Below are 72,089 nucleotides of genomic sequence, written 5' to 3' on the forward strand. Positions count from 1 at the left end.
TCAGCATAGCAGGTATTTATATAGTAGTGGTTATAATGTTACCTCATCAGCATAGCAGGTATTTATATAGTAGTGTTAATAACATTACCTCATCAGCATAGCAGGTATTTATATAGTAGTGGTTATAATGGTACCTCATCAGCATAGCAGGTATTTATATAGTAGTGGTTATAATGTTACCTCATCAGCATAGCAAGTATTTATATAGTAGTGTTAATAACATTACCTCATCCATAAAGCAGGTATTTATATAGTAGTGGTTATAATGTTACCTCATCAGCATAGCAGGTATTTATATAGTAGTGTTAATAACATTACCTCATCCGCATAGCAGGTATTTATATAGTAGTGGTTATAATGGTACCTCATCAGCATAGCAGGTATTTATATAGTGGTGGTTATAATGTTACCTCATCAGCATAACAGGTATTTATATAGTAGTGTTAATAACATTACCTCATCAGCAAAGCAGGTATTTATATAGTAGTGGTTATAATGGTACCTCATCAGCAAAGCAGGTATTTATATAGTAGTGGTTATAATGGTACCTCATCAGCATAGCAGGTATTTATATAGTAGTGGTTATAATGGTACCTCATCAGCATAGCAGGTATTTATATAGTGGTGGTTATAATGTTACCTCATCAGCATAACAGGTATTTATATAGTAGTGTTAATAACATTACCTCATCAGCAAAGCAGGTATTTATATAGTAGTGGTTATAATGGTACCTCATCAGCAAAGCAGGTATTTATATAGTAGTGGTTATAATGGTACCTCATCAGCATAGCAGGTATTTATATAGTAGTGGTTATAATGGTACCTCATCAGCATAACATGTATTTATATAGTAGTGGTTATAATGGTACCTCATCAGCATAGCAGGTATTTATATAGTGGTGGTTATAATGTTACCTCATCAGCATAACAGGTATTTATATAGTAGTGTTAATAACATTACCTCATCAGCAAAGCAGGTATTTATATAGTAGTGGTTATAATGGTACCTCATCAGCAAAGCAGGTATTTATATAGTAGTGGTTATAATGGTACCTCATCAGCATAGCAGGTATTTATATAGTAGTGGTTATAATGGTACCTCATCAGCATAGCAGGTATTTATATAGTAGTGGTTATACTGGTACCTCATCCGCATAGCAGGTATTTATATAGTAGTGGTTATAATGGTACCTCATCAGCATAACAGGTATTTATATAGTAGTGGTTATAATGGTACCTCATCAGCATAGCAGGTATTTATATAGTGGTGGTTATAATGTTACCTCATCAGCATAACAGGTATTTATATAGTAGTGTTAATAACATTACCTCATCAGCAAAGCAGGTATTTATATAGTAGTGGTTATAATGGTACCTCATCAGCAAAGCAGGTATTTATATAGTAGTGGTTATAATGGTACCTCATCAGCATAGCATATATTTATATAGTAGTGGTTATAATGGTACCTCATCAGCATAACAGGTATTTATATAGTGGTTATAATGGTACCTCATCAGCATAACAGGTATTTATATAGTAGTGGTTATAATGGTACCTCATCAGCATAACAGGTATTTATATAGTAGTGGTTATAATGGTACCTCATCAGCATAACAGGTATTTATATAGTAGTGGTTATAATGGTACCTCATCAGCATAACAGGTATTTATATAGTAGTGGTTATAATGGTACCTCATCAGCATAACAGGTATTTATATAGTAGTGGTTATAATGTTACCTCATCCGCATAGCAGGTATTTATATAGTGGTTATAATGGTACCTCATCAGCATAACAGGTATTTATATAGTAGTGGTTATAATGTTACCTCATCAGCATAGCAGGTATTTATATAGTGGTTATAATGGTACCTCATCAGCATAACAGGTATTTATATAGTAGTGGTTATAATGTTACCTCATCAGCATAACAGGTATTTATATAGTAGTGGCTATAATGTTACCTCATCAGCATAGCAGGTATTTATATAGTAGTGGTTATAATGGTACCTCATCAGCATAGCAGGTATTTATATAGTAGTGGTTATAATGGTACCTCATCAGCATAACAGGTATTTATATAGTAGTGGTTATAATGGTACCTCATCAGCATAGCAGGTATTTATATAGTAGTGGTTATAATGGTACCTCATCAGCATAACAGGTATTTATATAGTGGTGGTTATAATGGTACCTCATCAGCATAGCAGGTATTTATATAGTAGTGGTTATAATGGTACCTCATCAGCATAGCAGGTATTTATATAGTAGTGGTTATAATGGTACCTCATCAGCATAACAGGTATTTATATAGTGGTGGTTATAATGGTACCTCATCAGCATAGCAGGTATTTATATAGTAGTGGTTATAATGGTACCTCATCAGCATAACAGGTATTTATACAGTAGTGGTTATAATGTTACCTCATCAGCATAACAGGTATTTATATAGTGGTTATAATGGTACCTCATCAGGATAACAGGTATTTATATAGTGGTTATAATGGTACCTCATCAGGATAACAGGTATTTATATAGTAGTGGTTATAATGTTACCTCATCAGCATAACAGGTATTTATATAGTGGTGGTTATAATGGTACCTCATCAGCATAACAGGTATTTATATAGTAGTGGTTATAATGGTACCTCATCAGCATAGCAGGTATTTATATAGTAGTGGTTATAATGGTACCTCATCAGCATAGCAGGTATTTATATAGTGGTGGTTATAATGGTACCTCATCAGCATAGCAGGTATTTATATAGTAGTGGTTATAATGGTACCTCATCAGCATAACAGGTATTTATATAGTAGTGGTTATAATGTTACCTCATCCGCATAGCAGGTATTTATATAGTGGTTATAATGGTACCTCATCAGCATAACAGGTATTTATATAGTAGTGGTTATAATGTTACCTCATCAGCATAGCAGGTATTTATATAGTGGTTATAATGGTACCTCATCAGCATAACAGGTATTTATATAGTAGTGGTTATAATGTTACCTCATCAGCATAACAGGTATTTATATAGTAGTGGTTATAATGTTACCTCATCAGCATAGCAGGTATTTATATAGTAGTGGTTATAATGGTACCTCATCAGCATAGCAGGTATTTATATAGTAGTGGTTATAATGGTACCTCATCAGCATAACAGGTATTTATATAGTGGTGGTTATAATGGTACCTCATCAGCATAGCAGGTATTTATATAGTAGTGGTTATAATGGTACCTCATCAGCATAGCAGGTATTTATATAGTAGTGGTTATAATGGTACCTCATCAGCATAACAGGTATTTATATAGTGGTGGTTATAATGGTACCTCATCAGCATAGCAGGTATTTATATAGTAGTGGTTATAATGGTACCTCATCAGCATAACAGGTATTTATACAGTAGTGGTTATAATGTTACCTCATCAGCATAACAGGTATTTATATAGTGGTTATAATGGTACCTCATCAGGATAACAGGTATTTATATAGTGGTTATAATGGTACCTCATCAGGATAACAGGTATTTATATAGTAGTGGTTATAATGTTACCTCATCAGCATAACAGGTATTTATATAGTGGTGGTTATAATGGTACCTCATCAGCATAACAGGTATTTATATAGTAGTGGTTATAATGGTACCTCATCAGCATAGCAGGTATTTATATAGTAGTGGTTATAATGGTACCTCATCAGCATAGCAGGTATTTATATAGTGGTGGTTATAATGGTACCTCATCAGCATAGCAGGTATTTATATAGTAGTGGTTATAATGGTACCTCATCAGCATAACAGGTATTTATATAGTAGTGGTTATAATGGTACCTCATCAGGATAACAGGTATTTATATAGTGGTTATAATGGTACCTCATCAGGATAACAGGTATTTATATAGTAGTGGTTATAATGTTACCTCATCAGCATAACAGGTATTTATATAGTGGTTATAATGGTACCTCATCAGCATAACAGGTATTTATATAGTGGTGGTTATAATGGTACCTCATCAGCATAACATGTATTTATATAGTGGTGGTTATAATGTTACCTCATCAGCATAACAGGTATTTATATAGTGGTGGTTATAATGTTACCTCATCAGCATAGCAGGTATTTATACAGTAGTGGTTATAATGGTACCTCATCAGCATAACAGTTATTTATATAGTAGTGGTTATAATGGTACCTCATCAGCATAGCAGGTATTTATATAGTATTGGTTATAATGGTACCTCATCAGCATAGCAGGTATTTATATAGTAGTGGTTATAATGGTACCTCATCAGCATAACAGGTATTTATACAGTAGTGGTTATAATGGTACCTCATCAGCATAGCAGGTATTTATATAGTAGTGGTTATAATGGTACCTCATCAGCATAACAGGTATTTATATAGTAGTGGTTATAATGTTACCTCATCAGCATAACAGGTATTTATATAGTGGTGGTTATAATGTTACCTCATCAGCATAGCAGGTATTTATACAGTAGTGGTTATAATGGTACCTCATCAGCATAACAGGTATTTATATAGTAGTGGTTATAATGGTACCTCATCAGCATAGCAGGTATTTATATAGTAGTGGTTATAATGGTACCTCATCAGCATAGCAGGTATTTATATAGTAGTGGTTATAATGGTACCTCATCAGCATAACAGGTATTTATACAGTAGTGGTTATAATGGTACCTCATCAGCATAGCAGGTATTTATATAGTAGTGGTTATAATGGTACCTCATCAGCATAACAGGTATTTATATAGTAGTGGTTATAATGTTACCTCATCAGCATAGCAGGTATTTATATAGTAGTGGTTATAATGTTACCTCATCAGCATAGCAGGTATTTATATAGTAGTGGTTATAATGGTACCCCATCAGCATAGCAGGTATTTATATAGTGGTGGTTATAATGTTACCTCATCAGCATAGCAGGTATTTATATAGTAGTGGTTATAATGGTACCTCATCAGCATAACAGGTATTTATATAGTAGTGGTTATAATGGTACCTCATCAGCATAGCAGGTATTTATATAGTAGTGGTTATAATGTTACCTCATCAGCATAGCAGGTATTTATATAGTAGTGGTTATAATGTTACCTCATCAGCATAGCAGGTATTTATATAGTAGTGGTTATAATGGTACCTCATCAGCATAACAGGTATTTATATAGTAGTGGTTATAATGGTACCTCATCAGCATAACAGGTATTTATATAGTAGTGGTTATAATGGTACCTCATCAGCATAACAGGTATTTATATAGTAGTGGTTATAATGGTACCTCATCAGCAAAGCAGGTATTTATACAGTAGTGGTTATAATGGTACCTCATCAGCATAACAGGTATTTATATAGTAGTGGTTATAATGGTACCTCATCAGCATAGCAGGTATTTATATAGTAGTGGTTATAATGGTACCTCATCAGCATAACAGGTATTTATATAGTGGTTATAATGGTACCTCATCAGCATAACAGTTATTTATATAGTAGTGGTTATAATGGTACCTCATCAGCATAACAGGTATTTATATAGTGGTTATAATGGTACCTCATCAGCAAAGCAGGTATTTACATAGTAGTGGTTATAATGGTACCTCATCAGCATAACAGGTATTTATATAGTAGTGGTTATAATGGTACCTCATCCGCATAGCAGGTATTTATATAGTAGTGGTTATAATGGTACCTCATCAGCATAACAAGTATTTATATGGTGGTGGTTATAATGATACCTCATCAGCATAACAGGTATTTATATAGTAGTGGTTATAATAGTACCTCATCAGCATAACAGGTATTTATATAGTAGTGGTTATAATGGTACCTCATCAGCATAGCAGGTATTTATATAGTAGTGGTTATAATGGTACCTCATCAGCATAGCAGGTATTTATATAGTAGTGGTTATAATGGTACCTCATCAGCATAACAGGTATTTATATAGTAGTGGTTATAATGGTACCTCATCAGCATAACAGGTATTTATATAGTGGTGGTTATAATGGTACCTCATCAGCATAACATGTATTTATATAGTGGTGGTTATAATGTTACCTCATCAGCATAACAGGTATTTATATAGTGGTGGTTATAATGTTACCTCATCAGCATAGCAGGTATTTATACAGTAGTGGTTATAATGGTATCTCATCAGCATAACAGGTATTTATATAGTAGTGGTTATGATGGTACCTCATCAGCATAACAGGTATTTATATAGTAGTGGTTATAATGGTACCTCATCAGCATAACAGGTATTTATATAGTAGTGGTTATAATGTTACCTCATCAGCATAACAGGTATTTATATAGTGGTGGTTATAATGTTACCTCATCAGCATAACAGGTATTTATATAGTAGTGTTAATAACATTACCTCATCAGCAAAGCAGGTATTTATATAGTAGTGGTTATAATGGTACCTCATCAGCATAGCAGGTATTTATATAGTAGTGGTTATAATGGTACCTCATCAGCATAACAGGTATTTATATAGTAGTGGTTATAATGTTACCTCATCAGCATAACAGGTATTTATATAGTGGTGGTTATAATGTTACCTCATCAGCATAGCAGGTATTTATATAGTAGTGGTTATAATGTTACCTCATCAGCATAGCAGGTATTTATATAGTAGTGTTAATAACATTACCTCATCAGCATAGCAGGTATTTATATAGTAGTGGTTATAATGGTACCTCATCAGCATAGCAGGTATTTATATAGTAGTGGTTATAATGTTACCTCATCAGCATAGCAAGTATTTATATAGTAGTGTTAATAACATTACCTCATCCGCAAAGCAGGTATTTATATAGTAGTGGTTATAATGGTACCTCATCAGCATAGCAGGTATTTATATAGTAGTGGTTATAATGTTACCTCATCAGCATAGCAGGTATTTATATAGTAGTGTTAATAACATTACCTCATCCGCATAGCAGGTATTTATATAGTAGTGGTTATAATGGTACCTCATCAGCATAGCAGGTATTTATATAGTGGTGGTTATAATGTTACCTCATCAGCATAACAGGTATTTATATAGTAGTGTTAATAACATTACCTCATCAGCAAAGCAGGTATTTATATAGTAGTGGTTATAATGGTACCTCATCAGCAAAGCAGGTATTTATATAGTAGTGGTTATAATGGTACCTCATCAGCATAGCAGGTATTTATATAGTAGTGGTTATAATGGTACCTCATCAGCATAGCAGGTATTTATATAGTGGTGGTTATAATGTTACCTCATCAGCATAACAGGTATTTATATAGTAGTGTTAATAACATTACCTCATCAGCAAAGCAGGTATTTATATAGTAGTGGTTATAATGGTACCTCATCAGCAAAGCAGGTATTTATATAGTAGTGGTTATAATGGTACCTCATCAGCATAGCAGGTATTTATATAGTAGTGGTTATAATGGTACCTCATCAGCATAACATGTATTTATATAGTAGTGGTTATAATGGTACCTCATCAGCATAGCAGGTATTTATATAGTGGTGGTTATAATGTTACCTCATCAGCATAACAGGTATTTATATAGTAGTGTTAATAACATTACCTCATCAGCAAAGCAGGTATTTATATAGTAGTGGTTATAATGGTACCTCATCAGCAAAGCAGGTATTTATATAGTAGTGGTTATAATGGTACCTCATCAGCATAGCAGGTATTTATATAGTAGTGGTTATAATGGTACCTCATCAGCATAGCAGGTATTTATATAGTAGTGGTTATACTGGTACCTCATCCGCATAGCAGGTATTTATATAGTAGTGGTTATAATGGTACCTCATCAGCATAACAGGTATTTATATAGTAGTGGTTATAATGGTACCTCATCAGCATAGCAGGTATTTATATAGTGGTGGTTATAATGTTACCTCATCAGCATAACAGGTATTTATATAGTAGTGTTAATAACATTACCTCATCAGCAAAGCAGGTATTTATATAGTAGTGGTTATAATGGTACCTCATCAGCAAAGCAGGTATTTATATAGTAGTGGTTATAATGGTACCTCATCAGCATAGCATATATTTATATAGTAGTGGTTATAATGGTACCTCATCAGCATAACAGGTATTTATATAGTGGTTATAATGGTACCTCATCAGCATAACAGGTATTTATATAGTAGTGGTTATAATGGTACCTCATCAGCATAACAGGTATTTATATAGTAGTGGTTATAATGGTACCTCATCAGCATAACAGGTATTTATATAGTAGTGGTTATAATGGTACCTCATCAGCATAACAGGTATTTATATAGTAGTGGTTATAATGGTACCTCATCAGCATAACAGGTATTTATATAGTAGTGGTTATAATGTTACCTCATCCGCATAGCAGGTATTTATATAGTGGTTATAATGGTACCTCATCAGCATAACAGGTATTTATATAGTAGTGGTTATAATGTTACCTCATCAGCATAGCAGGTATTTATATAGTGGTTATAATGGTACCTCATCAGCATAACAGGTATTTATATAGTAGTGGTTATAATGTTACCTCATCAGCATAACAGGTATTTATATAGTAGTGGTTATAATGTTACCTCATCAGCATAGCAGGTATTTATATAGTAGTGGTTATAATGGTACCTCATCAGCATAGCAGGTATTTATATAGTAGTGGTTATAATGGTACCTCATCAGCATAACAGGTATTTATATAGTGGTGGTTATAATGGTACCTCATCAGCATAGCAGGTATTTATATAGTAGTGGTTATAATGGTACCTCATCAGCATAGCAGGTATTTATATAGTAGTGGTTATAATGGTACCTCATCAGCATAACAGGTATTTATATAGTGGTGGTTATAATGGTACCTCATCAGCATAGCAGGTATTTATATAGTAGTGGTTATAATGGTACCTCATCAGCATAACAGGTATTTATACAGTAGTGGTTATAATGTTACCTCATCAGCATAACAGGTATTTATATAGTGGTTATAATGGTACCTCATCAGGATAACAGGTATTTATATAGTGGTTATAATGGTACCTCATCAGGATAACAGGTATTTATATAGTAGTGGTTATAATGTTACCTCATCAGCATAACAGGTATTTATATAGTGGTGGTTATAATGGTACCTCATCAGCATAACAGGTATTTATATAGTAGTGGTTATAATGGTACCTCATCAGCATAGCAGGTATTTATATAGTAGTGGTTATAATGGTACCTCATCAGCATAGCAGGTATTTATATAGTGGTGGTTATAATGGTACCTCATCAGCATAGCAGGTATTTATATAGTAGTGGTTATAATGGTACCTCATCAGCATAACAGGTATTTATATAGTAGTGGTTATAATGGTACCTCATCAGGATAACAGGTATTTATATAGTGGTTATAATGGTACCTCATCAGGATAACAGGTATTTATATAGTAGTGGTTATAATGTTACCTCATCAGCATAACAGGTATTTATATAGTGGTTATAATGGTACCTCATCAGCATAACAGGTATTTTTATGGTAGTGTTAATAACATTACCTCATCAGGATAGTGTCACGTCTCTTCTCCTCTTTACGATTAGCAAGTGTGCGGAATTTCAATCACCTATTAAATCCGTAAGAGTCTATCTAAGTAACATTTAAAGAATCCCCATCAAAATCAGTCTTTTTGGATGGGCTGCGTCACAATCCAGCCTAGCATCTGCGGTGAAATGTGGCCAAGCTACGGCGGTGTTTGTCAGACCATGAGACAATCTCAAAAATCAGTCTTCTCATGAAAACATCTGTAGCGTCCGGTACAACTTGGCCTACAAACTACGACCGGGTCTATGGAAAGGGCAAACTCTCACGAACACGATGGTGTTCGCCGTTTTTCTCTACAACGACGGGACTCGTCTGAAGGGTAACCCATACAAACGAATAGAAGTATGGAGGTAGTTTTGTGCCAACAAAAATAAGGGGTTAGATATGTGTCCAAAAAAACTTTTAATATTTCGTGATCTTTTTTATATCTCCTAGATACAGGACAGACACTTCAAAACCTTATTACTTATGATTAATTTTCTGACTCTTTCTTTGCTATTTGTGAATGTTTTATTCAATGCGTCTCTATGGGTTTTAGTATTAAAGGCCAAATTCAATATTTTATCAAATCTTTTTTTATTATTGTTTTTTTGAAAACTAAAGGGGGCCTAAAATTCAAAATCAAATAGCTAAATGATCCATGGCATAGGGCAGCCTTTCATCAGCATCTGGCTCTGAGGAGCATTCCTCTGAGACGAGATCTACCCCAAACTATTCAATAAAATGCCATATTGCCTTTACTCCATTGTGTTCGTATTATTATTATTATTATTATTATTATTATTGTTTAACTCTGCATCGTTGGGAAGGGTTCGTAAGCAAGCATGACTCGTGCTTCTACATCTGCATTACTTGCTGTTTGGGGTTTTAGGCTGGGTTTTCCATATAGCACTTTGTGACATCTGCTGATGTAAAAAGGGCTTTATAAATACATTTGATTGATTGATTGAACGGTAAAGTCTACACCCGTTGTATTCGACGCATGTGACAAATAAAATTAGATTAGATTTTGTTGTTGTTTGAATCCCAGATTGTCCCTTTAAACCTGGTGTCATACCATTTCAGATAACATGGTGCAACTTTTATTATGCGTTCCCAAATTATTCCAGTTACAGCAAAACTTACTACGATCTCATTTATACAGGACTCAATTATTTTTGTACGTTTTTTCCCCCTTGTTCCATCTATCTCCCCCCCTATCTCTGATCGCAGGTAATGAGTGTTCCATCTCTCTCCTCCCCTATCTCTGATCACAGGTAATGAGTGTTCCATCTATCTCCTCCCCTATCTCTGATCACAGGTAATGAATGTTCCATCTATCTCCCCCCCCTATCTCTGATCACAGGTAATGAGTGTTCCATCCCCCCTCTCTGATCACAGGTAATGAGTGTTCCATCTATCTCCTCCCCTATCTCTGATCACAGGTAATGAATGTTCCATCTATCTCCCCCCTATCTCTGATCACAGGTAATGAGTGTTCCATCGCCCCCCATCTCTGATCACAGGTAATGAGTGTTCCATCTATCTCCTCCCCTATCTCTGATCACAGGTAATGAATGTTCCATCTATCTCCCCCTATCTCTGATCACAGGTAATGAGTGTTCCATCGTCCCCCCCATCTCTGATCACAGGTAATGAGTGTTCCATCTATCTCCTCCCCTATCTCTGATCACAGGTAATGAGTGTTCCATCTCCCCCCCACTATCTCTGATCACAGGTAATGAGTGTTCCATCTCTGTCCTCCCCTATCTCTGATCACAGGTAATGAGTGTTCCATCTATCTCCCCCCTATCTCTGATCACAGGTAATGAGTGTTCCATCTCTGTCCTCCCCTATCTCTGATCACGGGTAATGAGTGTTCCATCTATCTCCTCCCCTCTCTCTGATCACATGTAATGAGTGTTCCATCTATCTCCTCCCCTATCTCTGATCACAGGTAATGAGTGTTCCATCTCTCTCTCCCCCCCCCCCCCCCTATCTCTGATCACAGATTAAGGAGCTACACCAGAGGGGAAATGTATATATTGTGGTGCTATGGGGTGGGGCTTCAAGTCTCCTGTGTTCCGGGTCTTGGAGAAAATGTCTCCAGGAGGAGCCATTCTTTATTGCAACCTGTACCAAGTCCTTGTAAGCAGAAGAAACAACGTTGTCCTGCGGTTCATTTAATAGATCTACGGTCCAGGCAACGGCACCAAGTGAGAACCACAATACGGCTGCTTGCAAGATATTCATTTGTATTTCCCGATGTGTATGCATCTGAAAGAGTCTCTAAATTATAGTATGAAAATGTAGTTTGTGAGACATTTACAGAAAATAATATATATAGCAAATTATAATGGTTGCACCTCATGACTTTTTCACAGGACTAAACATGGGAATCTTGTATAGAAATTAAATTGAACACATTTAGTGTATTTTATTCCACTCTTGAAAACCTTTTGTCAATTGCCCATATTAGAATGTAACCGTTTAATAGAAATCAAAAGACTTATAAGCTCTTAAGGACCACCATTCGCAGAGTCGCGCCATTTAACATAAAAGATCTTAGCGATCAAATTTAGAGTAAATGTTTTCAGTGAATGTAACAGATTAAAGGCCTATTATTAGTATATTATTGTATGAAAAAAATGTATGCACTCACTAACTGTAAGTCGCTCTGGATAAGAGCGTCTGCTAAATTACTAAAAATTTTGTTTTTTAAATACAGATGGATGTTAGTTAAACCAGTGGTTCTCAACTAGTTTTCCCTCTGGGGCGACCTAATATTTAAATTCACCAAAATGCAATCTGGTAAACTATTTTTAATGCTGTATTGATAATAAATGTAGCAATTATATGACAAGGGAGCAAAATTCAGATTATTTCCAAGTAGAGATCTCTAATGGTGCCGGTCCTTACGTTTTCCACATTCCGCACCACGAGTTCCTGTGCCACCTACTGTTACAGCCGAGAATAGCAACAACATGTCACGGTGCTGCGTATGTGATGTTTGCTAGGTGGAAATGGTTGGAGAAAATAGCCCAGTCACGTCAGTGAGTATAGGCAAATAATAGGAGTATTTCAAACCAAGTTTTCTGCTGGAGAGGCTCCCACCCAAGGGAGATCCATCTCAATCAAGTTGTAATCAGCATTCATGTACAAGTTCAGCAGAAATATATGTTGGGTTGAATCACTACCAAAAATCAATAGATTCCCCCCCCCCCAAAAAAAAAATATTGATAGTTGAATGATTCACTCCTAGGCTACAAATGCAGTGATTTTTACCTGTGCCACTTCAGTAGGCTACAACAGTATTTGCGCAGCTTAATAAAAATCGACGGCCGTAGGATGGGGCCTTTGCGAGAAGTCCAACAGATATCAAAAAAACAAACTCATTTGACATTCTATTTTTCGTCTAGACAAGAGACGTGGCGTTTATTGAGAATACAGACAGAACATGACTAGATGTAGCAGAGACTGTTAACACCGCAGTGGGGAATGTGTTGCTGTCGTGTTAAGTGTAGGCCTCCAACAGTCAGTGTTGGAATGTAGGGTGGCTAACACCTAGTTTGTTTAACCCTTCAATATTCCTCTCCCTCCTCATCCTCTTCTCCCACGCTGTCAGTGCCCACCTCTTCATAATCCTTCTCCAGAGCTGCCATGTCTTCTCTGGCCTCAGAGAACTCTCCCTCCTCCATGCCCTCACCAACGTACCAGTGCACAAAGGCCCGCTTGGCGTACATCAGGTCAAACTTGTGGTCCAGACGGGCCCAGGCCTCAGCAATGGCTGTGGTGTTGCTCAGCATGCACACAGCCCTCTGGACCTTGGCCAAGTCTCCTCCAGGAACCACCGTAGGGGGCTGGTAGTTGATCCCCACCTTGAAGCCAGTGGGACACCAGTCCACAAACTGGATACTCCTCTTGGTCTTGATGGCAGCAATGGCAGAGTTGACATCTTTGGGAACAACGTCACCACGGTACAGGAGACAGCAGGCCATGTATTTGCCGTGACGAGGGTCACACTTCACCATCTGATTGGCTGGCTCGAAGCAGGCGTTGGTGATGTCAGCGACTGACAGTTGCTCGTGATAGGCCTTCTCAGCGGAGATGACTGGGGCATAGGTGGCCAGAGGGAAGTGGATACGGGGGTAGGGCACCAAGTTGGTCTGGAACTCTGTCAGATCAACATTCAGGGCTCCATCGAATCGCAGGGAGGCAGTGATGGAGGAGACGATCTGGCCAATGAGCCTGTTGAGGTTGGTGTATGAGGGACGCTCAATGTCGAGGTTCCTGCGGCAGATGTCATAGATGGCCTCGTTGTCCACCATGAAGGCACAGTCAGAGTGCTCCAGGGTGGTGTGGGTGGTCAGGATGGAGTTGTAGGGCTCCACCACTGCTGTGGACACCTGGGGAGCTGGGTAAACGGCGAACTCAAGCTTAGACTTCTTTCCGTAGTCGACAGACAGACGTTCCATCAGCAGGGAGGTGAAACCAGAGCCAGTGCCTCCTCCGAAGCTGTGGAAGATGAGGAATCCCTGGAGCCCAGTGCACTGATCAGCCTGAATGGAGAAATGGTACAATAACATTATTAAATATGATGTTACGCTAGTAAGAATAAAATGGAGAACCTGTTTGCATTTTCTACCTAGAACCATAAAAGGGTTCTTCGACTTGTCCCTGTAAAATAACCCTTTATGTTCCTGGTCAAACCTTTTGACCCACAAAAAAAAACATAGAACAATCTTGTTGAATGAAAAAGGTTCCCTGTAGAACCCTAGTTAGAACCCCATTTCAAAAATGATGGATGACTCACCAGTTTGCGTGTCCTGTCTAGCACGATGTCAATGATCTCCTTGCCAATGGTGTAGTGACCGCGGGCGTAGTTGTTGGCAGCATCTTCCTTACCCGTAATGAGCTGCTCGGGATGGAACAGCTGACGATAGATACCGGTCCTAACCTCATCTGAAAGACAAAGGTAGATTGAGAATATCCTAATATTTGGAATATCTTGTGACAGAATATCAAATCAACTCATTCAAAGATTTCAGAGGAGTCTCATCTTACCGATGACAGTGGGCTCCAGATCAACGAAGATGGCACGTGGGACATGCTTTCCGGCTCCGGTCTCACTGAAGAAGGTGTTGAAGGAGTCGTCTCCACCTCCACGGGTCTTGTCGCTGGGCATCTGTCCGTCCGGCTGGATCCCATGTTCCAGGCAGTACAGCTCCCAACAGGCGTTGCCCATCTGGACTCCGGCTTGGCCCACATGCATAGAAATACACTCACGCTGAAAAAGATAAGGTACAAGAGATCAACGACATGGAAACTTGAATCAAATAATGCCTTTGCAAATGTTTAGGGTTTTTGGATAAACACCGAAAATAAGTTTTTGTGGTAAACACAGGCTTAGGAAGATCTTATACGTTTTGTTATATGAGATAATCTTCATCAGCTAAATTAACTTTGTGAATTTTGAAGCATTTACAGTTGGTTATAATAATTTTAAAAAAGCACATAAAGGCTTCATAATTCATAAAGGTTGTGTTAACTGACTTACCTCAGAACAGAACGTATAAGATCCCCTAAGCCCGTGTTAACCTCAGACCTTATTTTTGGTGTCTATTCCAAAACCCTATTCTTCCCCCATTTAGTTTCTCCTTGGGGATGGATGGCTGAACAAACCTGAGGTATCTCATTGACGTTTTTTTAGGACTACAAGCTGGCCACCCATTTAGCAAAGGGACATTTCAACAAATGTCATTGGCCGTGTTCAAGAGGATTTAAAAAAATGCAATGTATCATTGGTAAATTGTGACTGACTGATCTACAAATAATAATTAGTCATTATTTATGATGAAAGGTATCTTGTAGATCAGGCCTGCAGTTGTTTTGATGCTCTCGAACGCGGCCATTGGCTAGGCTATTCTGCTTGGCCACCATCTTGGGTATATGACACTCATACCGTAAATCATCTCGCAAATCCTCTGCCATTTGACAAGAGATCGTTTTTTTATGACCCTGTATCTTTAAGAGCAGAGGACCAGAGAGGAAAAGGTGTGCCTTGTTCCTGTGAGCCACCCCTCTTCCTCCTCCTCTCTCCTGTTTTTCCCCCTCCCTCCTTTTCGCTCTTCTGTCTCCTCTCCTCCCTCCCTCTGGTCCAAGCTGCGCACCAACTGCAGTGTAAAACAGCGATAGATTTCTCTCACACAGAAAATGGCTACAATCCCAAACTGTTTCTCCTCGTTTTAAGCTTTATGCCATCCTCCTCTTTGAAGAGCCGAAATCTCATAAAAAATAAAGTACATTTTTTCTAATATAATAACAGAAATCTGCAATTCATGTTTTTGTCCTGTATCTAAGAGGTGTTTTATTTAAACAGTGGATAGTCTATCAACAAGTAGAACAATGACTCAGAGAGTTGAACACTGAAATCTGACCCACATTGGATGTACGTCTGTAGATTCTGTCACAAAAATAAAAATACAATAATTTAACCTAAATTATTCTAAATCACATTTACCCTTAATCTGTTGTATACATAGCACACTAAAATCGACATATGAAGAAGAGGCAATGCAGACAATCCGCTGATAACGTGATAGTTAAGGGCGGGAATCAACGCAACTGCGCATTAGATGACATTCTCAGGATGGGTGAGTTTAGTATGTTGATATGTGTTTCTTACTGCATTCGGTTTTACTAAACAGTACGTTTTAAATACTATTTACAACGATTAGTACTAAGTGACGTTTTTTAATTAGTAGGCAAAACAGATTTCAGACATGGTCTTTATATAACAGAATCCATCGTCCACATGCTTTTCAGCCTGATCTAATCTAATCCTGTCATTTTCGTTTGAATACCACGTGAAATAAATACATAAATGATTTTATAATCTGCGTCAGCACTCACCATTTTGTCTGGTTTTCTTTTCCTTCACAGGCTGACGTCTAGGATTCAGAGGAGAAGGCAGAACTGGAGGAGAAAGGAAGAGGTGGGGGTTTTATATGGCGGGAAGCAGCCAGTCAGACAGGAAGCAGACAGCCAGACAGGAAGCTACAGCAGTCTGGTAGGCGGGAGACACTGTTGGGTCGTTAGCTTAGAGATACATAGTAATGGCGTCTTTTTGTAGGCACTAACTCCGCCGTGGTTCGTTGAACATAGCCTATGGAGAAAATGAATAGCGTTTTTGTAGGGTTTTCGGATAAACGCCGAAAATGTGTTATGTGGTAAACACAGGCTTAGGAGATCTTATACGTTTTGTTAAATGAGATAATGTTCATCAGCTAACGTAACTTTTTGTGCATTTCGAAGCATTTATGTAATAATAAAAAAGCATAAATCACATAAAGGCTTTATAATTCATGAAGGTCATGTTAACTGACTGATATTATCTCATAGACCAAAGCGTATAAGATCCCCTAAGCCTGTGTTAACCTCAGACCTTATTTTCGGCGTCTATTCCAAAACCCTATTCTTTCCCAATTCATTTTTCCCATAGGAATGGCTGAACAAATTAAAATGGCATTTAGGTAAAAAAATGACTGTATTTTGACTTTTTCATATTGAACCCCGTGGGAAATGAACCCACAACCTTGGTGACCAACTGAGCCACATGGGTACATTGTCCTGGTCTAAATCAACTAATATGGCAGCTTAATGACTTTAAAAAATATTGACCATTATGATAACATTGTGCCACCAGTAGGAGTGGTAACAGCAATTAGACATTTTAGTTTTTTGAGGATTTTGTTAAATGGAGGCCACAGATGCTCAAATCTAAGGAATTTATCCCTTTAAAAAGTATTTATTAAAGTGATATAATAATAATAATATAATATGCCATTTAGCAGACGCTTTTATCCAAAGCGACTTACAGTCATGCGTGCATACATTTTTGTGTATGGGTGGTCCCGGGGATCGAACCCACTACCTTGGCGTTACAAGCGCCGTGCTCTACCAGCTGAGCTATAGAGGACCACAGATATGATCAGCAGCCCAAAAATCTGAGGGGGCACAAAGTACATGAAGATGGATGGGTATTGGTCCGGAGGGGGGTTAGGCCCCCCGTTCCTAAATTGGAAAATTTAGCATTTTTCAAACACCAAAATTTAGAGCCATAAGCTTAATTCTATGTAAAATACAGTATATGTCTATTTTTCTGCCTGTCTAAGCATACATCTAGAGCTGGCTGTGTCCTCCTGCCTGGTGGTTCTTTGTTTAAAGAAACTAAATATGCTTCTCTGCATCTCTGCAATCACTTTAGAGTAGCTAGCTTGTCTAACTATTCAGTACATTTAGTTATTCCTTGCTTTTTTAAAGTCTACCAACCTAGCCAACAGATATGCCAGCTGAGATAGTTAGACAAGCTAGCTACTCTAAAGTGATTGATAGCCTGATATATATATATATATATATACTTAAATTAACATTTTTCTTTTGTTTGTTTTTTCTCTGTAATACTACACTTAGCAATTTTATGAAGTTAGCTTTAGCTAGCCCAGATAGGTACCCAATCTCCCATCCTCATAACTAGCTACCAAGAAGCCATTTCAGGCTACCAATCAAGTTAGAGTAGCTAGCTTGTTTTATATAAACTGTATATTTAACAGGACAAATCCCCTATGGGCATGATGCCTTTGTGAGCAATCATTTTAATTGCAAGGTTATTTCCCCTACATTTAAATTGACTAACACCAAGTGACCCTTTGGATTTAGACAGCCAATAATAATAATAATATGCCATTTAGCAGACACTTTTATCCAAAGCGACTTACAGTCATGTGCGCATCCATTTTTACATATGGGTGGTCCCGGGGATCGAACCCACTACCCTGGGCGTTACAAGCGCCATGCTCTACCAATTGAGCTGCAGAGGACCACAATTATCAAATGTATGACATACTAAAAGGGTGTGATTAGCTAAGAATTCTCTTTAATATAGACCCCTCCCCCGATAACAGTTTGCCACTGGAGGGAATGCTCAAGGTCCTTGTAATGAGTGATCTTTGTAATGAGTGATCTTTGTAATGAGTGATTTTCGTTACACCTAAAACTGAAGGACAAACATTATATTATTAAATACTTTGGTTCACTTTTGTTCTAGCATTCAAAATAATAGATAGATATCTTTTAAATCCCCAAAACATGGCACTACAACTCTACACATGACCACTAGGAAAAGCCAATTTGCTTACCCTAAATTCTTTAAACAATGCATTGCGGCATAAAAGGACGGGTCATGAAACGAGATCAACCAGAGGGACAACGTGGATAAGGACATTGGGTGGACAGACCTACGACATACTGAGGGGCTTCCCGTCCCCTACGGGATTCGATTTTCAATAGCGCATTGGAATGTTAACAGGTGGACTACCTTGAACAATAAATTACGAATAACAATGCTAAAATCATTAAACCCAGACATTATCTCAATAAATGAAACGCATTTGCGTCGGCAAGAAACTATTGATATTGAAGGGTATGTATGGTATGGACACAACAGAAAACACTCATGTGAAAGCCCCCAGGGACTCTGGCGGAGTGGGGATATGGGTAAAGTCTGATATGATGAAAACATATAACATTCAAATGATTGATGAAGCCATAGAAGGAATTATTGGTTTGCGCTTTGAACATAGGGAGTCAGATTATTGTTTTGTTGTGTTTTCCTGCTATTTGCCATCTGAACAGTCCACATGGGGTAGAGATGCATCCTCCTTCTATAGTCATCTGTTAAGTCAAGTATACCCACAGTTGAAGTCGGAAGTTTACATACACTTAGGTTGGAGTCATTAAAACTCGTTTTTCAACCAATCCACACATTTCTTGTTAACAAACTATAGTATTGGCAAGTCGGTTAGGACATCTACTTTGTGCATGACATAAGTAATTTTTCCAACAATTGTTTACAGACAGATCAATTCACTTATAATTCAATGTATCACAATTCCAGTGGGTCAGAATTTTACATACACTAAGTTGACTTTGCCTTTAAACAGCTTGGAAAATTCCAGAAAATGATGTCATGGCTTTAGAAGCTTCTGATAGGCTAAATGACATCATTTCAGTCAATTGGAGGTGTACCTGTGGATGTATTTCAAGGCCTACCTTCAAACCCAGTGCCTCTTTGCTTGGCATCATGGGAAAATCAAAGGAAATCAGCCAAGACCTCAGAATTCTTTTTTTAGACCTCTACAAGTCTGGTCATCCTTGGGAGCAATTTCCAAATGCCTGAAGGTACCACGTTCATCTGTACAAACAATAGTACGCAAGTATAAACACCATGGGACCACACAGCCGTCATACCGCTCAGGAAGGAGATGCGTTCTGTCTCCTAGAGATTAACGTACTTTGGTGCGAAAAGTGCAAATCAATCCCAGAACAACAGCAAAGGACCTTGTGAAGATGCTGGAGGAAACAGGTACAAAAGTATCTATTTCCACAGTAAAACGAGTCCTATATCGACATAACCTGAAAGGCCGCTCAGCAAGGAAGAAGCCACTGCTCCAAAACCGCCATAAAAAAAGCCAGACTACGGTTTGCAACTGCACATGGGGACAAAGATTGTACTTTTTGGAGAAATGTCATCTGGTCTGATGAAACAAAAATAGAACTGTTTGGCCATAATGACCATTGTTATGTTTGGAGGAAAAAGGGGGTAGCATCATGAAGCACGGGGGTGGCAGCATCAGGCTGTGGGGGTGCTTTGCTGCAGGAGGGACTGGTGCACTTCACAAAATAGATGGCATCATGAGGAAGGAAAATGATGTGGATATATTGAAGCAACATCTCAAGACATCAATCAGGAAGTTAAAGCTTGGTCGCAAATGGGTCTTCCAAATGGACAATGACCCCAAGCATACTTCCAAAGTTGTGGCAAAATGGCTTAAGGACAACAAAGTCAAGGTATTGGAGTGGCCATCACAACGCCCTGACCTCAATCCTATAGAAAATGTGTGGGCAGAACTGAAAAAGCGTGTGCGAGCAAGGAGGCCTACAAACCTGACTCAGTTACACCAGCTCTGTCAGGAGGAATGGGCCAAAATTCACCCAACTTATTGTGGGAACCTTGTGGCTACCCAAAATGTTTGACTCAAGTTAAACAATTTAAAGGCATTGCTACCAAATACTAATTGAGTGTATGTACACTTCTGACCCACTGGGAATGTGATGAAAGAAATAAAAGCTGAAATAAGTCATTCTCTCTACTATTATTCTGACATTTCACATTCTTAAAATAAAGTGGTGATCCTAACTGACCTAAAACAGGGAATTTTTACTAGGATTAAATGTCAAGAATTGTGAAAAACTGAGTTGAAATGTATTTGGCTAAGGTGTAAGTAAACTTCCGACTTCAACGGTATATACAGAAGCAGATGCTATTGACATATGTGGGGATCTTAACAGTCCAATTGGGAGGTTAGATGACTGTATAGATGATATTGATGATATTCCATTGCGTGTTGCTTTTGGATGACTTTGTTAATCATCATGGGGAAACATTATAATTCCTTCGGGACTCTAAAATATTTATACTTATTGGAAAGATATGCACCTTAAGCGATAACTTTACATCTATATCTGTTAAAGGAAAAGCTGTGGTGGGCTATATAGTTACCCCTTATTCTCCACAGATGGTTGGAGAATGCGGATGTTTTTGACTTAATTGGAGAAGAAACTTCTAGATCATTCTCTTTTGTTCATGATATTTTCTGTTGGCCACAAAACTTTCTCAACCAGGTAGTACCAGGTTACCTGGACTAACCTGTACCCCTGCACATTGACTCGGTACCAGTACCCCCTGTATATAGCCTTTTTTTAAATTTTTGTTATTTTTTACTTTAGTTTATTTAGTAAATATTTTCTTAACTCTATTTCTTGAACTGCATTGTTGGTTAAGGGCTTGTAAGTAAGCATTTCACGGTAAGGTTCCAGAACCTGTTGTATTCGGCGCATGTGACAAATATAATTTGATTTGATTTGATTACTGTGCATCACTCTGGGCAAATCATACATACCCCAATGTAAGAAAATAAATGTGCCAAAGGCCTTTCTATGTTCTGAAATGGCATGTAAGAGCTCTGGTGGAACTCATCGAAACTCTGCAAAGATGCCAAGAAACAACATTTGATTTAGATATGTGGTATGAAACATCATATATTCTGAAATGGGAAAAGATTATGTGAATAAAGAATACATCCCCAAGTCCAGGAAAGTTTACAAGCCGAACGAGCCTTATTGGAATGAGGAGTTACGGGATCTATGGTCTGTAATGTACAAGGCTGAGTACTTGTTTTTTACAGTGTAAAGATGGGAATACAAGAGAACATTTTAGGAAGGAATTTAAGAAAAAACACAATGTGTTTACATGTACATCATTTAGCAGGGAGCTCTTATCCAGAGCAATTAGGGTTAAGTGCTTTGCTCAAGGGCACATCAACAGATTTTTCACCTAGTCGGCTTGGGGATTAGAACCAGCGACCTTTCGGCTACTGGCACTTAACCACTAAGCTACCTGCCGCCCCTTGTTGTTTGATAAGAGACTGCGCCTATTCAAACAGAGATATCAGAGATGGCAGTTATTACACCTCGAGGAGATACAGACAAGAAATCCTCAACCGTTTTGGAGGGGAGGGGAGAGTGGTGGGGGGAGGGGAGAGTGGTGGGGGGAGGGGAGAGTGAAGAGTGGGGGAGGGGAGAGCGGTGGGGGGGAGGGGAGAGCGGTGGGGGAGGGGAGAGTGGTGGGGGAGGGGAGAGTGGTGGGGGAGGGGAGAGTGGTGGGGGGAGGGGAGAGTGGTGGGGGAGGGGAGAGTGAAGAGTGGGGGGAGGGGAGAGCGGTGGGGGAGGGGAGAGCGGTGGGGGGAGGGGAGAGTGAAGAGTGGGGGAGGGGAGAGCGGTGGGGGGAGGGGAGAGCGGTGGGGGAGGGGAGAGTGGTGGGGGGAGGGGAGAGTGAAGAGTGGGGGAGGGGAGAGCGGTGGGGGGAGGGGAGAGCGGTGGGGGAGGGGAGAGTGGTGGGGGGAGGGGAGAGTGGTGGGGGGGAGGGGGAGAGTGGTGGGGGGGGAGGGGAGAGTGGTGGGGGGGAGGGGAGAGTGGTGGGGGAGGGGAGAGTGGTGGGGGGGAGGGGAGAGTGGTGGGGGGAGGGGAGAGTGGTGGGGGGAGGGGAGAGTGGTGGGGGAGGGGAGAGTGGTGGGGGGAGGGAGAGTGGTGGGGGGAGGGGAGAGTGGTGGGGGGAGGGGAGAGTGGTGGGGGGAGGGGAGAGTGGTGGGGGGAGGGGAGAGTGGTGGGGGGAGGGGGAGAGTGGTGGGGGGGAGGGAGAGTGGTGGGGGGAGGGGAGAGTGGTGGGGGGAGGGGAGAGTGGTGGGGGAGGGGAGAGTGGTGGGGGGAGGGGAGAGTGGTGGGGGAGGGGAGAGTGGTGGGGGGAGGGGAGAGTGGTGGGGGGAGGGGGAGAGTGGTGGGGGGAGGGGAGAGTGGTGGGGGGAGGGGAGAGTGGTGGGGAGGGGGGAGAGTGGTGGGGGGAGGGAGAGTGGTGGGGGGGAGGGGAGAGTGGTGGGGGGGAGAGTGGTGGGGGGGGGGAGAGTGGTGGGGGGAGGGGAGAGTGGTGGGGGGAGGGGAGAGTGGTGGGGAGGGGAGAGTGGTGGGGGAGAGTGGTGGGGGGGAGAGTGGTGGGGGAGGGGAGAGTGGTGGGGGGAGGGGAAAGTGGTGGGGGGAGGGGAGAGTGGTGGGGGGGGAGGGGAGAGTGGTGGGGGGGGGGAGGGGAGAGTGGTGGGGGAGGGGAGAGTGGTGGGGGGGAGGGGGAGAGTGGTGGGGGGGGGGAGGGGAGAGTGGTGGGGGGGAGGGGAGAGCGGTGGGGGGGAGGGGAGAGGAGTTAAAGGAGTTAGAGAAGAGGAAGATGTTATAAACGGGGAAAGGAAACACCCCCTCCCATCTGCCCTACCGAAGCCGAGCACCCTGATTTTGAGGTTGCAATGCCCTCCAGCGTCCTACAACTTACAGCCCCACCCTCTCCTGCAGTTCAGTTAAACTACCATACGCACAGTCACTACGCAGTGTTTTTAAGACGTTTTTGATTTCTGCTATGAATTCATACCTTTACACGAGAGAGTAATTATATCAGTATATCTTGATGGTTTCTTTTAAATAGGTGATAACATGCTTGTTATAGACTAGAGGTAAAAGCGTATTTTAGAGGACAGTTATTGCCATCTGTTATGGTAGCTTCTGATGTGTCTAGCTTAGTTCGACTACAGAGGAGGGATGCCATGGTTACCGAGGTGATCTGGTATCTGTGTTGTCTTCCTACTACTTCACTCTCCTACTGTAACCAAGTATTCCATCAAACTGTCTGTTCTCACTGGCTATACACCTGAATAAGAAAATATTTCTCAAACACCTTTTAAGTAATCCTTCTAGGTTGGGGGAGGGGCGACACAAAATATGTTGGGTTACATACAGTGGGGAGTATTTGATACACTGCTGATTTTGCAGGTTTTCCTACTTACAAAGCATGTAGAGGTCTGTAATTTGTATCATAGGTACACTTCAACTGTGAGAGACGGAATCTAAAACAAAAATCCAGAAAATCACATCACCTACCAACCATTAAGAATTCCGGCTCTCACAGACCTGTTCGTTTTTCTTTAAGAAGCCCTCCTGTTCTCCACTCATTACCTGTATTAACTGCACCTGTTTGAACTCGTTACCTGTATAAAAGACACCTGTCTACACACTCAATCAAACAGACTCCAACCTCTCCACAATGGCCAAGTCCAGAGAGCTGTGTAAGGACATCAGGGATAAAATTGTAGACCTGCACAAGGCTGGGATGGGCTACAGGACAATAGGCAAGCAGCTTGGTGAGAAGGCAACAACTGTTGGCGCAATTATTAGAAAATGGAAGAAGTTCAAGATGACGGTCAATCACCCTCGGTCTGGGGCTCCATGCAAGATCTCACCTCGTGGTAAGAGCATTGAAGATGGGTCGTGGCTGGGTCTTCCAGCATGACAACGACCCGAAATACACAGCCAGGGCAACTAAGGAGTGGCTCCGTAAGAAGCATCTCAAGGTCCTGGAGTGGCCTAGCCAGTCTCCAGACCTGAACCCAATAGAAAATCTTTGGAGGGAGCTGAAAGTCTGTATTGCCCAGCGACAGCCCCGAAACCTGAAGGATCTGGAGAAGGTCTGTATGGAGGAGTGGGCCAAAATCCCTGCTGCAGTGTGTGCAAACCTGGTCAAGACCTACAGGAAACGTATGATCTCTGTAATTGCAAACAAAGGTTTCTGTACCAAATATTAAGTTCTACATTTCTGATGTATCAAATACTTATGTCATGCAATAAAATGCAAATTAATTACTTAAAAATCATACAATGTGATTTTCTGGATTTTTGTTTTAGATTCCGTCTCTCACAGTTGAAGTGTACCTATGATAAAAATTACAGACCTCTACATGCTTTGTAAGTAGGAAAACCTGGAAAATCGGCAGTGTATCAAATACTTGTTCTCCCCACTGTATATAGCCTCTCACAGGATTCTTAGAAAATAAGCTTTAAAGGCACGATAATAAAGCATTTTTCTTGGGAAATGAATTCAATGTCAGTTATTCAATGGATAGCCTAGAAACACGGATAGCCTATAAACACGGATAGCCTATAAACATGGATATCCACCTCTTCATCCTCATCTGCCAACAACGTCACCGCGGTACAGGAGACAGCAGGCCATGTATTTGCCATCTGATTGGCTGGCTCGAAGCAGGCGTTGGTGATGTCAGTGACTGACAGCTGCTCGTGATAGGCCTTCTCAGCGGAGATGACTGGGGCAGAGGTAGCCAGAGGGGAGTGGATACGGGGGGAGCAAGTGGGATCTTACGTACTGTCACAGATTTACGTACAGAATAATACAAATTGCCCTGTGACCCCATTGACCCTAAGTGTTAATTACTATTACGGGGCTCCAGACCAACAGTTTCCTCTGGTGTCAGCAGTTGGTGGCACCAGCCCTTTATATGGTCGGAGACAAATCATGATTTGGAATCATTTTATAAAGTCATTTATATAGTGCTTTATTAAGAAGTGTGATAAATAGACTACTGAGGTATTCAAGAAATAAGTTGTTTCGTCTAACACGTTCAAGCAGGAATGCATGATTCAAAATATTTGGATGTGAAATCTAATCCAGTGAATTTGTCATGAATTTTAGGTTGACAATTGGACTTTACTGTAGTTGCTATATCAAACTGCATTTTGCGTTTTTGAAATGTTATACGATCAGAACGCAATTCTTCTCTGGCGTGAAAGAGGAGAGTGGCTCAGTCATCACAGCAGCAGGCCTCAGGGAGGCCACAGGGGTCACAGACACTTTCATTACAGGAATCATGGAGGTTAAATAATGCACTTCACTGTTTTAATCAAATCATGGTTTTAGCCACCCAAAAAATAGGACGTTTTGAGTGAGGTGACAACTAGAATGTGCTCTTTCAGGATGCTATATATATACAGTACCAGTCAAAAGTTTGGTCACATGATCTCAGTATATATACACCTGTTCTGAAAGGCCCCAGAATCTATAAAATATCAGAAACTTTCATTCAAGGGTTTTTCTTTATTTGTACTGTTATTATTATTATTTTATTTATTGACGTTTTTCACAGTTAACCTCCAGTCACATTGTACAATTCAGGATATAGAAAAAGACATTCCCAACAGGACTGTCCTAAGAACTGGTAGAGTTACTAAGACATGAGTACTGTCTCTGCAAAGCAGGTATTTATTAAGGATGCACATGTGTCGTGGCTTAATATTTATGCCTCATTCATTCCCCAGTCTGTCTGTTTACAGAAGCAAACCAGGCTAAACTCTCCTGTGCTAAACTCTTCGCTCTGAGGCAAAACAAACAGCTGAACGTCCCTCCTAGGATTTGAGCAGGCAGACATCTAGCCTAATTAACTGCTAAGTACTGCAGTCTGCATTGCTGTTATGTTATGTACACAATCATACTATCATCTGAAGAGATCTTATGGATTAATATCATCAGAATCATTTAAAATGTACTCAGCACTTTATGATATTCAGTAAATAAGGGATTATGGTATTATTAAGGTATTCAAATGAGTAAATAAGGTATTATGGTATTATTAAGGTATTCAAATGAGTAAATAAGGTATTATGGTATTATTAAGGTATTCAAATGAGTAAATAAGGTATTATGGTATTATTAAGGCATTCAAATGAGTAAATAAGGTATTATGGTATTATTAAGGTATTCAAATGAGTAAATAAGGGATTATGTATTATTAAGGTATTCAAATGAGTAAATAAGGTATTATGGTATTATTAAGGTATTCAAATGAGTAAATAAGGTATTATGGTATTATTAAGGTATTCAAATGAGTAAATAAGGTATTATGGTATTATTAAGGTATTCAAATGAGTGAGAAGACGCATACCCTCTGATATCCACCTTGGCGAGGACAGCCAGCTTTGTGATGCTGGAGACCAGACTGCTGGTGTTGTTGAACTGGTTGGAACTGAAAGACAATATTATATTCTTATTATATTAGAAAAACATGAAGATAAAACGTCAGATTGACTACTGCGCACAGTACAGGTTGATGCTATAACGCACATGTCCACAGGGTGGCGCCATTGCATCACATTGTCACTTCATCCAGAATTGTAACTGGTGACAAAGCCTCAAACTCCTCCAGACAATTTCACCACAAGACTCATTGGTTTTAGCTAAACTATTCTAAACAATTCAACAATGCCTTTGGTCAGCAGAATGAGTGTGTAAAGAGGGCCCTGTGTGAGCTAGGGGACTGGCAGAGTAAACAGGGGGTTAGGAGACCAATGGATTACCGTCATAACAACAGGATACCTACTCTGTCATTTAAATGCCACTCTGAATCTAAGCAGGGAGAACAGAAATACATGTCTTAGGTTACGTCTCAAATGGTACCAGACCATTTATAGTGCACTACTTTTGAACAGAGTCTCTCTCCCTCCCTAACCTCTCCCTCCCTCCCTCTCCTTTCCTCCCTCCCTCCCTCTCCCTCCCCCCTCCCCTCCCTCTCTCCCCCTCCCTCCCTCTCTCTCTCCCTCCCTCTCCCTCCCCCATCCCCTCCCTCTCTCCCCCTCCCTCCCTCCCTCCCTCTCTCCCCCATCCCCTCCCTCTCTCCCCCCTCCCTCCCTCTCTCCCCCATCCCCTCCCTCTCTCCCCCTCTCTCTCTCCCTCCCCATCCCCTCCCTCTCTCTCCCCCATCCCCTCCCTCTCTCTCTCCCTCCCTCCCTCCCTCTCTCTCCCCCACCTCCCTCCCTCCCTCTCTCTCCCCCCTCCCTCCCTCTCTCCCCCATCCCCTCCCTCTCTCCCCCTCTCTCTCTCCCTCCCCCATCCCCTCCCTCTCTCTCCCCCATCCCCTCCCCTCTCTCCCTCCCTCCCTCCCTACCTCCCTCTCTCTCCCTCCATGGGAAGTTTGGACACACCTACTCATTCCAGGGTTTTTCTTTATTTGTACTATTTTCTACATTGTAGAATAATTGTGAAGACATCAAAACTATGAAATAACACATATGGAATCATGTAGTAACCAAAAAAATGTTAAACAAATCAAAATATATTTTGGATTCTTCAAAGTAGCCACCCTTTGCCTTGATGACAACTTTGCACACTCTTGGCATTCTCTCAACCAGTTTCACCTGGAATGCTTTTCCAACAGTCTTGAAGGAGTTCACACATATGCTGGGCACTTGTTGGCTGCTTTTCCTTCACTCTGCGGTCCAACTCATCCCAAACCATCTCAATTGGGTTGAGGTCAAGTGATTGTGGAGGCCAGGTAATCTGATGCAGCACTCCATCACTCTCTTTCTTGGTCAAATAGCCCTTACACAGCCTGGAGGTGTGTTGGGTCAATGTCCTGTTGAAAAACAAATGATAGTCCCACTAAGCGCAAACCAGATGGGATGGCGTATCGCTGCAGAATGCTGTGGTAGCCATCCCCACAGTGAAGCATAGTGGTGGCAGCATCATGCTGTGGGGATGTTTTTCATCAGCAGGGACTGGGAAACTGGTCAGAATTGAAGGAATGATGGATGGCGCTAAATACAGGGAAATTCTTGAGGGAAACCTGTTTCAGTCTTCCAGAGATTTGAGACTGGGACGGAGGTTCACCTTCCAGCAGGACAATGACCCTAAGCATACTGCTAAAGCAACACTCGAGTGGTTTAAGGGGAAACATTTAAATGTCTTGGAATGGCCTAGTCAAAGCCCAGACCTCAATCCAATTGAGAATCTGTGGTATGACTTAAAGATTGCTGTACACCAGCGGAACCCATCCAACTTCAAATCAATTCAAATCAAATTTTATTGGCCACATGCGCCGAATACAACAGGTGCAGACATTACAGTGAAATGCTTCCTTACAGCCCTTAACCAACAGTGCATTTATTTATTTATTTTATTATAAAAAAAGTAGAATAAAACAACAAAAAAGTGTTGAGAAAAAAAGAGCAGAAGTAAAATAAAATAACAGTAGGGAGGCTATATATACAGGGGGGTACCGGTGCAGAGTCAATGTGCGGGGGCACCGGCTAGTTGAGGTAGTTGAAGTAATATGTACATGTGGGTAGAGTTAAATTGACTATGCATAAATAATTAACAGAGTAGCAGCAGCGTAAAAAGATGGGGTGGGGGGGCAGTTTTTTGGTCTTATTTCTTGTTTGTTTCACAAGAAAAAATATTTTGCATCTTCAAAGTAGTAAGCATGTTGTGTAAATCAAATGATACAAACCCCCAAAAATCCATTTTAATTCCAGGTTGTAAGGCAACAAAATGGGAAAAATCTCAGAAAACGTTTATTTATTTTTTTCCCACCCCTGACGTACGTCTACGTTTGGGTACGCAAGTTGGTATATTATCATTATGTCCATTATTACTTTATCAAATCTCTAGCAATCGATTATACACACATACAATTTGTCATATATTCTTATATTCACAGAATCTATATATAACGTTACTTACATCCACCATGTCATACTCCCAACGGAAGAAAAAAAAATGTTTAAATTTAAGATTACAACGTATTTCTACACTCACAATAACGCTCATATTACATTCACAGAATACCAAAAAAACACTCACAATAACATCTAACAACAGTAACCGTTTATCTCATTTCCTCAAAACATTTCCTCAAAACATTACACGTTATAATTGCCCTCGCAAGGCGTCACCTGCACTTTAGTTCCTCGTCCAATACAGTATCCTCACCAGTCCTTCTGTGATCAACCCAGTACCACGGATCTGGACTTTCGGTTGCCCGCAACTGGCTAATTTAACAATTACAGTTGGTCCTCTGTAGCTCAGCTGGTAGAGCACGGCGCTTGTAACGCCAGGGTAGTGGGTAGTGGGTTCGATCCCCGGGACCACCCATACACAAAAAAAAAAATAATGATATCATTGCTACGTACTCTCACCACTGGCGTCCCCCAGGGCTCAGTTCTAGGCCCTCTCCTATTCTCGCTACACACCAAGTCACTTGGCTCTGTCATATCCTCACATGGCCTCTCCTATCATTGCTACGCAGACGACACACAATTAATCTTCTCCTTTCCCCCTTCTGATAACCAGGTGGCGAATCGCATCTCTGCATGTCTGGCAAACATATCAGTGTGGATGACGGATCACCACCTCAAGCTGAACCTCGGCAAGACGGAGCAGCTCTTCCTCCCGGGGAAGGACTGCCCATTCCATGATCTCGCCATCACAGTTGACAACTCCGTTGTGTCCTCCTCCCAGAGTGCAAAGAGCCTTGGTGTGACCCTGGACAACATCCTGTCATTCTCCGCTAACATCAAGGCGGTGACCCGAGCCTGTAGGTTCATGCTCTACAACATTCGCAGAGTACGACCCTGCCTTACACAGGAAGCGGCACAGGTCCTAATCCAGGCACTTGTCATCTCCCGTCTGGATTACTGCAACTTGCTGTTGGCTGGGCTCCCTGCCTGTGCCATTAAACCCCTACAACTCATCCAGAACGCCACAGCCCGTCTGGTGTTCAACCTTCCCAAGTTCTCTCACGTCACTCCGCACACTCCACTGGCTTCCAGTTGAAGCTCGCATCTGCTACAAGACCATGGTGCTTGCCTACGGAGCTGTGAGGGGAACGGCACCTCCGTACCTTCAGGCTCTGATCAGTCTCTACACCCAAACGAGAGCATTGCGTTCATCCACCTCTGGCCTGCTGGCCCACCTACCTCTGCGGAAGCACAGTTCCCGCTCAGCCCAGTCAAAACTGTTCGCTGCTCTGGCAACCCAATGGTGGAACAAGCTCCCTCACGACGCCAGGACAGCGGAGTCACTCACCACCTTCCGGAGACACTTGAAACCCCACCTCTTTAAGGAATACCTGGGATAGGATAAAGTAATCCTTCTACCCCATCCCAAAAAAAAAATATATATATATATATTGTAAAGTGGTTGTCCCACTGGCTGGTTGTCCCACTGGCTTTCATAAGGTGAATGGACCAATTTGTAAGTCGCTCTGGATAAGAGCGTCTGCTAAATGACGAAAATGTAAAATGTAAATGTATGCACGCATGACTGTAAGTCGCTTTGGATAAAAGCGTCTGCTAAATGGCATATTATATTATTATTATATTATTAAGTCGGAAGTTTACATACACTTAGGTTGGAATCATTAAAACTCGTTTTTCAACCACTCCACACATTTCTTGTTAACAAACTATAGTTTTGTCAAGTCGGTTAGGACTTCTACTTTTTGCATGACACAAGTAATTTTTCCAACAATTGTTTACAGACAGATTATTTCACTTATAATTCACTGTATCACAATTCACAGAAGTTTACATTCACTAAGTTGACTGTGCCTTTAAACAGCTTGGAAAATTCCAGAAAATGATGTCATGGCTTTAGAAGCTTCTGATAGGCTAAGTGACATCATTTGAGTCAATTGGAGGTGTACCTGTAGATGTATTTCAAGGCCTACCTTCAAACTCAGTGTCTCTTTGCTTGACATCATGGGAAAATCAAAAGAAATCAGCCAAGAAAAATTGTAGACCTCCACAAGTCTGGTTCATCCTTGGGAGCAATTTCCAAATGCCTGAAGGTACCACGTTCATCTGTACAAACAATAGTACACAAGTGTAAACACCATGTGACCACGCAGCCGTCATACCGCTCAGGAAGGAGACGTGTTCTGTCTCTTAGAGATGAACGTACTTTGGTGTGAAAAGTGCAAATCAATCCCAGAACAACAACAAAGGACCTTGTGAAGATGCTGGAGGAAACGGGTACAAAAGTATCTATATCCACAGTAAAACAAGTCCTATATCAACATAACCTGAAAGGCCGCTCAGCAAGGAAGAAGCCACTGCTCCAAAACCGCCATAAAAAAGCCAGACTACGGTTTGCAACTGCACATGGGGACAAAGATCATACTTTTTGGAGAAATGTCCTCTGGTCTGATGAAACAAAAATAGAACTGTTTGGCCATAACGACCATCGTTATTTTTGGAGGAAAAAGGGGGAAACGTGAAGCATGGGGGTGGCAGCATCATCCTGTGGGGGTGCTTTGCTGCAGGAGGGACTGGTGCACTTCACAAAATATATGGCATCATGAGGAAGGAAAATTATGTGGATATACAGTGGGGGGGGAAAGTATTTAGTCAGCCACCAATTGTGCAAGTTCTCCCACTTAAAAAGATGAGAGAGGCCTGTAATTTTCATCATAGGTACACGCCAACTATGACAGACAAAATGAGGGAAAAAAATCCAGAAAATCACATTGTAGGATTTTTTATGAATTTATTTGCAAATTATGGTGGAAAATAAGTATTTGGTCAATAACAAAAGTTTCTCAATACTTTGTTATATACCCTTTGTTGGCAATGACACAGGTCAAACATTCTCTGTAAGTCTTCACAAGGTTTTCACACACTGTTGCTGGTATTTAGGCCCATTCCTCCATGCAGATCTCCTCTAGAGCAGTGATGTTTTGGGGCTGTCGCTGGGCAACACAGACTTTCAACTCCCTCCAAAGATTTTCTATGGGGTTGAGATCTGGAGACTGGCTAAGCCACTCCAGGACCTTGAAATGCTTCTTACGAAGCCACTCCTTCTTTGCCCGGCGGTGTGTTTGGGATCATTGTCATGCTGAAAGACCCAGCCACATTTCATCTTCAATGCCCTTGCTGATGGAAGGAGGTTTTCACTCAAAATCTCACGATACATGGCCCCATTCATTCTTTCCTTTACACGGATCAGTCGTCCTGGTCCCTTTGCAGAGAAACAGCCCCAAAGCATGATGTTTCCACCCCCATGCTTTACAGTAGGTATGCTGTTCTTTGGATGCAACTCAGCATTTATTTGTCCTCCAAACACGACGAGTTGAGTTTTTACCAAAAAGTTATATTTTGGTTTCATCTGACCATATGACATTCTCCCAATCCTCTTCTGGATCATCCAAATGCACTCTAGCAAACTTCAGACGGGCCTGGACATGTACTAGCTTAAGCAGGGGGACACGTCTGGCACTGCAGGATTTGAGTCCCTGGCGGCGTAGTGTGTTACTGATGGTAGGCTTTGTTACTTTGGTCCCAGCTCTCTGCAGGTCATTCACTAGGTCCCCCCCGTGTGGTTCTGGGATTTTTGCTCACCGTTCTTGTGATCATTTTGACCCCACGGGGTGAGATCTTGCGTGGAGCCCAAGATCGAGGGAGATTATCAGTGGTCTTGTATGTCTTCAATTTCTTAATAATTGCTCCCACAGTTGATTTCTTCAAACCAAGCTGCTTACCTATTGCAGATTCAGTCTTCCCAGCCTGGTGCAGGTCTACAATTTTGTTTCTGGTGTCCTTTGACAGCTCTTTGGTCTTGGCCATAGTGGAGTTTGGAGTGTGACTGTTTGAGGTTGTGGACAGGTGTCTTTTATACTGATAACAAGTTCAAACAGGTGCCATTAATACAGGTAACGAGTGGAGGACAGAGGAGCCTCTTAAAGAAGAAGTTACAGGTCTGTGAGAGCCAGAAATCTTGCTTGTTTGTAGGTGACTAAATACTTATTTTCCACCATAATTTGCAAATAAATTCATTAAAAATCCTACAATGTGATTTTCTGGAAAAAAAAATCTCAATTTGTCTGTCATCGTTGATGTGTACCTATGATGAAAATTACAGGCCTCTCTCATCTTTTTAAGTGGGAGAACTTGCACAATTGGTGGCTGACTAAATACTTTTTTTCCCCACTGTATTGAAGCAACATCTCAAGACATCAGTCAGGAAGTTAAAGCTTGGTCGCAAATGGGTCTTCCAAATGAACAATGACCCAAAGCATACTTCCAAAGTTGTGGAAAAATGGCTTAAGGACAACAAAGTCAAGGTATTGGAGTGGCCATCACAAAGCCTTGACCTCAATCCTATAGAACATTTGTGGGCAGAACTGAAAAAGCATGTGCGAGTAAGGAGGCCTACAAACCTGACTCAGTTACACCAGCTCTGTCAGGAGGAATGGGCCAAAATTCACCCAACTTATTGTGGGAAGCTTGTGGAAGGCTACCCAAAACGTTTGACCCAAGTTAAACAAGGCAATGCTACCGAATACTAATTGAGTGTATGTAAACTTCTGACCCACTGGGAATGTGATGAAATAAATAAAAGCTGAAATAAATCATTCTCTCTACTATTATTCTGACATTTCACATTCTTAAAATAAAGTGGTGATCCTAACTGACCTAAGACAGGGAATTTTTACTAGGATTAAATGTCAGGAATTGTGAAAAACTGAGTTTAAATGTATTTGGCTAAGGTGTAAGTAAACTTCCGACTTCAACGGTATATACAGAAGCAGATGCTATTGACATATGTGGGGATCTTAACTGTCCAATTGGGAGGTTAGATGACTGTATAGATGATATTGATGATATTCCATTGCGTGTTGCTTTTGGATGACTTTGTTAATCATCATGGGGAAACATTATAATTCCTTCGGGACTCTAAAATATGTATTTTAGTATATACTTATTGGAAAGATATGCCCCTTAAGCGACTGTATGTTCAAGGATACCTCACTTAAGAACACTGTACTCAACACAGTCCTTCTTGAACAACAGGGGCTTTTCTTATTTTTGGATTGTTTTTTCTTTTTTCTTATCTTTATTGATAGATTGTCCAAGCTCACCTCATCTCAGTACTGTGTTCGGGACCTGGGATCCACCCGCGCCCACTTCCTCTCAGATCTTAGGCAGTTCCAGGCGCTCTACACGAGATCCCAATTTCTGATCTCCTGTGCACAGTTTACCCAGGACAGATGCCCAGTGACAAGCCCACCGGTAACCTCGATGACTCCTTCACCACCTTCCTTCAGCGCCACGTGCACCGGCAAGTACGTGCCCCGCGCCATCTTTGTCGACCTGGTAAGTAGTTTGCCTGATTAAAGAAGCTTTTATCCTTGGAATAACAATTCAACATTTCTGACGCACCTGCTGAAGCCACTCTCAGATGTGCTAGTACATTCCATTTATAAATGTTAACAGAAATGGTCCTTCATCTAGAATTATCGCCCCCACCCCATATTGAAAAACATAGTTTTCCCTTTCTCCAGATGAGGTTAGGACCGGTATCTATCGCCAGCTGTTCCATCCCGAGCAGCTCATTACGGGTAAGGAAGATGCTGCCAACAACTACGCCCGCGGTCACTACACCATCGGCAAGGAGATCATTGATTCCGTCCTTGACAGGATCCGTAAACTGGTAAGAATCCTTGAAGAATTAATTATGAACAATCATTGGTGACAATTGGAGACACTAGGTGAGACACTAGATGAGACACTAGGTGAGACACTAGATGAGACACTAGATGAGACACTAGGTGAGACACTAGGTGAGACACTAGGTGAGACACTAGGTGAGACACTAGGTGAGACACTAGATGAGACACTCTCTTCAAAGGGGGTGACACTCTAGATCCAAACTGTTACAGACCTATATCCATCCTGCCCTGCCTTTCGAAAGTATTTGAAAGCCAAGTTAACAAACAGATCACCGACCATTTCGAATCCCACCGTACCTTCTCCGCTATGCAATCCGGTTTCCGAGCTGGTCATGGGTGCACCTCAGCCATGCTCAAGGTCCTAAACGATATTATAACCGTGATCGATAATAGACAGTACTGTGCAGCCGTCTTCATCGACCTGGCCAAGGCTTTCGACTCTGTCAACCACCGCATTCTTATTGGCAGACTAAATAGCCTTGGTTTCTCAAATGACTGCCTCGCCTGGTTCACCAACTACTTCTCAGATAGAGTTCAATGTGTCAAATCGGAGGGCCTGTTGTCTGGACCTCTGGCAGTCTCTATGGGGGTGCTACAGGGTTAAATTCTCGGGCCGACTCTTTTCTCTGTGTATATCAATGATGTCGCTCTTGCTGCTGGTGACTCTCAGATCCACCTCTACGCAGACGACACCATTTTGTATACATCTGGCCCTTCATTGGACACTGTGTTAACAAACCTCCAAACGAGCTTCAATGCCATACAACACTCCTTCAGTAGCCTCCAACTGCTCTCAAACACTAGTAAAACTAAATGCATGCTCTTACATTAACATTTACATTTTTCAACCGAACACTGCTTGCACCCGCCCACCCGACTAGAATCACTACTCTTGGCGGGTCTGACCTAGAGTATGTGGACAACTACAAATACCTAGGTGTCTGGTTAGACTGTAAACTATCCTTCCAGACTCACATTAAGCATCTCCAATCCAAAGTTAAATCTAGAATCGGCTTCCTATTTCACAACAAAGCCTCCTTCACTCATGCTGCCAAACATGCCCTCGTAAAACTGACTATCCTACCGATCCTTGACTTCGGCGATGTCATTTACAAAATAGCCTCCAACACTCTACTCTGCAAATTGGATGTAGTCTATCACAGTGCCATCCGTTTTGTCACCAAAGCCCCATATACTACCCACCACTGTGACCTGTACGCTCTTGTTGGCTGGCCCTCACTACATATTCGTCGCCAAACCCACTGGCTCCAGGTCATCTATAAATCACTGCTAGGCAAATCCCTGCCTTATCTTAGCTCATTGGTCACCATAGCAACACCCACCCGTAGTATGCGCTCCAGCAGGTATATCTCACTGGTCATCCCCAAAGCCAACACCTCCTTTGGCCGCCATTCCTTCCAGTTCTCTGCTGCCAATGACTGGAACGAACTGCAAAAATCTCTGAAGCTGGAGACTCTTATCTCCCTCACTAACTTTAAGCATCAGATGTCAGAGCACCTTACCGATCACTGCACCTGTACACAGCCCATCTGAAATTAGCCCACCCAACTACCTCATCCCCACATTGTTATTTATTTTGCTCATTTGCACCCCAGTATCTCTATTTGCACATCATCTCTTGCACATCTATCATTCCAGTGTTAATACTAAATTGTAATTATTTTGCACTATGGCCTATTTATTGCCTTACCTCCATAACTTACTACATTTGAACACACTGTATATATATTTTCTATTGTGTTATTGACTTTATGTTTTGTTTTACCCCATATGTAACTCTGTGTTGTTGTTGTTTTTATCGCACTGCTTTGCTTTATCTTGGCCAGGTCGCAGTTGTAAATGAGAACTTGTTCTCAACTGGCTTACCTGGTTAAATAAAGGTGAAATAAATCAAATAAAAAATATTGTTGTTGCCTATACTGCAGTTTTGTATGACATCATCAAGGATCAAGCCCTGAAATTGCATTTCCTTGATTCCTCGCTCCTCGCTTCCTTCTCAAAACCCATTGGAAGAGAAGGTCAGAGGTCCCGCCCCTCTGACCTTCTCCTCCAATGGGTTTTGAGAAGGAGGAGAGAAAAGAGGACGTGTGGAGGATGCAATTGAGATTGTCCCAGTGCCTCTGTCTGCTGGGTAGATGTAGTGTAGTAGAAATTCCACTAGAGGTCAGTAATACCATATCAGTAGAGTTTTGTCTCCTACTGGACTGAAGGCACCGCGTCACAGCGGTTGCTCTTCTCTGGTAAACCATGCCTTTCCCTCACTAGTTGCATTGAACCTCACACACTCCATCCACAACATTAATATTAGGGGAGGATGTTGCTATGAGACTTTTCCTGTATTAATGCAAAGTGAAATGTTATGATTACATGTACATTTTTAGTCATTTTAGCAGACGCTCTTATCCGGAGCGACTTACAGTTTAGTGAGCGCATACATTTTTTTCGTACTTTTTCGTACCGGCCCCCCGTGGGAATCTAACCCACAACCCCGGCGTTGCAAGCACCATCCATGCTCTACCAACGGAGTCACACGGCTCCTGTAAAGCGCTTCGAATAGAACCCATTTTAAGATCAGGGTCCGTACCCGGTTTCTCCACTATAACTGGCTAGTCCACCACCCCGTGTCAGTTCTGGCCTCTCCACAAGATGACTATTAGGTGAGGATGTTAAGTTAAATGTTATGATGTCGGTAGCTGTACACTTGGAGTAGTAATATATCTTATATGGAGGGCGTTATTGTTCCTGTCAGTAGATATTAAACCATTACCACACACACTCCTCCTCATAAAACCCCAGGAGTAGGCTACCCATAAACCTCAGCACACACACACACACACACACACACACACACACACACACACACGCAAATACACCCACACACACACACGCAAATACACCCCCCCACACACGCAAATACACCCACACACACACACGCAAATACACCCCCCCACACACACGCAAATACACCCACACACACACACGCAAATACACCCGCTCTATTTTCATGTCGTCTGACCACAGCACCGGTTACAATACAAGTGCCAATGCAGTTAAGCAAACATCAGGCATTTAGATAGAGCTTGGCCATGTGCAGCAGTGGTGGGTTTTGCGTCATACAACATACAATATACAGTATAGTAATACAATATAGTATAGTAATATATTATAGTAATACAATATAGTATAGTAATACAATATAGTAATACAATATAGTATATTAATATATTATAGTAATACAGTATAGTATAGTATTGAATATAGTATAGTAATAGAATATAAAATAGCAATATAATATAGTATAGTAATAGAATATAGTATAGTAATACAGTATAGTATAGTAATACAATATAGTATAGTAATAGTGGTCCTGTGTATCTCAGTTGGTAGAGCATGGCGTTTGCAACGCCAGGGTTGTGGGTTCGTTTCCCACGGGGGGCCAGTATGAAAAAAATAAAATAACAATAAAATAATGTATGCACTCACTAACTGTAAGTCGCTCTGGATAAGAGCGTCTGCTAAATGTAATACAATATAGTATTGTATAGTAATACAGTATAGTATATTAATATAGTATAGTAATAGGTCCCCTGTAGCTCAGTTGGTAGACTTACAGTTGGTTCGTTTCCCACGGGGGGCCAGTATGAAAAATGTATGCACTCACTAACTGTAAAAGTCGCTCTGGATAAGAGCGTCTGCTAAAATGACTAAAATGTAAATGTAATACAGTATAGTATAGTAATAGAATATAGCTCAGTATTTATATTATTTATTTTATGCAGTCTTTTTTTGCTAATTTTATCAAAGGTCCCGAGAACACATTCATTAAACCTGGGCATGAGGAACACCTACTGTATGTGAGAAAGCTGTCCGTTGACTACAGCTCAGCGTTCAACACCATAGTGCCCTCCAAGCTCATCACTAAGCACCCGCTCTATTTTCATGTCGTCTGACCACAGCACCGGTTACAATACAAGTGCCAATGCAGTTAAGCAAACATCAGGCATTTAGATAGAGCTTGGCCATGTGCAGCAGTGGTGGGTTTTGCGTCATACAACATACAATATACAGTATAGTAATACAATATAGTATAGTAATATATTATAGTAATACAATATAGTATAGTAATACAATATAGTAATACAATATAGTATATTAATATATTATAGTAATACAGTATAGTATAGTATTGAATATAGTATAGTAATAGAATATAAAATAGCAATATAATATAGTATAGTAATAGAATATAGTATAGTAATACAGTATAGTATAGTAATACAATATAGTATAGTAATAGTGGTCCTGTGTATCTCAGTTGGTAGAGCATGGCGTTTGCAACGCCAGGGGTTGTGGGTTCGCTTTCCACGGGGGCCAGTATGAAAAAAATAAAATAACAATAAAATAATGTATGCACTCACTAACTGTAAGTCGCTCTGGATAAGAGCGTCTGCTAAATGTAATACAATATAGTATTGTATAGTAATACAGTATAGTATATTAATATAGTATAGTAATAGGTCCCCTGTAGCTCAGTTGGTAGACTTACAGTTGGTTCGTTTCCCACGGGGGGCCAGTATGAAAAATGTATGCACTCACTAACTGTAAAAGTCGCTCTGGATAAGAGCGTCTGCTAAAATGACTAAAATGTAAATGTAATACAGTATAGTATAGTAATAGAATATAGCTCAGTATTTATATTATTTATTTTATGCAGTCTTTTTTTGCTAATTTTATCAAAGGTCCCGAGAACACATTCATTAAACCTGGGCATGAGGAACACCTACTGTATGTGAGAAAGCTGTCCGTTGACTACAGCTCAGCGTTCAACACCATAGTGCCCTCCAAGCTCATCACTAAGCTAAGGACGCTGGGACTGAACACCTCCCTCTGCAACTGGATCCTGGACTTCCTGACGGGGCTGCCCCCAGGTGGTGAGGGTAGGCAACAACACGTCTGCCACGCTGATCCTCAACACGTGGGGCCCCTCTGGCGTGCTTACTCTCTGTTCAGCCACGACTGCGTGGCAGCGCACGACTCCAACACCATCATTAAGTTGCTGTTGACAAGGGCCTCCCTAGTGGCGCAGCGGTCTAAGGCACTTCATCGCAGTGCTAGAGGCGTCGCTACAGACCCGGGTTCGATCCTAGAGGCATCGCTACAGATCCGGGTTCGATCCTAGAGGCATCGCTACAGATCCGGGTTCGATCCTAGAGGCATCGCTACAGATCCGGGTTCGATCCTGGGCTGTGTCGATGCCAGCCGCAACCATGCTTGGCGGGATCGTGTTTCGGATGACGCATGGCTCTCCACCGTCCGTACGGGAGTTGCAGCGATGGGACAAGACTGCAACTACCAATTTGGGAATCACGAAAAAGGGGTAAAAAGTACCCCCCAAAAAAAGAATAGCAATTTGTTTGCTGACAACACGACGGTGGAGGAACTAACCCGCTCACCAACGACACACGAAACGAAAAACATCCACGCACAAAACACATTGGGAGCCACCGGGTTAAATAGGGAAGGCGTGATTACAATAATGGGCAACAGGTGTGTAACAATCAGACAACAGGTGCAACATAGAAACATAGAACATAGATCGGTAGTAGCTAGTTCTCCGGTGACGACGAACGCCGAAGCCTGCCCGAGCAAGGAGGAGGGGCAGCCTCGGCCGAATCCGTGACACTTAGATTATGTAATGCATTGAATGCTAACTTTACTAAACCATCCCTCATGCTGACTGTACTAAACCATCCCTCATGCTGACTGTACTAAACCATCCCTCATGCTGACTGTAATAAACCATCCCTCATGCTGACTGTAATAAACCATCCCTCATGCTGACTGTAATAAACCATCCCTCATGCTGACTGTAATAAACCATCCCTCATGCTGACTGTAATAAACCATCCCTCATGCTGACTGTAATAAACCATCCCTCATGCTGACTGTAATAAACCATCCCTCATGCTGACTGTACTAAACCATCCCTCATGCTGACTGTACTAAACCATCCCTCATGCTGACTGTACTAAACCATCCCTCATGCTGACTGTACTAAACCATCCCTCATGCTGACTGTAATAAACCATCCCTCATGCTGACTGTAATAAACCATCCCTCATGCTGACTGTAATAAACCATCCCTCATGTTAACTGTAATAAACCATCCCTCATGCTGACTGTACTAAACCATCCCTCATGCTGACTGTAATAAACCATCCCTCATGCTGACTGCAATAAACCATCCCTCATGCTGACTGTAATAAACCGTCCCTCATGCTGACTGTAATAAACCATCCCTCATGCTGACTGTAATAAACCATCCCTCATGCTGACTGTAATAAACCATCCCTCATGCTGACTGTAATAAACCGTCCCTCATGCTGACTGTAATAAACCGTCCCTCATGCTGACTGTAATAAACCATCCCTCATGCTGACTGTAATAAACCATCCCTTATGCTGACTGTAATAAACCATCCCTCATGCTGACTGTAATAAACCATCCCTCATGCTGACTGTAATAAACCATCCCTCATGCTGACTGTAATAAACCATCCCTCATGCTGACTGTAATAAACCATCCCTCATGCTAACTGACTAATAAACCATCCCTCATGCTGACTGTAATAAACCATCCCTCATGCTGACTGTAATAAACCATCCCTCATGCTGACTGTAATAAACCATCCCTCATGCTGACTGTAATAAACCATCCCTCATGCTAACTGTAATAAACCATCCCTCATGCTGACTGTACTAAACCATCCCTCATGCTGACTGTAATAAACCATCCCTCATGCTGACTGTAATACACCATCCCTCATGTTAACTGTAATAAACCATCCCTCATGCTGACTGTACTAAACCATCCCTCATCCTGACTGTAATAAACCATCCCTCATGCTGACTGTACTAAACCATCCCTCATGCTGACTGTACTAAACCATCCCTCATGCTGACTGTAATAAACCATCCCTCATGCTGACTGTAATAAACCGTCCCTCATGCTGACTGCAATAAACCGTCCCTCATGCTGACTGTAATAAACCGTCCCTCATGCTGACTGTAATAAACCGTCCCTCATGCTGACTGTAATAAACCGTCCCTCATGCTGACTGTAATAAACCATCCCTCATGCTGACTGTAATAAACCGTCCCTCATGCTGACTGTAATAAACCGTCCCTCATGCTGACTGTAATAAACCGTCCCTCATGCTGACTGTAATAAACCGTCCTTTATGCTGACTGTAATAAACCGTCCCTCATGCTGACTGTAATAAACCATCCCTCATGCTGACTGTAATAAACCATCCCTCATGCTGACTGTAATAAACCATCCCTCATGCTGACTGTAATAAACCGTTCCTCATGCGGACTGTAATAAACCGTCCCTCATGCTGACTGTAACAAACCATCCTTTATGCTGACTATAATAAACCGTCCCTCATGCTGACTGTACTAAACCATCCCTCATGCTGACTGTAATAAACCATCCCTCATGCTGACTGTACTAAACCATCCCTCATGCTGACAGTAACAAACCATCCTTTATGCTGACTATAATAAACCATCCCTCATGCTGACTGTACTAAACCATCCCTCATGCTGACTGTAATAAACCGTCCCTCATGCTGACTGTAATAAACCGTCCCTCATGCTGACTGTAATAAACCGTCCCTCATGCTGACTGTAATAAACCGTACCTCATGCTGACTGTAATAAACCGTCCCTCATGCTGACTGTAATAAACCGTCCCCTCATGCTGACTGTAACAAACCGTCCCTCATGCTAACTGTAATAAACCATCCCTCATGCTGACTGTAATAAACCATCCCTCATGCTGACTGTAATAAACCATCCCTCATGCTGACTGTAATAAACCATCCCTCATGCTGACTGTAATAAACCATCCCTCATGCTGACTGTAATAAACCATCCCTCATGCTGACTGTACTAAACCATCCCTCATGCTGACTGTACTAAACCATCCCTCATGCTGACTGTACTAAACCATCCCTCATGCTGACTGTAATAAACCATCCCTCATGCTGACTGTAATAAACCATCCCTCATGCTGACTGTAATAAACCATCCCTCATGCTGACTGTAATAAACCGTCCCTCATGCTGACTGTAATAAACCATCCCTCATGCTGACTGTAATAAACCATCCCTCATGCTGACTGTAATAAACCATCCCTCATGCTGACTGTACTAAACCATCCCTCATGCTGACTGTAATAAACCATCCCTCATGCTGACTGTAATAAACCATCCCTCATGCTGACTGTAATAAACCATCCCTCATGCTGACTGTAATAAACCATCCCTCATGTTAACTGTAATAAACCATCCCTCATGCTGACTGTACTAAACCATCCCTCATGCTGACTGTAATAAACCATCCCTCATGCTGACTGTAATAAACCATCCCTCATGCTGACTGTAACAAACCTCCCTCATGCTGACTGTAATAAACCATCCCTCATGCTGACTGTAATAAACCATCCCTCATGCTGACTGCAATAAACCGTCCCTCATGCTGACTGTAATAAACCGTCCCTCATGCTGACTGTAATAAACCATCCCTCATGCTGACTGTAATAAACCATCCTTTATGCTGACTGTAATAAACCATCCCTCATGCTGACTGTAATAAACCGTCCCTCATGCTGACTGTAATAAACCATCCCTCATGCTGACTGTAACAAACCATCCCTCATGCTGACAGTAACAAACCGTCCCTCATGCTGACTGTAACAAACCATCCCTTATGCTGACTGTAATAAACCATCCTTTATGCTGACTATAATAAACCATCCCTCATGCTGACTGTACTAAACCATCCCTCATGCTGACTGTAATAAACCATCCCTCATGCTGACTGTAATAAACCGTCCCTCATGCTGACTGTAATAAACCATCCCTCATGCTGACTGTAATAAACCGTCCCTCATGCTGACTGCAATAAAACGTCCCCCATGCTGACAGTAACAAACCATCCCTCATGCTAACTGTACTAAACCATCCCTCATGCTGACTGTAATAAACCATCCCTCATGCTGACTGTAATAAACCATCCCTCATGCTGACTGTAATAAACCATCCCTCATGCTGACTGTAATAAACCATCCCTAATGCTGACTGTACTAAACCATCCCTCATGCTGACTGTACTAAACCATCCCTCATGCTGACTGTACTAAACCATCCCTCATGCTGACTGTAATAAACCATCCCTCATGCTAACTGTACTAAACCATCCCTCATGTTGACTGTAATAAACCATCCCTCATGCTGACTGTACTAAACCATCCCTCATGCTACAGTAACAAACCATCCCTCATGCTGACTGTAACAAACCATCCCTCATGCTGACTGTAATAAACCATCATTTATGCTGACTGTACTAAACCATCCCTCATGCTGACTGTACTAAACCATCCCTCATGCTGACTGTAATAAACCATCCCTCATGCTGACTGTAATAAACCATCCCTCATGCTGACTGTAATAAACCATCCCTCATGCTGACTGTACTAAACCATCCATCATGCTGACTGTACTAAACCGTCCCTCATGCTGACTGTAATAAACCGTCCCTCATGCTGACTGTGATAAACCGTCCCTCATGCTGACTGTAATAAACCATCCCTCATGCTGACTGCAATAAACCATCCCTCATGCTGACTGTAATAAACCATCCCTCATGCTGACTGTAATAAACCATCCCTCATGCTGACTGTACTAAACCATCCCTCATGTTAACTGTAATAAACCATCCCTCATGCTGACTGTACTAAACCATCCCTCATGCTGACAGTAACAAACCATCCCTCATGCTAACTGACTAATAAACCATCCCTCATGCTGACTGTAATAAACCATCCCTCATGCTGACTGTAATAAACCATCCCTCATGCTGACTGTAATAAACCATCCCTCATGCTGACTGTAATAAACCATCCCTCATGCTAACTGTAATAAACCATCCCTCATGCTGACTGTACTAAACCATCCCTCATGCTGACTGTAATAAACCATCCCTCATGCTGACTGTAATAAACCATCCCTCATGTTAACTGTAATAAATCATCCCTCATGCTGACGGTACTAAACCATCCCTCATGCTGACTGTAATAAACCATCCCTCATGCTGACTGTACTAAACCATCCCTCATGCTGACTGTACTAAACCATCCCTCATGCTGACTGTAATAAACCATCCCTCATGCTGACTGTAATAAACCATCCCTCATGCTGACTGCAATAAACCATCCCTCATGCTGACTGTAATAAACCGTCCCTCATGCTGACTGTAATAAACCATCCCTCATGCTGACTGTAATAAACCATCCCTCATGCTGACTGTAATAAACCATCCCTCATGCTGACTGCAATAAACCGTCCCTCATGCTGACTGTAATAAACCGTCCCTCATGCTGACTGTAATAAACCATCCCTCATGCTGACTGTAATAAACCATCCTTTATGCTGACTGTAATAAACCATCCCTCATGTTAACTGTAATAAACCATCCCTCATGCTGACTGTACTAAACCATCCCTCATGCTGACTGTAACAAACCATCCCTCATGCTGACAGTAACAAACCATCCCTCATGCTGACTGTAACAAACCATCCCTCATGCTGACTGTAACAAACCATCCTTTATGCTGACTATAATAAACCATCCCTCATGCTGACTGTACTAAACCATCCCTCATGCTGACTGTAATAAACCGTCCCTCATGCTGACTGTAATAAACCGTCCCTCATGCTGACTGTAACAAACCATCCTTTATGCTGACTATAATAAACCATCCCTCATGCTGACTGTACTAAACCATCCCTCATGCTGACTGTAATAAACCGTCCCTCATGCTGACTGTAATAAACCGTCCCTCATGCTGACTGTAATAAACCGTCCCTCATGCTGACTGTAATAAACCGTACCTCATGCTGACTGTAATAATCCGTCCCTCATGCTGACTGCAATAAACCGTCCCCCATGCTGACAGTAACAAACCGTCCCTCATGCTAACTGTACTAAACCATCCCTCATGCTGACTGTAATAAACCATCCCTCATGCTGACTGTAATAAACCATCCCTCATGCTGACTGTAATAAACCATCCCTCATGCTGACTGTAATAAACCATCCCTCATGCTGACTGTAATAAACCATCCCTCATGCTGACTGTACTAAACCATCCCTCATGCTGACTGTACTAAACCATCCCTCATGCTGACTGTACTAAACCATCCCTCATGCTGACTGTAATAAACCATCCCTCATGCTAACTGTACTAAACCATCCCTCATGCTGACTGTAATAAACCATCCCTCATGCTGACTGTAATAAACCATCCCTCATGCTGACTGTAATAAACCATCCCTCATGCTGACTGTAATAAACCATCCCTCATGCTGACTGTACTAAACCATCCCTCATGCTGACTGTACTAAACCATCCCTCATGCTGACTGTACTAAACCATCCCTCATGCTGACTGTAATAAACCATCCCTCATGCTGACTGTAATAAACCATCCCTCATGCTGACTGTAATAAACCATCCCTCATGTTAACTGTAATAAACCATCCCTCATGCTGACTGTACTAAACCATCCCTCATGCTGACTGTAATAAACCATCCCTCATGCTGACTGCAATAAACCATCCCTCATGCTGACTGTAATAAACCGTCCCTCATGCTGACTGTAATAAACCATCCCTCATGCTGACTGTAATAAACCATCCCTCATGCTGACTGCAATAAACCGTCCCTCATGCTGACTGTAATAAACCGTCCCTCATGCTGACTGTAATAAACCATCCCTCATGCTGACTGTAATAAACCATCCTTTATGCTGACTGTAATAAACCATCCCTCATGTTAACTGTAATAAACCATCCCTCATGCTGACTGTACTAAACCATCCCTCATGCTGACTGTAACAAACCATCCCTCATGCTGACAGTAACAAACCATCCCTCATGCTGACTGTAACAAACCATCCTTTATGCTGACTATAATAAACCATCCTTTATGCTGACTATAATAAACCATCCCTCATGCTGACTGTACTAAACCATCCCTCATGCTGACTGTAATAAACCATCCCTCATGCTGACTGTAATAAACCGTCCCTCATGCTGACTGTAATAAACCATCCCTCATGCTGACTGTAATAAACCGTCCCTCATGCTGACTGCAATAAAACGTCCCCCCATGCTGACAGTAACAAACCATCCCTCATGCTAACTGTACTAAACCATCCCTCATGCTGACTGTAATAAACCATCCCTCATGCTGACTGTAATAAACCATCCCTCATGCTGACTGTAATGAACCATCCCTCATGCTGACTGTAATAAACCATCCCTAATGCTGACTGTACTAAACCATCCCTCATGCTGACTGTACTAAACCATCCCTCATGCTGACTGTACTAAACCATCCCTCATGCTGACTGTAATAAACCATCCCTCATGCTAACTGTACTAAACCATCCCTCATGTTAACTGTAATAAACCATCCCTCATGCTGACTGTACTAAACCATCCCTCATGCTACAGTAACAAACCATCCCTCATGCTGACTGTAACAAACCATCCCTCATGCTGACTGTAATAAACCATCATTTATGCTGACTGTACTAAACCATCCCTCATGCTGACTGTACTAAACCATCCCTCATGCTGACTGTAATAAACCATCCCTCATGCTGACTGTAATAAACCATCCCTCATGCTGACTGTAATAAACCATCCCTCATGCTGACTGTACTAAACCATCCATCATGCTGACTGTACTAAACCGTCCCTCATGCTGACTGTAATAAACCGTCCCTCATGCTGACTGTGATAAACCGTCCCTCATGCTGACTGTAATAAACCATCCCTCATGCTGACTGCAATAAACCATCCCTCATGCTGACTGTAATAAACCATCCCTCATGCTGACTGTAATAAACCATCCCTCATGCTGACTGTACTAAACCATCCCTCATGTTAACTGTAATAAACCATCCCTCATGCTGACTGTACTAAACCATCCCTCATGCTACAGTAACAAACCATCCCTCATGCTGACTGTAATAAACCATCCCTCATGCTGACTGCAATAAACCATCCCTCATGCTGACTGTAATAAACCATCCCTCATGCTGACTGTAATAAACCATCCCTCATGCTGACTGTAATAAACCATCCCTCATGCTGACTGTAATAAACCATCCCTCATGCTGACTGTAATAAACCATCCCTCATGCTGACTGTAATAAACCATCCCTCATGCTGACTGTAACAAACCATCCCTCATGCTGACTGTAATAAACCATCCTTCATGCTGACTGTAATAAACCATCCCTCATGCTGACTGTAATAAACCATCCCTCATGCTGACTGCAATAAACCATCCCTCATGCTGACTGTAATAAACCGTCCCTCATGCTGACTGTAATAAACCATCCCTCATGCTGACTGTAATAAACCATCCCTCATGCTGACTGTAATAAACCGTCCCTCATACTGACTGTAATAAACCATCACTCATGCTGACTGTAATAAACCATCCTTTATGCTGACTGTAATAAACCATCCCTCATGTTGACTGTAATAAACCATCCCTCATGCTGACTGTACTAAACCATCCCTCATGCTGACTGTAACAAACCATCCCTCATGCTGACAGTAACAAACCATCCCTCATGCTGACTGTAACAAACCATCCCTCATGCTGACTGTAATAAACCATCCTTTATGCTGACTATAATAAACCATCCCTCATGCTGACTGTACTAAACCATCCCTCTTGCTGACTGTAACAAACCATCCCTCATGCTGACAGTAACAAACCATCCCTCATGCTGACTGTAACAAACCATCCGTCATGCTGACTGTAATAAACCATCCTTTATGCTAACTGTAATAAACCATCCCTCATGCTGACTGTACTAAACCATCCCTCATGCTGACTGTAATAAACCATCCCTCATGCTGACTGTAATAAACCATCCCTCATGTTAACTGTAATAAATCATCCCTCATGCTGACTGTACTAAACCATCCCTCATGCTGACTGTAATAAACCATCCCTCATGCTGACTGTACTAAACCATCCCTCATGCTGACTGTACTAAACCATCCCTCATGCTGACTGTAATAAACCATCCCTCATGCTGACTGTAATAAACCATCCCTCATGCTGACTGCAATAAACCATCCCTCATGCTGACTGTAATAAACCGTCCCTCATGCTGACTGTAATAAACCATCCCTCATGCTGACTGTAATAAACCATCCCTCATGCTGACTGTAATAAACCATCCCTCATGCTGACTGCAATAAACCAGTCCCTCATGCTGACTGTAATAAACCGTCCCTCATGCTGACTGTAATAAACCATCCCTCATGCTGACTGTAATAAACCATCCTTTATGCTGACTGTAATAAACCATCCCTCATGTTAACTGTAATAAACCATCCCTCATGCTGACAGTAACAAACCATCCCTCATGCTGACTGTAACAAACCATCCCTCATGCTGACAGTAACAAACCATCCCTCATGCTGACTGTAACAAACCATCCCTCATGCTGACTGTAACAAACCATCCTTTATGCTGACTATAATAAACCATCCCTCATGCTGACTGTACTAAACCATCCCTCATGCTGACTGTAATAAACCGTCCCTCATGCTGACTGTAATAAACCGTCCCTCATGCTGACTGTAATAAACCATCCCTCATGCTGACTGTAATAATCCGTCCCTCATGCTGACTGCAATAAACTGTCCCCCATGCTGACAGTAACAAACCATCCCTCATGCTAACTGTACTAAACCATCCCTCATGCTGACTGTAATAAACCATCCCTCATGCTGACTGTAATAAACCATCCCTCATGCTGACTGTAATAAACCATCCCTCATGCTGACTGTAATAAACCATCCCTCATGCTGACTGTACTAAACCATCCCTCATGCTGACTGTACTAAACCATCCCTCATGCTGACTGTACTAAACCATCCCTCATGCTGACTGTAATAAACCATCCCTCATGCTGACTGTAATAAACCATCCCTCATGCTGACTGTAATAAACCATCCCTCATGCTGACTGTAATAAACCATCCCTCATGCTGACTGTAATAAACCATCCCTCATGCTGACTGTACTAAACCATCCCTCATGCTGACTGTACTAAACCATCCCTCATGCTGACTGTACTAAACCATCCCTCATGCTGACTGTAATAAACCATCCCTCATGCTGACTGTAATAAACCATCCCTCATGCTGACTGTAATAAACCATCCCTCATGTTAACTGTAATAAACCATCCCTCATGCTGACTGTACTAAACCATCCCTCATGCTGACTGTAATAAACCATCCCTCATGCTGACTGTACTAAACCATCCCTCATGCTGACTGTACTAAACCATCCCTCATGCTGACTGTAATAAACCATCCCTCATGCTGACTGTAATAAACCATCCCTCATGCTGACTGCAATAAACCATCCCTCATGCTGACTGTAATAAACCGGTCCCTCATGCTGACTGTAATAAACCATCCCTCATGCTGACTGTAATAAACCATCCCTCATGCTGACTGTAATAAACCATCCCTCATGCTGACTGCAATAAACCGTCCCTCATGCTGACTGTAATAAACCGTCCCTCATGCTGACTGTAATAAACCATCCCTCATGCTGACTGTAATAAACCATCCTTTATGCTGACTGTAATAAACCATCCCTCATGTTAACTGTAATAAACCACCCCTCATGCTGACTGTACTAAACCATCCCTCATGCTGACTGTAACAAACCATCCCTCATGCTGACAGTAACAAACCATCCCTCATGCTGACTGTACCAAACCATCCTTTATGCTGACTATAATAAACCATCCTTTATGCTGACTATAATAAACCATCCCTCATGCTGACTGTACTAAACCATCCCTCATGCTGACTGTAATAAACCATCCCTCATGCTGACTGTAATAAACCGTCCCTCATGCTGACTGTAATAAACTATCCCTCATGCTGACTGTAATAAACCGTCCCTCATGCTGACTGCAATAAAACGTCCCCCATGCTGACAGTAACAAACCATCCCTCATGCTAACTGTACTAAACCATCCCTCATGCTGACTGTAATAAACCATCCCTCATGCTGACTGTAATAAACCATCCCTCATGCTGACTGTAATAAACCATCCCTCATGCTGACTGTAATAAACCATCCCTAATGCTGACTGTACTAAACCATCCCTCATGCTGACTGTACTAAACCATCCCTCATGCTGACTGTACTAAACCATCCCTCATGCTGACTGTAATAAACCATCCCTCATGCTAACTGTACTAAACCATCCCTCATGTTAACTGTAATAAACCATCCCTCATGCTGACTGTACTAAACCATCCCTCATGCTACAGTAACAAACCATCCCTCATGCTGACTGTAACAAACCATCCCTCATGCTGACTGTAATAAACCATCATTTATGCTGACTGTAATAAACCATCCCTCATGCTGACTGTAATAAACCGTCCCTCATGCTGACTGTAATAAACCATCCCTCATGCTGACTGTAATAAACCATCCCTCATGCTGACTGTAATAAACCATCCCTCATGCTGACTGCAATAAACCGTCCCTCATGCTGACTGTAATAAACCGTCCCTCATGCTGACTGTAATAAACCATCCCTCATGCTGACTGTAATAAACCATCCTTTATGCTGACTGTAATAAACCATCCCTCATGTTAACTGTAATAAACCATCCCTCATGCTGACAGTAACAAACCATCCCTCATGCTGACTGCAATAAACTGTCCCCCATGCTGACAGTAACAAACCATCCCTCATGCTAACTGTACTAAACCATCCCTCATGCTGACTGTAATAAACCATCCCTCATGCTGACTGTAATAAACCATCCCTCATGCTGACTGTAATAAACCATCCCTCATGCTGACTGTAATAAACCATCCCTCATGCTGACTGTACTAAACCATCCCTCATGCTGACTGTACTAAACCATCCCTCATGCTGACTGTACTAAACCATCCCTCATGCTAACTGTACTAAACCATCCCTCATGCTGACTGTAATAAACCATCCCTCATGCTGACTGTAATAAACCATCCCTCATGCTGACTGTAATAAACCATCCCTCATGCTGACTGTACTAAACCATCCCTCATGCTGACTGTACTAAACCATCCCTCATGCTGACTGTACTAAACCATCCCTCATGCTGACTGTAATAAACCATCCCTCATGCTTACTGTAATAAACCATCCCTCATGCTGACTGTAATAAACCATCCCTCATGTTAACTGTAATAAACCATCCCTCATGCTGACTGCAATAAACTGTCCCCCATGCTGACAGTAACAAACCATCCCTCATGCTAACTGTACTAAACCATCCCTCATGCTGACTGTAATAAACCATCCCTCATGCTGACTGTAATAAACCATCCCTCATGCTGACTGTAATAAACCATCCCTCATGCTGACTGTAATAAACCATCCCTCATGCTGACTGTACTAAACCATCCCTCATGCTGACTGTACTAAACCATCCCTCATGCTGACTGTACTAAACCATCCCTCATGCTAACTGTACTAAACCATCCCTCATGCTGACTGTAATAAACCATCCCTCATGCTGACTGTAATAAACCATCCCTCATGCTGACTGTAATAAACCATCCCTCATGCTGACTGTACTAAACCATCCCTCATGCTGACTGTACTAAACCATCCCTCATGCTGACTGTACTAAACCATCCCTCATGCTGACTGTAATAAACCATCCCTCATGCTTACTGTAATAAACCATCCCTCATGCTGACTGTAATAAACCATCCCTCATGTTAACTGTAATAAACCATCCCTCATGCTGACTGTACTAAACCATCCCTCATGCTGACTGTAATAAACCATCCCTCATGCTGACTGTACTAAACCATCCCTCATGCTGACTGTACTAAACCATCCCTCATGCTGACTGTAATAAACCATCCCTCATGCTGACTGTAATAAACCATCCCTCATGCTGACTGCAATAAACCATCCCTCATGCTGACTGTAATAAACCGTCCCTCATGCTGACTGTAATAAACCATCCCTCATGCTGACTGTAATAAACCATCCCTCATGCTGACTGTAATAAACCATCCCTCATGCTGACTGCAATAAACCGTCCCTCATGCTGACTGTAATAAACCGTCCCTCATGCTGACTGTAATAAACCATCCCTCATGCTGACTGTAATAAACCATCCTTTATGCTGACTGTAATAAACCATCCCTCATGTTAACTGTAATAAACCACCCCTCATGCTGACTGTACTAAACCATCCCTCATGCTGACTGTAACAAACCATCCCTCATGCTGACAGTAACACACCATCCCTCATGCTGACTGTACCAAACCATCCTTTATGCTGACTATAATAAACCATCCTTTATGCTGACTATAATAAACCATCCCTCATGCTGACTGTACTAAACCATCCCTCATGCTGACTGTAATAAACCATCCCTCATGCTGACTGTAATAAACCGTCCCTCATGCTGACTGCAATAAAACGTCCCCCATGCTGACAGTAACAAACCATCCCTCATGCTAACTGTACTAAACCATCCCTCATGCTGACTGTAATAAACCATCCCTCATGCTGACTGTAATAAACCATCCCTCATGCTGACTGTAATAAACCATCCCTCATGCTGACTGTAATAAACCATCCCTAATGCTGACTGTACTAAACCATCCCTCATGCTGACTGTACTAAACCATCCCTCATGCTGACTGTACTAAACCATCCCTCATGCTGACTGTAATAAACCATCCCTCATGCTAACTGTACTAAACCATCCCTCATGTTAACTGTAATAAACCATCCCTCATGCTGACTGTACTAAACCATCCCTCATGCTACAGTAACAAACCATCCCTCATGCTGACTGTAACAAACCATCCCTCATGCTGACTGTAATAAACCATCATTTATGCTGACTGTACTAAACCATCCCTCATGCTGACTGTACTAAACCATCCCTCATGCTGACTGTAATAAACCACCCCTCATGCTGACTGTAATAAACCATCCCTCATGCTGACTGTAATAAACCATCCCTCATGCTGACTGTAATAAACCATCCCTCATGCTGACTGTACTAAACCATCCCTCATGCTGACTGTAATAAACCATCCCTCATGCTGACTGTACTAAACCATCCCTCATGCTGACTGTAATAAACCATCCCTCATGCTGACTGTAATAAACCATCCCTCATGCTGACTGTAATAAACCGTCCCTCATGCTGACAGTAACAAACCATCCCTCATGCTGACTGTAATAAACCATCCTTAATGCTGACTGTAATAAACCATCCCTCATGCTGACTGTAATAAACCATCCCTCATGCTGACTGCAATAAACCATCCCTCATGCTGACTGTAATAAACCATCCCTCATGCTGACTGTAATAAACCATCCCTCATGCTGACTGCAATAAACCATCCCTCATGCTGACTGTAATAAACGAGTCCCTCATGCTGACTGTAATAAACCATCACTCATGCTGACTGTAATAAACCATCCTTAATGCTGACTGTAATAAACCATCCCTCATGTTAACTGTAATAAACCATCCCTCATGCTGACTGTACTAAACCATCCCTCATGCTGACTGTAATAAACCATCCCTCATGCTGACTGTACTAAACCATCCCTCATGCTACAGTAACAAACCATCCCTCATGCTGACTGTAACAAACCATCCCTCATGCTGACTGTAATAAACCATCATTTATGCTGACTGTACTAAACCATCCCTCATGCTGACTGTACTAAACCATCCCTCATGCTGACTGTAATAAACCAGCCCTCATGCTGACTGTAATAAACCATCCCTCATGCTGACTGTAATAAACCATCCCTCATGCTGACTGTACTAAACCATCCCTCATGCTGACTGTACTAAACCGTCCCTCATGCTGACTGTAATAAACCGTCCCTCATGCTGACTGTGATAAAACCGTCCCTCATGCTGACTGTAATAAACCATCCCTCATGCTGACTGCAATAAACCATCCCTCATGCTGACTGTAATAAACCATCCCTCATGCTGACTGTACTAAACCATCCCTCATGCTGACTGTACTAAACCATCCCTCATGCTGACTGTACTAAACCATCCCTCATGCTGACTGTAATAAACCATCCCTCATGCTAACTGTACTAAACCATCCCTCATGCTGACTGTAATAAACCATCCCTCATGCTGACTGTAATAAACCATCCCTCATGCTGACTGTAATAAACCATCCCTCATGCTGACAGTAACAAACCATCCCTCATGCTGACTGTAATAAACCATCCTTCATGCTGACTGTAATAAACCATCCCTCATGCTGACTGTAATAAACCATCCCTCATGCTGACTGCAATAAACCATCCCTCATGCTGACTGTAATAAACCATCCCTCATGCTGACTGCAATAAACCATCCCTCATGCTGACTGTAATAAACCGTCCCTCATACTGACTGTAATAAACCATCACTCATGCTGACTGTAATAAACCATCCTTAATGCTGACTGTAATAAACCATCCCTCATGTTAACTGTAATAAACCATCCCTCATGCTGACTGTACTAAACCATCCCTCATGCTGACTGTAACAAACCATCCCTCATGCTGACAGTAACAAACCATCCCTCATGCTGACTGTAACAAACCATCCCTCATGCTGACTGTAATAAACCATCCTTTATGCTGACTATAATAAACCATCCCTCATGCTGACTGTACTAAACCATCCCTCTTGCTGACTGTAACAAACCATCCCTCATGCTGACAGTAACAAACCATCCCTCATGCTGACTGTAACAAACCATCCCTCATGCTGACTGTAATAAACCATCCTTTATGCTGACTGTACTAAAACATCCCTCATGCTGACTGTACTAAACCATCCCTCATGCTGACTGTAATAAACCATCCCTCATGCTGACAGTAATCAACCATCCCTCATGCTGACTGTGATAAACCATCCCTCATGCTGACTGTAATAAACCGTCCCTCATGCTGACTGCAATAAACAATCCCTCATGCTGACTGTAATAAACCATCCCTCATGCTGACTGTAATAAACCATCCCTCATGCTGACTGTAATAAACCATCCCTCATGCTAACTGTACTAAACCATCCCTCATGCTGACTGTAATAAACCATCCCTCATGCTGACTGTAATAAACCATCCCTCATGCTGACTGTAATAAACCATCCCTCATGCTGACTGTACTAAACCATCCCTCATGCTGACTGTAATAAACCATCCCTCATGCTGACTGTACTAAACCATCCCTCATGCTGACTGTACTAAACCATCCCTCATGCTGACTGTAATAAACCATCCCTCATGCTGACTGTAATAAACCATCCCTCATGCTGACTGCAATAAACCATCCCTCATGCTGACTGTAATAAACCGTCCCTCATGCTGACTGTAATAAACCATCCCTCATGCTGACTGCAATAAACCATCCCTCATGCTGACTGTAATAAACCGTCCCTCATGCTGACTGTAATAAACCATCCCTCATGCTGACTGTAATAAACCATCATTTATGCTGACTGTAATAAACCATCCCTCATGTTAACTGTAATAAACCATCCCTCATGCTGACTGTAACAAACCATCCCTCATGCTGACAGTAACAAACCATCCCCTCATGCTGACTGTAACAAACCATCCCTCATGCTGACTGTAATAAACCATCCTTTATGCTGACTATAATAAACCATCCCTCATGCTGACTGTACTAAGCCATCCCTCATGCTGACTGTAATAAACCATCCCTCATGCTGACTGTAATAAACCGTCCCTCATGCTGACTGTAATAAACCATCCCTCATGCTGACTGTAATAAACCGTCCCTCATGCTGACTGCAATAAACCATCCCCCATGCTGACAGTAACAAACCATCCCTCATGCTAACTGTACTAAACCATCCCTCATGCTGACTGTAATAAACCATCCCTCATGCTGACTGTAATAAACCATCCCTCATGCTAACTGTACTAAACCATCCCTCATGCTGACTGTAATAAACCATCCCTCATGCTGACTGTAATAAACCATCCCTCATGCTGACTGTAATAAACCATCCCTCATGCTGACAGTAACAAACCATCCCTCATGCTGACTGTAATAAACCATCCTTCATGCTGACTGTAATAAACCATCCCTCATGCTGACTGTAATAAACCATCCCTCATGCTGACTGCAATAAACCATCCCTCATGCTGACTGTAATAAACCGGTCCCTCATGCTGACTGTAATAAACCATCCCTCATGCTGACTGTAATAAACCATCCCTCATGCAGACTGTAATAAACCATCCCTCATGCTGACTGCAATAAACCATCCCTCATGCTGACTGTAATAAACCGTCCCTCATGCTGACTGTAATAAACCATCCCTCATGCTGACTGTAATAAACCGTCCCTCATGCTGACTGTAATAAACCATCCCTCATGCTGACTGTACTAAACCATCCCTCATGCTGACTGTACTAAACCATCCCTCATGCTGACTGTAATAAACCATCCCTCATGCTGACTGTAATAAACCATCCCTCATGCTGACTGCAATAAACCATCCCTCATGCTGACTGTAATAAACCGTCCCTCATGCTGACTGTAATAAACCATCCCTCATGCTGACTGCAATAAACCATCCCTCATGCTGACTGTAATAAACCGTCCCTCATGCTGACTGTAATAAACCATCCCTCATGCTGACTGTAATAAACCATCATTTATGCTGACTGTAATAAACCATCCCTCATGTTAACTGTAATAAACCATCCCTCATGCTGACTGTAACAAACCATCCCTCATGCTGACAGTAACAAACCATCCCTCATGCTGACTGTAACAAACCATCCCTCATGCTGACTGTAATAAACCATCCTTTATGCTGACTATAATAAACCATCCCTCATGCTGACTGTACTAAGCCATCCCTCATGCTGACTGTAATAAACCGTCCCTCATGCTGACTGTAATAAACCGTCCCTCATGCTGACTGTAATAAACCGTCCCTCATGCTGACTGTAATAAACCGGTCCCTCATGCTGACTGCAATAAACCATCCCCCATGCTGACAGTAACAAACCATCCCTCATGCTAACTGTACTAAACCATCCCTCATGCTGACTGTAATAAACCATCCCTCATGCTGACTGTAATAAACCATCCCTCATGCTAACTGTACTAAACCATCCCTCATGCTGACTGTAATAAACCATCCCTCATGCTGACTGTAATAAACCATCCCTCATGCTGACTGTAATAAACCATCCCTCATGCTGACAGTAACAAACCATCCCTCATGCTGACTGTAATAAACCATCCTTCATGCTGACTGCAATAAACCATCCCTCATGCTGACTGTAATAAACCGTCCCTCATGCTGACTGTAATAAACCATCCCTCATGCTGACTGCAATAAACCATCCCTCATGCTGACTGTAATAAACCGTCCCTCATGCTGACTGTAATAAACCATCCCTCATGCTGACTGTAATAAACCATCATTTATGCTGACTGTAATAAACCATCCCTCATGTTAACTGTAATAAACCATCACTCATGCTGACTGTAACAAACCATCCCTCATGCTGACAGTAACAAACCATCCCTCATGCTGACTGTAACAAACCATCCCTCATGCTGACTGTAATAAACCATCCTTTATGCTGACTATAATAAACCATCCCTCATGCTGACTGTACTAAGCCATCCCTCATGCTGACTGTAATAAACCGTCCCTCATGCTGACTGTAATAAACCGTCCCTCATGCTGACTGTAATAAACCGTCCCTCATGCTGACTGTAATAAACCGTCCCTCATGCTGACTGCAATAAACCATCCCCCATGCTGACAGTAACAAACCATCCCTCATGCTAACTGTACTAAACCATCCCTCATGCTGACTGTAATAAACCATCCCTCATGCTGACTGTAATAAACCATCCCTCATGCTAACTGTACTAAACCATCCCTCATGCTGACTGTAATAAACCATCCCTCATGCTGACTGTAATAAACCATCCCTCATGCTGACTGTAATAAACCATCCCTCATGCTGACAGTAACAAACCATCCCTCATGCTGACTGTAATAAACCATCCTTCATGCTGACTGTAATAAACCATCCCTCATGCTGACTGTAATAAACCATCCCTCATGCTGACTGCAATAAACCATCCCTCATGCTGACTGTAATAAACCGTCCCTCATGCTGACTGTAATAAACCATCCCTCATGCTGACTGTAATAAACCATCCCTCATGCTGACTGTAATAAACCATCCCTCATGCTGACTGCAATAAACCATCCCTCATGCTGACTGTAATAAACCGTCCCTCATGCTGACTGTAATAAACCATCACTCATGCTGACTGTAATAAACCATCCTTTATGCTGACTGTAATAAACCATCCCTCATGTTAACTGTAATAAACCATCCCTCATGCTGACTGTACTAAACCATCCCTCATGCTGACTGTAACAAACCATCCCTCATGCTGACTGTAACAAACCATCCCTCATGCTGACTGTAACAAACCATCCCTCATGCTGACTGTAATAAACCATCCTTTATGCTGACTATAATAAACCATCCCTCATGCTGACTGTACTAAACCATCCCTCTTGCTGACTGTAACAAACCATCCCTCATGCTGACAGTAACAAACCATCCCTCATGCTGACTGTAACAAACCATCCCTCATGCTGACTGTAATAAACCATCCTTTATGCTGACTGTACTAAACCATCCCTCATGCTGACTGTACTAAACCATCCCTCATGCTGACTGTAATAAACCATCCCTCATGCTGACTGTAATAAACCATCCCTCATGCTGACTGTGATAAACCATCCCTCATGCTGACTGTAATAAACTGTCCCTCATGCTGACTGCAATAAACCATCCCTCATGCTGACTGTAATAAACCATCCCTCATGCTGAATGTAATAAACCATCCCTCATGCTGACTGTAATAAACCATCCCTCATGCTAACTGTACTAAACCATCCCTCATGCTGACTGTAATAAACCATCCCTCATGCTGACTGTAATAAACCATCCCTCATGCTGACTGTAATAAACCATCCCTCATGCTGACTGTAATAAACCATCCCTCATGCTGACTGTAATAAACCATCCCTCATGCTGACTGTACTAAACCATCCCTCATGCTGACTGTACTAAACCATCCCTCATGCTGACTGTACTAAACCATCCCTCATGCTGACTGTAATAAACCATCCCTCATGCTGACTGTAATAAACCATCCCTCATGTTAACTGTAATAAACCATCCCTCATGCTGACTGTACTAAACCATCCCTCATGCTGACTGTAATAAACCATCCCTCATGCTGACTGTACTAAACCATCCCTCATGCTGACTGTACTAAACCATCCCTCATGCTGACTGTAATAAACCATCCCTCATGCTGACTGTAATAAACCATCCCTCATGCTGACTGCAATAAACCATCCCTCATGCTGACTGTAATAAACCGTCCCTCATGCTGACTGTAATAAACCGTCCCTCATGCTGACTGTAATAAACCATCCCTCATGCTGACTGTACTAAACCACCCCTCATGCTGACTGTACTAAACCATCCCTCATGCTGACTGTACTAAACCATCCCTCATGCTGACTGTAATAAACCATCCCTCATGCTGACTGTAATAAACATCCCTCATGTTAACTGTAATAAACCATCCCTCATGCTGACTGTACTAAACCATCCCTCATGCTGACTGTAATAAACCATCCCTCATGCTGACTGTAATAAACCATCCCTCATGCTGACTGCAATAAACCATCCCTCATGCTGACTGTAATAAACCGTCCCTCATGCTGACTGTAATAAACCGTCCCTCATGCTGACTGTAATAAACCATCCCTCATGCTGACTGTAATAAACCATCCTTTATGCTGACTGTAATAAACCATCCCTCATGTTAACTGTAATAAACCACCCCTCATGCTGACTGTACTAAACCATCCCTCATGCTGACTGTAACAAACCATCCCTCATGCTGACAGTAACAAACCATCCCTCATGCTGACTGTAACAAACCATCCTTTATGCTGACTATAATAAACCATCCTTTATGCTGACTATAATAAACCATCCCTCATGCTGACTGTACTAAACCATCCCTCATGCTGACTGTAATAAACCATCCCTCATGCTGACTGTAATAAACCGTCCCTCATGCTGACTGTAATAAACCATCCCTCATGCTGACTGTAATAAACCGTCCCTCATGCTGACTGCAATAAAACGTCCCCCATGCTGACAGTAACAAACCATCCCTCATGCTAACTGTACTAAACCATCCCTCATGCTGACTGTAATAAACCATCCCTCATGCTGACTGTAATAAACCATCCTCATGCTGACTGTAATAAACCATCCCTCATGCTGACTGTAATAAACCATCCCTAATGCTGACTGTACTAAACCATCCCTCATGCTGACTGTACTAAACCATCCCTCATGCTGACTGTACTAAACCATCCCTCATGCTGACTGTAATAAACCATCCCTCATGCTAACTGTACTAAACCATCCCTCATGTTAACTGTAATAAACCATCCCTCATGCTGACTGTACTAAACCATCCCTCATGCTACAGTAACGAACCATCCCTCATGCTGACTGTAACAAACCATCCCTCATGCTGACTGTAATAAACCATTTATGCTGACTGTACTAAACCATCCCTCATGCTGACTGTACTAAACCATCCCTCATGCTGACTGTAATAAACCATCCCTCATGCTGACTGTAATAAACCATCCCTCATGCTGACTGTACTAAACCGTCCCTCATGCTGACTGTACTAAACCGTCCCTCATGCTGACTGTAATAAACCGTCCCTCATGCTGACTGTGATAAAACCGTCCCTCATGCTGACTGTAATAAACCATCCCTCATGCTGACTGCAATAAACCATCCCTCATGCTGACTGTAATAAACCATCCCTCATGCTGACTGTACTAAACCATCCCTCATGCTGACTGTACTAAACCATCCCTCATGCTGACTGTACTAAACCATCCCTCATGCTGACTGTACTAAACCATCCCTCATGCTGACTGTAATAAACCATCCCTCATGCTAACTGTACTAAACCATCCCTCATGCTGACTGTAATAAACCATCCCTCATGCTGACTGTAATAAACCATCCCTCATGCTGACTGTAATAAACCATCCCTCATGCTGACAGTAACAAACCATCCCTCATGCTGACTGTAATAAACCATCCTTCATGCTGACTGTAATAAACCATCCCTCATGCTGACTGTAATAAACCATCCCTCATGCTGACTGCAATAAACCATCCCTCATGCTGACTGTAATAAACCGTCCCTCATGCTGACTGTAATAAACCATCCCTCATGCTGACTGTAATAAACCATCCCTCATGCTGACTGTAATAAACCATCCCTCATGCTGACTGCAATAAACCATCCCTCATGCTGACTGTAATAAACCGTCCCTCATACTGACTGTAATAAACCATCACTCATGCTGACTGTAATAAACCATCCTTAATGCTGACTGTAATAAACCATCCCTCATGTTAACTGTAATAAACCATCCCTCATGCTGACTGTACTAAACCATCCCTCATGCTGACTGTAACAAACCATCCCTCATGCTGACAGTAACAAACCATCCCTCATGCTGACTGTAACAAACCATCCCTCATGCTGACTGTAATAAACCATCCTTTATGCTGACTATAATAAACCATCCCTCATGCTGACTGTACTAAACCATCCCTCTTGCTGACTGTAACAAACCATCCCTCATGCTGACAGTAACAAACCATCCCTCATGCTGACTGTAACAAACCATCCCTCATGCTGACTGTAATAAACCATCCTTTATGCTGACTGTACTAAACCATCCCTCATGCTGACTGTACTAAACCATCCCTCATGCTGACTGTAATAAACCATCCCTCATGCTGACTGTAATAAACCATCCCTCATGCTGACTGTAATAAACCATCCCTCATGCTGACTGTACTAAACCATCCCTCATGCTGACTGTACTAAACCGTCCCTCATGCTGACTGTAATAAACCGTCCCTCATGCTGACTGTGATAAAACCGTCCCTCATGCTGACTGTAATAAACCATCCCTCATGCTGACTGCAATAAACCATCCCTCATGCTGACTGTAATAAACCATCCCTCATGCTGACTGTACTAAACCATCCCTCATGCTGACTGTACTAAACCATCCCTCATGCTGACTGTACTAAACCATCCCTCATGCTGACTGTAATAAACCATCCCTCATGCTAACTGTACTAAACCATCCCTCATGCTGACTGTAATAAACCATCCCTCATGCTGACTGTAATAAACCATCCCTCATGCTGACTGTAATAAACCATCCCTCATGCTGACAGTAACAAACCATCCCTCATGCTGACTGTAATAAACCATCCTTCATGCTGACTGTAATAAACCATCCCTCATGCTGACTGTAATAAACCATCCCTCATGCTGACTGCAATAAACCATCCCTCATGCTGACTGTAATAAACCATCCCTCATGCTGACTGTAATAAACCATCCCTCATGCTGACTGCAATAAACCATCCCTCATGCTGACTGTAATAAACCGTCCCTCATACTGACTGTAATAAACCATCACTCATGCTGACTGTAATAAACCATCCTTAATGCTGACTGTAATAAACCATCCCTCATGTTAACTGTAATAAACCATCCCTCATGCTGACTGTACTAAACCATCCCTCATGCTGACTGTAATAAACCATCCCTCATGCTGACAGTAACAAACCATCCCTCATGCTGACTGTAAATAAAACCATCCCTCATGCTGACTGTAATAAACCATCCTTTATGCTGACTATAATAAACCATCCCTCATGCTGACTGTACTAAACCATCCCTCTTGCTGACTGTAACAAACCATCCCTCATGCTGACTGTAACAAACCATCCCTCATGCTGACTGTAACAAACCATCCCTCATGCTGACTGTAATAAACCATCCTTTATGCTGACTGTACTAAAACATCCCTCATGCTGACTGTACTAAACCATCCCTCATGCTGACTGTAATAAACCATCCCTCATGCTGACTGTAATAAACCATCCCTCATGCTGACTGTGATAAACCATCCCTCATGCTGACTGTAATAAACCGGTCCCTCATGCTGACTGTAATAAACCATCCCTCATGCTGACTGTAATAAACCATCCCTCATGCTGACTGTAATAAACCATCCCTCATGCTGACTGTAATAAACCATCCCTCATGCTAACTGTACTAAACCATCCCTCATGCTGACTGTAATAAACCATCCCTCATGCTGACTGTAATAAACCATCCCTCATGCTGACTGTAATAAACCATCCCTCATGCTGACTGTACTAAACCATCCCTCATGCTGACTGTAATAAACCATCCCTCATGCTGACTGTACTAAACCATCCCTCATGCTGACTGTACTAAACCATCCCTCATGCTGACTGTAATAAACCATCCCTCATGCTGACTGTAATAAACCATCCCTCATGCTGACTGCAATAAACCATCCCTCATGCTGACTGTAATAAACCGTCCCTCATGCTGACTGTAATAAACCATCCCTCATGCTGACTGCAATAAACCATCCCTCATGCTGACTGTAATAAACCGTCCCTCATGCTGACTGTAATAAACCATCCCTCATGCTGACTGTAATAAACCATCATTTATGCTGACTGTAATAAACCATCCCTCATGTTAACTGTAATAAACCATCCCTCATGCTGACTGTAACAAACCATCCCTCATGCTGACAGTAACAAACCATCCCTCATGCTGACTGTAACAAACCATCCCTCATGCTGACTGTAATAAACCATCCTTTATGCTGACTATAATAAACCATCCCTCATGCTGACTGTACTAAGCCATCCCTCATGCTGACTGTAATAAACCATCCCTCATGCTGACTGTAATAAACCGTCCCTCATGCTGACTGTAATAAACCATCCCTCATGCTGACTGTAATAAACCGTCCCTCATGCTGACTGCAATAAACCATCCCCCATGCTGACAGTAACAAACCATCCCTCATGCTAACTGTACTAAACCATCCCTCATGCTGACTGTAATAAACCATCCCTCATGCTGACTGTAATAAACCATCCCTCATGCTAACTGTACTAAACCATCCCTCATGCTGACTGTAATAAACCATCCCTCATGCTGACTGTAATAAACCATCCCTCATGCTGACTGTAATAAACCATCCCTCATGCTGACAGTAACAAACCATCCCTCATGCTGACTGTAATAAACCATCCTTCATGCTGACTGTAATAAACCATCCCTCATGCTGACTGTAATAAACCATCCCTCATGCTGACTGCAATAAACCATCCCTCATGCTGACTGTAATAAACCGTCCCTCATGCTGACTGTAATAAACCATCCCTCATGCTGACTGTAATAAACCATCCCTCATGCTGACTGTAATAAACCATCCCTCATGCTGACTGCAATAAACCATCCCTCATGCTGACTGTAATAAACCGTCCCTCATGCTGACTGTAATAAACCATCCCTCATGCTGACTGTAATAAACCGTCCCTCATGCTGACTGTAATAAACCATCCCTCATGCTGACTGTACTAAACCATCCCTCATGCTGACTGTACTAAACCATCCCTCATGCTGACTGTAATAAACCATCCCTCATGCTGACTGTAATAAACCATCCCAAATGCTGACTGCAATAAACCATCCCTCATGCTGACTGTAATAAACCGTCCCTCATGCTGACTGTAATAAACCATCCCTCATGCTGACTGCAATAAACCATCCCTCATGCTGACTGTAATAAACCGTCCCTCATGCTGACTGTAATAAACCATCCCTCATGCTGACTGTAATAAACCATCATTTATGCTGACTGTAATAAACCATCCCTCATGTTAACTGTAATAAACCATCCCTCATGCTGACTGTAACAAACCATCCCTCATGCTGACAGTAACAAACCATCCCTCATGCTGACTGTAACAAACCATCCCTCATGCTGACTGTAATAAACCATCCTTTATGCTGACTATAATAAACCATCCCTCATGCTGACTGTACTAAGCCATCCCTCATGCTGACTGTAATAAACCATCCCTCATGCTGACTGTAATAAACCGTCCCTCATGCTGACTGTAATAAACCATCCCTCATGCTGACTGTAATAAACCGTCCCTCATGCTGACTGCAATAAACCATCCCCCATGCTGACAGTAACAAACCATCCCTCATGCTAACTGTACTAAACCATCCCTCATGCTGACTGTAATAAACCATCCCTCATGCTGACTGTAATAAACCATCCCTCATGCTAACTGTACTAAACCATCCCTCATGCTGACTGTAATAAACCATCCCTCATGCTGACTGTAATAAACCATCCCTCATGCTGACTGTAATAAACCATCCCTCATGCTGACAGTAACAAACCATCCCTCATGCTGACTGTAATAAACCATCCTTCATGCTGACTGTAATAAACCATCCCTCATGCTGACTGTAATAAACCATCCCTCATGCTGACTGCAATAAACCATCCCTCATGCTGACTGTAATAAACCGTCCCTCATGCTGACTGTAATAAACCATCCCTCATGCTGACTGTAATAAACCATCCCTCATGCTGACTGTAATAAACCATCCCTCATGCTGACTGCAATAAACCATCCCTCATGCTGACTGTAATAAACCGTCCCTCATGCTGACTGTAATAAACCATCACTCATGCTGACTGTAATAAACCATCCTTTATGCTGACTGTAATAAACCATCCCTCATGTTAACTGTAATAAACCATCCCTCATGCTGACTGTACTAAACCATCCCTCATGCTGACTGTAACAAACCATCCCTCATGCTGACTGTAACAAACCATCCCTCATGCTGACTGTAACAAACCATCCCTCATGCTGACTGTAATAAACCATCCTTTATGCTGACTATAATAAACCATCCCTCATGCTGACTGTACTAAACCATCCCTCTTGCTGACTGTAACAAACCATCCCTCATGCTGACAGTAACAAACCATCCCTCATGCTGACTGTAACAAACCATCCCTCATGCTGACTGTAATAAACCATCCTTTATGCTGACTGTACTAAACCATCCCTCATGCTGACTGTACTAAACCATCCCTCATGCTGACTGTAATAAACCATCCCTCATGCTGACTGTAATAAACCATCCCTCATGCTGAATGTAATAAACCATCCCTCATGCTGACTGTAATAAACCATCCCTCATGCTAACTGTACTAAACCATCCCTCATGCTGACTGTAATAAACCATCCCTCATGCTGACTGTAATAAACCATCCCTCATGCTGACTGTAATAAACCATCCCTCATGCTGACTGTAATAAACCATCCCTCATGCTGACTGTACTAAACCATCCCTCATGCTGACTGTACTAAACCATCCCTCATGCTGACTGTACTAAACCATCCCTCATGCTGACTGTAATAAACCATCCCTCATGCTGACTGTAATAAACCATCCCTCATGTTAACTGTAATAAACCATCCCTCATGCTGACTGTACTAAACCATCCCTCATGCTGACTGTAATAAACCATCCCTCATGCTGAATGTACTAAACCATCCCTCATGCTGACTGTACTAAACCATCCCTCATGCTGACTGTAATAAACCATCCCTCATGCTGACTGTAATAAACCATCCCTCATGCTGACTGCAATAAACCATCCCTCATGCTGACTGTAATAAACCGTCCCTCATGCTGACTGTAATAAACCGTCCCTCATGCTGACTGTAATAAACCATCCCTCATGCTGACTGTAATAAACCATCCTTTATGCTGACTGTAATAAACCATCCCTCATGTTAACTGTAATAAACCACCCCTCATGCTGACTGTCCTAAACCATCCCTCATGCTGACTGTACTAAACCATCCCTCATGCTGACTGTAATAAACCATCCCTCATGCTGACTGTAATAAACATCCCTCATGTTAACTGTAATAAACCATCCCTCATGCTGACTGTACTAAACCATCCCTCATGCTGACTGTAATAAACCATCCCTCATGCTGACTGTACTAAACCATCCCTCATGCTGACTGTACTAAACCATCCCTCATGCTGACTGTAATAAACCATCCCTCATGCTGACTGTAATAAACCATCCCTCATGCTGACTGCAATAAACCATCCCTCATGCTGACTGTAATAAACCATCCCTCATGCTGACTGCAATAAACCATCCCTCATGCTGACTGTAATAAACCGTCCCTCATGCTGACTGTAATAAACCGTCCCTCATGCTGACTGTAATAAACCATCCCTCATGCTGACTGTAATAAACCATCCTTTATGCTGACTGTAATAAACCATCCCTCATGTTAACTGTAATAAACCACCCCTCATGCTGACTGTACTAAACCATCCCTCATGCTGACTGTAACAAACCATCCCTCATGCTGACAGTAACAAACCATCCCTCATGCTGACTGTAACAAACCATCCTTTATGCTGACTATAATAAACCATCCTTTATGCTGACTATAATAAACCATCCCTCATGCTGACTGTACTAAACCATCCCTCATGCTGACTGTAATAAACCATCCCTCATGCTGACTGTAATAAACCGTCCCTCATGCTGACTGTAATAAACCATCCCTCATGCTGACTGTAATAAACCGTCCCTCATGCTGACTGCAATAAAACGTCCCCCATGCTGACAGTAACAAACCATCCCTCATGCTAACTGTACTAAACCATCCCTCATGCTGACTGTAATAAACCATCCCTCATGCTGACTGTAATAAACCATCCCTCATGCTGACTGTAATAAACCATCCCTCATGCTGACTGTAATAAACCATCCCTAATGCTGACTGTACTAAACCATCCCTCATGCTGACTGTACTAAACCATCCCTCATGCTGACTGTACTAAACCATCCCTCATGCTGACTGTAATAAACCATCCCTCATGCTAACTGTACTAAACCATCCCTCATGTTAACTGTAATAAACCATCCCTCATGCTGACTGTACTAAACCATCCCTCATGCTACAGTAACGAACCATCCCTCATGCTGACTGTAATAAACCATTTATGCTGACTGTACTAAACCATCCCTCATGCTGACTGTACTAAACCATCCCTCATGCTGACTGTAATAAACCATCCCTCATGCTGACTGTAATAAACCATCCCTCATGCTGACTGTAATAAACCATCCCTCATGCTGACTGTACTAAACCGTCCCTCATGCTGACTGTACTAAACCGTCCCTCATGCTGACTGTAATAAACCGTCCCTCATGCTGACTGTGATAAAACCGTCCCTCATGCTGACTGTAATAAACCATCCCTCATGCTGACTGCAATAAACCATCCCTCATGCTGACTGTAATAAACCATCCCTCATGCTGACTGTACTAAACCATCCCTCATGCTGACTGTACTAAACCATCCCTCATGCTGACTGTACTAAACCATCCCTCATGCTGACTGTAATAAACCATCCCTCATGCTAACTGTACTAAACCATCCCTCATGCTGACTGTAATAAACCATCCCTCATGCTGACTGTAATAAACCATCCCTCATGCTGACTGTAATAAACCATCCCTCATGCTGACAGTAACAAACCATCCCTCATGCTGACTGTAATAAACCATCCTTCATGCTGACTGTAATAAACCATCCCTCATGCTGACTGTAATAAACCATCCCTCATGCTGACTGCAATAAACCATCCCTCATGCTGACTGTAATAAACCGTCCCTCATGCTGACTGTAATAAACCATCCCTCATGCTGACTGTAATAAACCATCCCTCATGCTGACTGTAATAAACCATCCCTCATGCTGACTGCAATAAACCATCCCTCATGCTGACTGTAATAAACCGTCCCTCATACTGACTGTAATAAACCATCACTCATGCTGACTGTAATAAACCATCCTTAATGCTGACTGTAATAAACCATCCCTCATGTTAACTGTAATAAACCATCCCTCATGCTGACTGTACTAAACCATCCCTCATGCTGACTGTAACAAACCATCCCTCATGCTGACAGTAACAAACCATCCCTCATGCTGACTGTAACAAACCATCCCTCATGCTGACTGTAATAAACCATCCTTTATGCTGACTATAATAAACCATCCCTCATGCTGACTGTACTAAACCATCCCTCTTGCTGACTGTAACAAACCATCCCTCATGCTGACAGTAACAAACCATCCCTCATGCTGACTGTAACAAACCATCCCTCATGCTGACTGTAATAAACCATCCTTTATGCTGACTGTACTAAACCATCCCTCATGCTGACTGTACTAAACCATCCCTCATGCTGACTGTAATAAACCATCCCTCATGCTGACTGTAATAAACCATCCTTCATGCTGACTGTGATAAACCATCCCTCATGCTGACTGTAATAAACCGTCCCTCATGCTGACTGCAATAAACAATCCCTCATGCTGACTGTAATAAACCATCCCTCATGCTGACTGTAATAAACCATCCCTCATGCTGACTGTAATAAACCATCCCTCATGCTAACTGTACTAAACCATCCCTCATGCTGACTGTAATAAACCATCCCTCATGCTGACTGTAATAAACCATCCCTCATGCTGACTGTAATAAACCATCCCTCATGCTGACTGTAATAAACCATCCCTCATGCTGACTGTACTAAACCATCCCTCATGCTGACTGTACTAAACCATCCCTCATGCTGACTGTACTAAACCATCCCTCATGCTGACTGTAATAAACCATCCCTCATGCTGACTGTACTAAACCATCCCTCATGCTGACTGTACTAAACCATCCCTCATGCTGACTGTAATAAACCATCCCTCATGCTGACTGTAATAAACCATCCCTAATGCTGACTGCAATAAACCATCCCTCATGCTGACTGTAATAAACCGGTCCCTCATGCTGACTGTAATAAACCATCCCTCATGCTGACTGCAATAAACCATCCCTCATGCTGACTGTAATAAACCGTCCCTCATGCTGACTGTAATAAACCATCCCTCATGCTGACTGTAATAAACCATCCTTTATGCTGACTGTAATAAACCATCCCTCATGTTAACTGTAATAAACCATCCCTCATGCTGACTGTACTAAACCATCCCTCATGCTGACTGTAACAAACCATCCCTCATGCTGACAGTAACAAACCATCCCTCATGCTGACTGTAACAAACCATCCCTCATGCTGACTGTAATAAACCATCCTTTATGCTGACTATAATAAACCATCCCTCATGCTGACTGTACTAAACCATCCCTCATGCTGACTGTAATAAACCATCCCTCATGCTGATTGTAATAAACCGTCCCTCATGCTGACTGTAATAAACCATCCCTCATGCTGACTGTAATAAACTGTCCCTCATGCTGACTGCAATAAACCATCCCCCATGCTGACAGTAACAAACCATCCCTCATGCTAACTGTACTAAACCATCCCTCATGCTGTCTG

The 72,089-nt window shown here is 42.0% G+C and overlaps 1 protein-coding gene across 1 annotated transcript; it reads right to left on the bottom strand.

Moving 5' to 3' along the window:
- Positions 1–12,968: 12,968 nt before the first annotated feature.
- Positions 12,969–16,586, bottom strand: LOC121561502 (tubulin alpha chain). The gene is made up of 4 exons (XM_041874047.2): positions 16,486–16,586; positions 14,638–14,860; positions 14,387–14,535; positions 12,969–14,132 (listed from the first exon to the last, which is right to left on the bottom strand). Exons 1-4 carry the CDS (start codon positions 16,486–16,488, stop codon positions 13,155–13,157), a joined length of 1,353 nt encoding a protein of 450 aa, XP_041729981.1. The 5' UTR covers positions 16,489–16,586; the 3' UTR covers positions 12,969–13,154.
- Positions 16,587–72,089: the final 55,503 nt, after the last annotated feature.

Source organism: Coregonus clupeaformis, chromosome 23, assembly GCF_020615455.1.
Source record: "Coregonus clupeaformis isolate EN_2021a chromosome 23, ASM2061545v1, whole genome shotgun sequence".
NCBI lineage: Eukaryota > Metazoa > Chordata > Actinopteri > Salmoniformes > Salmonidae > Coregonus > Coregonus clupeaformis.

Bases quoted from the DNA above. Each gene is read 5' to 3' on its own strand.
- LOC121561502 (XM_041874047.2), bottom strand. The intron at 14,536-14,637 runs GTAAGATGAGAC...TTTGTCTTTCAG, and splicing joins TCTGGAGCCCACTGTCATCG to ATGAGGTTAGGACCGGTATC. The intron at 14,133-14,386 runs GTGAGTCATCCA...TTCTCCATTCAG, and splicing joins TAGACAGGACACGCAAACTG to GCTGATCAGTGCACTGGGCT.